This window comes from Dioscorea cayenensis, unplaced genomic scaffold, assembly GCF_009730915.1.
Source record: "Dioscorea cayenensis subsp. rotundata cultivar TDr96_F1 unplaced genomic scaffold, TDr96_F1_v2_PseudoChromosome.rev07_lg8_w22 25.fasta BLBR01000113.1, whole genome shotgun sequence".
In the NCBI taxonomy this organism is placed as follows: domain Eukaryota; kingdom Viridiplantae; phylum Streptophyta; class Magnoliopsida; order Dioscoreales; family Dioscoreaceae; genus Dioscorea; species Dioscorea cayenensis.
Genome location: NW_024086504.1, coordinates 27,557 through 99,645, shown reverse-complemented (window position 1 = coordinate 99,645; position 72,089 = coordinate 27,557). Strand labels below are relative to the sequence as shown.

General features: G+C 33.5%; 3 protein-coding genes across 3 annotated transcripts; 2 read left to right on the top strand and 1 right to left on the bottom strand.

The window, feature by feature from the left end:
* Positions 1-11,520: 11,520 nt before the first annotated feature.
* Positions 11,521-24,325, top strand: LOC120253532 (protein arginine N-methyltransferase 5). The gene is made up of 24 exons (XM_039261864.1): positions 11,521-11,597; positions 11,976-12,161; positions 14,356-14,473; positions 16,175-16,284; positions 17,757-17,846; positions 17,939-18,013; positions 18,756-18,850; positions 18,978-19,053; positions 19,156-19,242; positions 19,423-19,501; positions 20,002-20,096; positions 20,177-20,212; positions 20,338-20,406; positions 21,466-21,534; positions 21,656-21,709; positions 21,787-21,861; positions 22,042-22,134; positions 22,281-22,384; positions 22,469-22,517; positions 22,597-22,683; positions 22,890-22,995; positions 23,124-23,211; positions 23,293-23,386; positions 23,936-24,325. The coding sequence occupies exons 2-24, from the start codon at positions 12,027-12,029 to the stop codon at positions 24,017-24,019; spliced, it is 1,968 nt and encodes a 655-aa protein (XP_039117798.1). The 5' UTR covers positions 11,521-11,597; positions 11,976-12,026; the 3' UTR covers positions 24,020-24,325.
* An 8,126-nt stretch (positions 24,326-32,451) lies between these two features.
* Positions 32,452-36,076, top strand: LOC120253537 (probable monogalactosyldiacylglycerol synthase 3, chloroplastic). Its single transcript, XM_039261869.1, has 8 exons — positions 32,452-32,959; positions 33,603-33,775; positions 34,335-34,493; positions 34,583-34,724; positions 34,797-35,021; positions 35,099-35,161; positions 35,244-35,318; positions 35,403-36,076. Exons 1-8 carry the CDS (start codon positions 32,651-32,653, stop codon positions 35,661-35,663), a joined length of 1,407 nt encoding a protein of 468 aa, XP_039117803.1. The 5' UTR covers positions 32,452-32,650; the 3' UTR covers positions 35,664-36,076.
* An 8,655-nt stretch (positions 36,077-44,731) lies between these two features.
* On the bottom strand, positions 44,732-48,522 carry LOC120253538 (ubiquitin C-terminal hydrolase 22). Its single transcript, XM_039261870.1, has 3 exons — positions 47,620-48,522; positions 45,900-46,018; positions 44,732-45,679 (listed from the first exon to the last, which is right to left on the bottom strand). Exons 1-3 carry the CDS (start codon positions 48,447-48,449, stop codon positions 44,913-44,915), a joined length of 1,716 nt encoding a protein of 571 aa, XP_039117804.1. The 5' UTR covers positions 48,450-48,522; the 3' UTR covers positions 44,732-44,912.
* Between the last annotated feature and the right edge of the window lie 23,567 nt (positions 48,523-72,089).

The following is a 72,089-nucleotide window of genomic DNA, read 5'->3' as shown; positions in this document are numbered from 1 at the left end:
GGAACTAACATGCCACTTTGTAAAACATGTGTAACTCAAAACCCATATTCTTAAATCATGTTTTTAGGTCTGCCTGAAACCATCCCAAACTAGCCTTGGTCACGGCATACTTTCGGGCCAGCCAAGGTCTTGTTTTATATTTTAAAATAAAATAAGATCCACCTTGACATTGGCTTGAGTTCACCCATGTGGTGAAGTATAGTGACTCAGAATTTGGAAATGCCCTCCTATCTATTAGGGTATCTTTGCGCCACCCCAAAATGGAAAAAACATACCCCTTGTCATCCATGTCGTCTCTCAAAAGGCTGGTCTGTAAGTAGATCCCATTGTAATAGGCTGAGCCCTTGGCTCATCACCATCACCATTCAGAAATATCATCACAAAACACATGTGTCAAACAAATATAATAGCATAATTTCCTTCGGCATCAGAGATCAATAACATAAATTCAATAGACATTTAATCAAGTCACATGGCATGTATAAATCAAGTATGGAAGTTATTCTTTTCATATTAAACATGTAAGTAAATTCAACACCAAATGTAGTTCGAATGGAAATCACCCAATTTCTATCATCAAAATAGATGCTATAGGCTTTAGAATCCTTTTCAGATCAAGATATCTCGATGTCAAAATATTTCTTCAATAACAAGAAGTCGAGATACTATTGAATTCCTTATGTAAAACCATATATACACTAACATATCAATCCTTTGAAAAACATTTCCAAAAAACATACTAATAGCTTTAAATAGTCTTCTAAACTCTTGAAATACATTAAGCATATCTTTGAAAATGTAATGATATCACATCAAAAACACACATGGTCTTTGCCAAATGAATCTCATAACTTAGAATAACAAGCAACCCATTTCAATCTAGGCAATAACCCAAATATAGAAACCATTTTATTTTACTATTCAAACTTAATAGTTTAATACTATCGATCGGCTTTGTAAACCCTTTTTCAAGTGAGATAATGTGTTTCTTTTCCACTTGTTTATCACCTTATTGAGTTGTCATTGGTTTTGCTAGTTGTGACAACTAGTGTTGAGAGCATATTTTCGGCAATGAATGTTGTGAAAACTGACTTATACAACAAAATGAGAAATGAATGGATGAACAAGAGTCTAATTGTCTATATCAAGCTGGAGGTTTTTGCAAATATTGACAATGAAACAATGAAGCAATTCTACAATGTTTTCATAAAATGCAAACTCGTTGAATGTAGTTACCTTCCCTCAATAGCATGTCTCACATTTCAACATTGGCACTAGTGTCGGTTCTAGTTCAAATGTGCATAGATATCCATTTTATGTTTTTTTTTCCCTAGTGTATGTATTCATATTATGGTTGTTTTAATCAAAAGTTATATTATCAATTAAATGAGATTTTTTTTTTACATTTTATCTTAGCTCCCCTACTGTGGACCCTGGTTCCGCCACTGAGTACATATAACATTTTCCTTTACCAAGCAACTTGAATCTTGCTAAACTCAAATATAATCAAATTTCACAATTTACTTCTTTAAAATTATCAGCTTTTCCTTATACAATCCTCAAATTAAGCTTTCTTATTCCATACTTGGCAATAAAACCATGCTCACTATACAAAATTTTAGAGAGTTAACCAAGCACAATTCTTTACATACTATATTACATCGATGAAGCTTCACCACACATGAAGTATTATGCACTCATTTTTTTTTCTCTCAAAATCCATAGTCAACTATAAGAACAACAATAGATGATACACTTTTACATATATAACACCTTCTTCATTACTAACTTAACAAGCAAGTTGGTAACCTATTTAAACCCACCATCATATTATATCAAATCTCAACATTAAACCTCAACATACACATTATACCCATTCCATGCCACAACATAAATAATTTTCTTTGCTAGAATTTCTACAAGAGTTACATTAAGTAACTACAATTACCCCACCTATGTATAAATCCTCAATTTGTACATTTCCTACAAACTAACAATACATAGATCTATCTCCATCACTTCATTCTTTTCCTAAATGCATGCATTCCTCTTTATCACCAAGAATACTCAAGCCTTTAAAATCCCAATAATTTTCAACATCATTGAATAGTAGATCTTACTAGTTAGCCATTGCTCTGATGAACTCCAAACCCCAATAATTTTCAAGCGCTTTATCTTTGGTATTCTTTTGATTTCTTTCCTATTTTTTTTTCTTAAAACCTCACCTTTCATTGGTTTCAAATCTCAATTATTGAGTGAGAAACCAATCTTGTGACTGCCTTTTTTTTTTTTCTGAAAATTACCTTCTAGCCTCTATTAAAAGAAATATGTATAAAATATTTCCTAAAAAATTCACTAGTGGTCTTTACCTTGAAAAATTTTAATTCAAAGTGAGAAATGTCTTTCTTTCCAAATCAATTAAGGGTTTGCCTAAAAACAAAATTACAAACATACCTTTATTATACGTTCACCAACTAAAGGTTTTTCTTGGATGCTATAACAATGGGTTGGGATGAATCTACAACACATACAATCTAACATGAATACTGGAATTAAAACAAAATAAAAAAAACTAGGTATTACATAGTGTATAAAACACTATACAACCAAGAGTGATGTCACAATATATAAACTTCTATAAGTTTAAAATGTTTATAACAAGAATCTAATCCACTTTAGACTATGCAAAAATAAATTAGAAGTCTCATTCATGACACTTGAGACTTATAGAATTTAAGTTCTTGCTAATACTTTGCCACACCCTTGCCATTGCACGAGTTTTCGCTACCTATACCATAATCAATCAAACAAACAAGTGACGAAAGTCAAGCTTTAACTAATAAGGGGCGTTCATTTCAGGAAAAGTGGGGCGAAGTGAGAGGAAGTGGTCTGACTTCCTCCACTTCTGGTGTTCATTTGTGCTAAAGTGGGGAAGTGGCACTTCCCCCAGTTCCGACTGAAGTGGATTTTGAACTAAGCCCACTTTAGTATTTTTTTTACTGAAGTTTTAGAGGGGGGGGAGTGAGTCAATATATAAAAACTAACTTTTTTTCACATCTAAATTTTTTTTTAAACTCATAGAACTTCATCCAACACCTAAATTTTTCGGTTCTATTCTCACTTTCTGACAAATGAACACAGAAGTTTTGGAAGTGATATCACTTCCCTCTACTTCAAGGAAGTGGCACTTCCCTCACTTCCTGACTTCCCCTCACTTACAGTAAAATGAACGCCCACGAAAGTGAGGGAAGTGTATAAAAATTAAAAAGATCATAATAAATTTATAATTAAAAGTATTAAATCTCTATATCTTTACAAAATAAATATTTTTAAACTTAAATAAATTTTTATTTTTTATTTTAATTTTTAAACCCACAAGTTTAAATAATTATATATGTTAATATATTTTGATGTAAAACATTATTTATTAAATTAAATTTTAATAATGTTATCGCTTTTGTAAATAATTTTAATTTTATTTATTTTTAAAACGAATTTAGGTATTTGACTTAAACATGCCTGACTTGTTATTTCCTTCAAAACTTTGCATTCAATAACATCATTGTTTCCCCAAACATGCCCATATCCTCTTCTCCTTGCGAAACTCCATCAACTTCTTTAGTTGCCATTAAGGATGCATTTCTACCTACACATACCATATCACAAATAATAATTTATACAATCATATAAATGTCACCCATACATACATACATACATACATACATATATATATATATATATATATACACACACTCCACTATGATGAACAAAAAAAATGTCATTTGAGTGGAGAGAAATTAAAATGAATTCTAAGAAAGATAAGAAACAAAACAAATATAAGCATGATTCCATATAACAAAACAAACAAGCAATGTCGCATGATTTTTTTTTAGTTCATAAGGTCATAACACAAATCTATACACAAAAAATAAAATAAAATAAAATAAAATAAAACATAACAATGCATGCCAAACATAAAATCCATACAATACTCTTACAAATACATAACAAAATAATAATTGTCTCATTCCAGATTCACTTCCTTCAACAGAAAAGTTTGTCATCCACCACTCCAAAGAACAACGTATGCCATCCATCACTTTAAAGAACAACCTATGCATTCATGACAAAGAAAATAAAAAACTCATTAAGTATATAAGTTTTAAATAAAAGCAATTTGTGTTGTATAATTAGAAATCAAAAATACATACTTAGTGTGATGATTGCTTCAAGGGCTTGAGTTTCTCATGGAAGCAATAAACTTATCTATCCATCTTTTCCAGAGAGATGGCTTCCTCAAGTAGAAGTTCTTGGCCTCCTTTTTGTTGTTGATTAAGCTATTGAAGACCATTTCCATGTCATCATCACTATAACCCTACATATCCCACAATGCATCGGTAAGTTTTTCTTTTCATATCCTCTTTCTGGTCCTATCTATCGATGCCGCCAACTCACCTATCTTTTCTCCAATGTTTTCTCCTGAATCATTTTCACCATTGTTCCTTGTTCCACTAGTAGCTCTAGCAATGGTCCTTTTTGTAGAAGACCTTAGTGCTTCATGTCTTTAATTTCCTGTATCCATAGGTTCACCATCTAATGCTGCATTAGGTGGAAGTACACTCTCATCCTCACCCGGTGTACCACCAAATTGGTCAAAGATGGTCCGTGCATAATCACTAGTAGCGTGATCATCTCCAGCAGCCAAACATAGCTCATCAAAAAAGGGTATAAACTTGTTTAAATACTCCTTGGCTTTTAGTTGTACCTAGATAAAATGAAAAATACTGAAGTAAATAATAGTGTTAATAATCGTGTCAAACATAATAAATAAATAAAACAAGCATACCTCTACATATGTACGATAGGTCTCATCTTCTAGCACTAACTTCTTTTTTGTGTCATTCCATCCAACACCACTGAGCTCCATATGCTTTTTAATGACTTGATATTTTTGTTTTAAAGTGTGCATGTGATTCTCCACATTGTCAGCATCCATGCAAGCGGTAGAGAATCTACTATTCATGACATCTGTTGCTTCTACAAATATCTGGCGTTTGAAGCATTTGACAACTTTTAGGCCACTTCTTGCCATGACTGCAAGAATTGTTATCAAAATATTATCCATTTCTTTTGTCCATTTTTTTTTGGCATTCCTTTCCACTTCTCACCTTGTGCACCCTCAGTACGTATTGTTCATCCTACAATAATAATGAAAATAGACATCATTACCAAACCATGTAATACAAATATGAAGTTTCACTATCCTATAAATTTACTACAACATGAAACAAAATAAATGTTAAAAATACATCCACTAAGTAATGAGTAAGCAAACCATATAATACAAACATGAAGTTTCACTATCCCAAAAATTTACTAAAACACAAAACAAAACAAATGTTGAAAATACATCCACCAAGTAATGAGCAAGCAAATCATTTAATACAAACATGAAGTTTCACTATCCCAAAACAAATGTAAAAAAATATATCCAAATAAGAGTTTTCATAATGGTGCCCCGAAGGCATGACTACTTGATTCATAGTCATGCCACATGTCATCTTTAATTTTCTCACGGTGCTCCATCCATTCATTGAGCTTGTAGCTCACGTCGTTATCCTAATATGTTAGGTCTCTCGTGTATGAGTATTTCTTCTTCATCTCGAATATGTTCTTGCGTCACAATGTCGTCCGGATCAACCTCCCTTACAAAATTATGTAGCACACAACAACCAAGAACAATGTCCACTTGTGTTTTGAAAGGATAGAATGACCTTGAGTCTAAAATCCTAAATCGATTCTTTAAAATCCCGAACGCTCTTTCTATTCTTGTTCTAAGTTGAGAATGTCGAAGATTGAATAACTCCTTTGCATTTTGGGGTCTACGATCTACTTGTTCTCGTAAATGATATCTAACTTTTCGGTACGGAGATAAGAAGCCATGTGTTGTTGTATACCCGACATCAACAAGGTAGTATTTTTTTAGCATTAAATATTAAAGATATTGAGTTCACTTTACGGAAAAAATATATGAGAAAATATAACATGTATTATATTATTAAACATGGAGGTATATGCAATCCATATGGTGGTGGTCGTGATAATGCATCTTTCAAAACTAAGTAGTCATTTGCTGAACCTTCCCAGCTGGAAAGAACATATGCAAATTTTAGATCCAAATCACATGCGGCAAGAACGTTTTGTGTGATGCCCTTGCGGCCCCGAAATTTACGCATTAGATCTACACTTACCCTTGCGTCTATATGAGTGCTATCAACAAATCCAATGCAATCCTGAGAGCTAAAACTTAATTAGGTTGATCGGATAAAATACTTACTAACTTGAATTTAATAGAAAATAAATACATCACACATTAAAAAAAAGATAAAAATTTGGGTTGAATTATATATCAGGGTGTATTGATGTGCTCGGTTGTTTTACAAACAAATGTCGGATGCTACGAATAGCTTGGAAGACATCATTAAAATATCTACTCACCGTCGCACCAGATCTAACAAAATCAATTTTCATTGCCTTGTTCTTTGCATGGTGCCCAACTATGTGTAAGAACAATGCCACTTGTTCCTCTACCGCAATTTGGATGGTATCCCTCAAGTGACCACGCTCCCTTAATATAGTGCAAAGTCTGAAAAATGTATACATGGACATCCGTATGTATTCAACACAATTATGAACGCCTTCATCTAATATTCGGGCTATGTGTGCATTTTGACGAATATCTCTAATGAAGGAAGGTTCTCGAGGTAGCACGTACCGTTTTTGTCGGTTAGACAACATTGCTAAAATGACAGCCATGGTTAGTAACACAGAAGTGTCGATGTAGATTAATTCGGATAGATTGTCATTGGCTATTATAAACCTATATTAACATAGAAATATATATATATTTTTTGGATAAATTTCATATAGGGCTCTTAAAATCAAATATTATATGGCTAAATCAAGACAAGCATCAATGTGACAAGCTACTTACACGCAATTAAGTGCAATAGTAAACACTAGAAGCATTAAGGCAATCACCAATGTATAAGTCTTTTTTTTAAGATTTAATACATGTGAAAATAAAACTATGATTGTTCTAAATTAAGAACATTTTATAAAAATAACAATAGTAATATTACATGAAATTAAAGTTATTTCAAATTAATTCTAAACGTAGACATTCCTAATATACCACCAAAAACTAATCTATTTCCATTAAATTCATCAATCAAACGTAATCAAACTAAACCAGGTAACAAATCATCCCAAGATATATTATCCTTCCAAATTTATAAAAGATTTTTTTTTTTTTGTCCACAATGGAAGGATCAAGTTAACTAAAATGAACCGTAGAGAAAAGACACCTAAGCTCACTATCTTAACCAAGGAACCAATCCCCATTCGGCTAAGAAGGTTAGTATAAATGACTGCACTTGAAATGAAATTATTGTTGTATAACAGATAAAAAAAACTAATAACATTTAAAAAAATTAATGGAAATGAATGATTAGCAAAATGATATTTGTGAATTCCAACATAAAAACATGTAAGGAAAAAAAATATTCAAACTTGCAAGGAAAATAACATTGTGGTTTGGCATGCAGGAACTATAATGCACATGCTATTAACTAGATAAGAGAATAAGAAAATAGCTCAATAGAGCTAACGGAATCAAATCCTTAAACGTAAGCATCTAACCATTCAAAAAGATGGAGCAACAAACAAAAATTATATCTCCAAGAAATTTGGTGTACATAATCTTGAAAAGAAACAGCGAAATGCTGGTTTCCCCTGTCCTGACTCTAACTTGTCTTCAACCTAAAGTAATTCAAATAGCAAATTCATTACAAAGCTTTTCACAATTTTATAGCCTATTGAACAAACAAAGACTCTCACAATAATATAATCAAGATAGATCTGCAATCTTATAGAGAACAAGACACAAAAAGACAAGTTAGAAAATCTAAACCCTTCATTTAGAAATTTCTGCTGGTATTGGATTTAAAATTATCAATAAAAAAGTGAAATAGGATTATCTTTCAGTGATATGATAGTAACAATAATCATCTAAGTAATGGAAGTAACTCAGTAACACTCTTTCAATATCTGTTGACTTTAAATTAAACATGAAACTAGTTGCATCTAAAACTAGTACTAGTAGTGCATTTGAAGAGGGTGAAATGGCTATCATGCTATAGTGATATTTTGGCATTTGTGAGCATTGCTAGAAAGCATTTTAAAGATTCATTATCTAGCCAACCCAATAATCTACAAGGGCGATTGAAATTTCACGAATGGTTGACAAGAACCTATCAACAATAGGTAAAGCCTTAAAATCCATCTTTTCTAACTTGTTGAACACCAACTACACCCAAACGAACAACTTCAAAGAGCAATTGAAGTACTCTTTCACAAAGCAACAAACCATCTAACTAGACTAAAATCAACAAATACATAAGCTACCATGTAGCTTAATTTTATGAAGAAAAAAAATGGAAAGGCCTCTACTTCAATGTGAAGAAAAGTTTATACTAGGCCACGGATTAATCCAACCATAACAAAGAAAAAAACTAGATCATAACAAAGAAAATGAGGAATAAAAATCAACCCAACCATTAGCTTTCACTTGTTAGAGAGAAGAGTGCGCTTGCCAGCGTTGGGAGGGCAGATGAAGATGACCCTTGGCCGGCTCTCTAGTGGCACAGTAATAGCCAGAGGAGAGATCAATGACAGAAGTGCGAGATGCCAGAGTTGTTGCGGAAGGTGGCAGATGAAGCAAAGATCAGGCCGTAGGGGAGGAGATTGCCGAAAGAGTCATCAAATGTTTGCTGAAAAAGAGATCAGATCGCTGGAACAGAGATCGCCACACGATTGAGAAAGAGGTAGGGTTCTTGACTTCTAAAAGCTTTTGGAAGTGGGTGGAAGTGGCCTTTTATACCTCCCCTACTTCACCCACTTCACCATAAAAAATACTGAAGTGGGATTTAACTATAACCCACTTCAGGATAAAAGAACACCGGAAGTGGAGGGAAGTCAGTCCATTTCCCCCAACTTACGGCAAAATGAACGGCCCCTATATAAAGCTCAAATCATGCATTCAAAGCCCAAAATGCCATGCATGATAACTCCAAACTTGATCTAACCCAACCTAGCCAACATGGAGAATATGAGAAACTCTAGAACACTCGAATCAATCCAAAAGGACATATTTCCATGGTGCTGCAGTAACCAACACCCTTGCTATAACAACCCGACCTAAAACATAAAATATAGTATGAAAACTATACCCATCTTTTTAGAAATTCTCAGAGATGGACAAGAATAATAAACTTCTAAATCATTTAGGCTATCAAAAATACTCAAATCTCCCATTCATAACTCAACAAATGAAACCCTAGAAATTAGGTTTCATTTATGAATGTAAATGATTGAAATTCAAATGGAAAATAAAAAATACAACCAATGGCGAAGCCAAAAATTATAGATAAAAGAAGCAAAAAAAAAATTTAATAAATCAAAATTCAAATATAATCAAATCATATAATTGTTTTTTTTTTAAATCTTTTACATAAGCAAGTCCAATAAAACATCATTAAAAATAAATTCATAATTAACCTTTACGAGTTTTCATATTTTGAAAACAGTGAATATAAATTAATATTCTACATTTTATTGTGGCATGAAAGTGAAGAGAGGCAGTAAGAGAAATTCTTCTTTGTTATTTCAATAAACTATTGTAAAAAATAAATAATAAGAACTAAAATTAAGGTGCCAATTGTAAAATACTTTTAAAAAATATAAATTAAAATAAGGAGGCTTTTTATAAAGAATAAATAATAAGAACTAAAGATTAATGGGCTAATTATAAAATAAATGAGGGGCAATTTGCATATTAAGTAAATAAATACTTTTGAAAAAAATATAAATTAAAATAAGGAATTTTTATAAAAATAAATAAATAATAAAAACTAAAAAGTAAAGAGTAAGGGGTCAATTATCAAATTGGTAAGGGGGCAATTATAATATATTAAGTAAATAAAATATTTAAAACAAAAAATTGAAAGTATAAGGGGGCAATTGCCCCCTTATCTCAAATGCGGCTCCGCCACTAAATACAACAATGAAGGATTGCAATACATCTCACAACTTATTCAAAGAGCATCCAAACAACTTCAAAGATTTCCTGAAACTTAAAACAATTTCAAAGAATTAGAAGAGAAAAAGATTCCTTAACCAAAAGGTTTGCAAAATAATATGAGCAAATGCTTCAATTCTCACCTTTTTATTAGGAGAAGAAGGAAAAAGAGAAAAGATAAAAAAGAAAATAAAGGAAAGGTATGGAGAAATGAGTGGATGAGAATGAAAAGGGGTGATAAGGTTTTTAAAAGATAGAAGTTAAGAATTAACATGGCAAATAACCATTTTGTTAAAATATACGGAATTCGATGAAATGAAGTATTTCCATGTTATCTTAACCTCAAATAAAAACACAAGGTCAATCCAAATATATGTCAAAGATATCAGGTTTAGGATAGTATAAAAAAAAACTGAATTTATTATGTGACGCCGACATACCTAGCCCTCATTTAAACTGGAGTTGAATATCACAAGAGTCATGTACACGGGTCGAAAATTGACCATCCGACCAGTGCGCCCTCACCCATCAAGATTTGGGCTACAAACCCACAGACCTTAACAGAGGACTCATTGCTACTACATCCTGCAAGACTTGAACACGGGATTCTTAAATCTTTACGCACCACACTTTTCACAAATGGGTCAATGCCGATGTGCTATGAACCTTTTGATAAATTAGATAAATTTTGAATATTACATCTATAAGATGAATGTAAAAAATTCTATAACATTACGTCTGCAAGACGAATGCAAAAAAACTTCTGTACATGGTTTAAATATTTGGATTAATAATATAAAAATTAAAATAAGACAACTGTTTAAATTAATGAAAAAAATGCTTAAATATATTTAAACAATAATAGTAATTAACTTATATATATATATCTAACTTGTACATATCTATAAGCACCAAGTCTATAAAAATTACCATTTACAGGCTTAGTTGCAAGTTTTTCAAGAATTTGCAAGTTATTTAGCCTTTAAAATATAAAAAACATATTGTTTTTCAAAATATTGACAATTTGAAATATGACCAAAATGCACTATTATTTTATTCATTTTTCCAATTATGTGATTTAGGAAAAAAATGGAACCATCTAAATTGTTTTAAAAAATAAAAAAATAAAAAATAAAAATTATAAATAAAATAAATAAAATAATTTAGATCATCAATTAATTAAATGTTCTAAAAAAAAAAAAATCAACAAATACAAAATGCATTTTACCCCAAGACTAAGCGCATATTCTATATATATAAACCCTGAGATATTGAGTTAAAAACAAAGAGTGATATGATCCAACGGCTAGAAAGCGCCCAAGCTTGATGCGAAGTGATGTTATAAAACCCTCGCATACACCGTGTTTGTAGGGTTTGCGGCTCGTGTGGCAAGAAAAAGGGTGCCAAAAACCCCACCAAAACCCTATATTTCTCATTAGCGAGCTCTCGATTTCCCCAGGTTTCTTGTTTTTCCTGACCTTTTTTTTCTTGATTTCATCGTGCTGTTATCATTTGGCAGTGTTTGATCCTAGAAAGTTTTGATCTTTGTGTTGTCTTCGTGGGAGGATTCGAAGCAGTCGTTGGTTTTCTTTCTTTTTTGTGTGCGTTTGTCTTGTGGATTGATCCTCCAATTTGTCTTTGTTTGTAGGTTTTTTCTTTCGTATGTTGAACTTTATTTAGAATCTCGTTCTTGCATGTTAAAAAAACTGTAGTTTTTGATGGGATATTTTCGTAGATGTTTTCTTGTATGACTTGAGAACCATTTTGGGGGGTTTTCAGGGAAAGTTTGTTGCTTTAGTGTTAATTTTCTCACATATTTTTTTTAATTACTTTGAAGGTTTTGGTTGGCGGTGAGAAGTTTGTAGTAGTCCTTCGTGGTTTGGAGAAAATGCCACTAGGGCAGAGAGCTGGTGATAAGAGTGAGTCGAGGTATTGTGGGATTGAGACAGAGTTCAACGATGACATGCCGCAAGTCCTTCACCAGAACATCTCCGGCGGCTTTGATTTTGTGGTGGCCCCATTGGTTAGTTTATGTTCTTCCTCTTCAGTAAAATTTTTATTCAATTTGATTGAGCCCTTAGTAACGTATCTTTATGGTATATTTGCACTTTTCCGGTTTGAATTATTTAGAATTGTATTGGTGATTGGTACTTGTCATTTTCCATCAAGTGGATGGATGTGAAGGGTGCTTCATTTTTTATCACGGTGGCCAATTAGCCTTTTACATCTAGGCAAGCCAAGCTGGCTTCCATTTTATGTGAATGGTCAGTAAGCTCACCTATAGTGACTTGTGTTGGCATCCATTATTCAGGGAATAAATTCTTTGTTCTATAAATGCCTTCACTCATATCGATTGGAATTGACTTTCTTTATGGCTTGATTCACAATTGAGATTGGTGATTGTCATCGACTGGACTTCCCACATTTTCAGTATAAAATATCACCTTTTTTTAATTTACAGAGGATAACATTGCTTCGGCAACATCCAAAGTTAAGTTTAGTGGTTACTTGATGTTATTGTGCTGCTTGCTTTCAGGTTGAAAATCTTTACTCAGGAAAAAAACAATTTTTGCAAGCTGTGCAAAGTTTTAGCATTTGTGCTTTAGGAATTTTGATATGGCCTTCAAAATGTTGTAAAATATCTTTAATCGCTTGCCGATAGAAATGTGGAATTCTCTCTTTTGTCTAAACTTTTGATTGGTTTGCCATGAATCTGGACATCCTGATATCAGTTGGTTCATGATTGAGTTTCATTCTCTCAACAAGTTCCATGGTGGCCAATTAGCCAGTCACATATCAGCCATTTTGGTTTTGCTCTTTATGTGGATGGTCAGTAAGCTCACCGAGAAACAAGCAGTGTTAGTATCCTTTTGGGAAGTCTTATAATGTTTTTCCTTTAGATACCCACTTAAATTCAAATCAATAGGCGTTAGGCTCCCGCTTATTTAGATTTATTTAGATTTAGAATCATATATATTAACAAGATCCTTGGTGGCCAATTAGCCAGTCACACATTTAGCCAATTTGGCTATCTCTTGTGTGAGTGGTCAGTACGCTCACCTATAACCTTGCAGTGTCAGTATTTCCCAGGAAAGCTTACTATGCTTTTCCATCAAATACTCCACTTAAATTCCAATAATGTGTGCCATGAATCAACCAACAATAGAATTAGAATAGGTTACATCTCTGAAAATTTAAGAGTGGTGAATTAGGTGGGTTTTATGTCAGTCATTTTAGCTCTCTTACGTGTATGCTGGTATGGTTACCTCCATGCTTGCAGTGTTCGGACTGTTCAGAAAATGTTATTATATTTTCCATCAATAACATATGCAATGGAGAAAAACTTAGAATTTTTTATGTTCATTATGAATTGGTTGTGTACAGTTTGATGGTCAGTTAACTTGGCTTAGGAACCATCGTGACTGTTTTGAGGGAAAAATCAGCAATCTTACTTGTTTTTTCTGTGGAGAAAATAATATTGGTTCTACTATTGAGTTCTATTTATATTTAGAAAACCTATCAAAATAGGTTTTTCATGTGGTCTTTAGTTTTAGTATTGCAGCAGATTATTAAGTGGGTGGAGCAAGTCAGTTATTTTTCTGATTCTCTTATTGAATTTTTTAACATGAAAATAAATGAGTGACAAAACTAGAGCAGCAACTAGGGATATGCTGTTGCAAAGGTATTGTACCTTTAATTTGCATCTACTTCTTAATTTTTGTCGCTCATGCTTTGGTAGTAATGTTTGGTATATGGGGACACTTCATTTATTCATAGTAATATGACATGCCCTCATTTGGTGACTTTAAGTATTGATGGATGCCAATTGATGCCATAATTAATATTCATTCTGCTAATTCTTTTGAAAGAAATGTTATTATTTATTTTAGCTTGGACTAGATTTAATACAAAGATTCTATCTGAAGGTTCAGATATGCGATTTACACTTTACTTATTTCAATTGACAGAATTAAAATGATCTTTGTACCATTTGTTTGCATACTTTACTTGGTTAAGAAAAAAATTTTGACAATGAAAAGCACTTAACAATTGCAAGTATTTTGTTTCTGATTTGATGGCTAAATTTTTTTATATTCATGAAGTTGTCAATGCTCTTCATCTCAAGTTTCTCAACAGAGTTGTTTTCAAGAGAGTGGGAACTCGTAGTGCTTCTTTTGTATCTGCTATGTTGGTAATGTTTTCGTACCTTGGTACAGATTGATCCCAGTTACAGGCCAAGTTCTGCTAAAAATGATGGCAATGGAACTTTGATCCCTCCATTTGCAGCCTCAGATTTAATTTTGAGTCCCTCACAATGGAGCAGTCATGTTGTTGGTACGGATCATTGAAGAATTTTATCTTCAAGTGCAGCTTCTTATTTGCTTCCAACTTAATCTATCAAACAAAATTTAAAATTATTGCTTTGAATATTTCATTGAATAAATGAGCTTAAAATTGTTTTGTTCACTTCTGAATTTGATTGGGTGATGGTTGCTGCTAGAAAACAGGATCTATTAGAAAATATCGTAAGTTCGAGATATGTTATTCACACAATGCAGATGAACTGCCAGGGCACATATGAGTTACTACACTTGTTTGCTGGAAAATGTGATCATGCCCAAGCCTGTTAAATCCAAACAATATAATCTTTTGCTACCTGATTGCTTTGATAACTTGGGTTTTACATTTCAGGTAGTGTTGGATAACTACTAATTGAAACTTTTAGCCCTACATTTTTAGGTAGCGCTGGATACCTGGTAATTTAATCACAGTTCATCTTGATTCATATTCTGCCATGTATTTTTGATGCGTGAGCCAGATATTTTTTATACATGCTTCTAGTCTGATAAAGTTTTGTTCTCTTCCACTTTCAATTATGTCATAGGAGTTCTTAGCTTAAGTTTGCTTTAGAGAGGGTGCAATTTGGCTGCTTAGGTTTGTCTCATTGTGAGGAGTTTTTTGCCTTAAAATTGTAAGAGGTGGCAAGATGTTTGAGTTGTAAGAATTATTTGAAGGTCTACCATTCAAGTGTTGATTGACTGTTGATTAAACATCATTCTAGGTTTGTCTTGATTTTCTTTTGTTTACATTTCCTTTCTTATTCTGAACCATTTTATTTCTAAAGCTAGAATATCAAGCCTTGGTGCCAATCTATTGGGTAACAAATACCAGAATAATTGCCATATGCCATGTCTGGAGAAATATTAGTGTTTTCTCTTATTGCTATCTTAACCCTAAATGATCTTTTTTAATATATGGTTTAAAGATTAAACTGAAATGCTTGCAACAGCAACAGTTGCATTTACAAGTATATTAACAACAAACATATAAAGCTCTTGTAATAGGAATAGATCAAAGAAAATTGAAAGGAATCATAAGTAGAGCCGAAGAAGGAAACTTTATTGAGGGGAACCTATGCAAGGATCTCAAGCACTTGTTTCTTTAACAAAGCTGTCTGTGAGGAGTGAACAAATCTCCATCTACATCAGAATTTTCAAAAATAGACCTGTCCCCACCAAACCTTTTATGCAGATATTTATGCCTCGCGCATTATGTGCATAAATAGAAACAGAACATAATGCTAAAACTTAGGAAGAGTGGAGATGTGTAAATCATGGAACATAACTGTCCATAGCAAATCCTCCCACGTTCCGACCTGGTCAGCCAATAACCCTTGACATTACCATGTTTCTTCTTCCCTAAAGTAGGGCGAAGAGGTGGTATCATATCATTGTATTTACAAATGTATGTGTAAGCACATGCTTTCCATAGCAAGTTGAAGTTTGGCCATACCATGAACTCAAATTTTAATTGTTGTCAAGTTCACTGCTTTTAGGGCTAAAGAAGCCTGTAGGAATTATTTGTTCAAATGCTTTTATGATTACTGAGTTTTCTAGTATTTACTATACATGTTGAGTTTTTATTATCATGGTGACTACTCGCTACCCTTAGGTGCACAATTACCTTTCAAAGTTCTCATTCCTAATTTCATCTTATTTGTGATGCTGATATTAATTCTATGTTTATCCTTTTTAGGGAAGATTAGCACATGGATTGACTTAGATTCAGAAAATGCTGAACTTCGAAGAGATTCTGAGGATGCTTTGAAGGCAGAAATTGCGTGGGCGTCCCATCTCTCTTTGCAGGTTATAGTTCAAATCTTCTGTCTTATAGATTTATTTAAACATCAGATCCATGCCTGCACAAGGATTAGCCCAAGTTCGGGTTGGGCCATTCTCTTTTTTAATGTAGGTTTAGGTTTGCAAAATGATTTACATTTAGAAGCTAGATTGTTGATCGGTCTGATGACTGATGCTATTTGTAGAAACTACGTCTATCAAACAGAGTTCGTAACTCATTGATAACCATTAACTTTTTCTCAAGATCACGAATGTCATATATTGGCTGTTGGTCAAGGAGTTGGGTGGTCTATTTTATTGAGCCTAGTTTATACAAATAGCATTTCTATAATCTAATTGCGCTTCTCATGATCTTCCTACATCCAAAGAAAGTGTATATATAACCTACTTTGTAGCACCAAATATTTTATTGGTCTGTTTTGATTTTAATTATCACATATGGGGCCAACATGTAGAATTTGAATTATTTGAATGGCTTCTGATTAGTTAACAATGCTAGGATGTGCTTTGAAGAATTAAGTGGGCCAGGAGTATTGTAGATTCCATGGTATTGGTTCACTTTTTGATATTCATTATTGTCCTGCATGTGGGTACATTCTGAACTGCGCCTTTAAATCAGTGGATTCCTGGTTTGGCCATGTATTTCTTTTTTATTATGCTCACTTCAGACAAGTGCATCTGCTAAGAGGGAAAAGAACCTCACACTCACATTGAAGTTTCTGTCTTTTGCTCTTGGTTTATTATCTATAAATTTGGTTTAGCACATTGGAAATGCAATGCTTCTTTTGCATAATCAGCATCACTGAGACTTGCTTGTTTTAGTTGTAAGTTGTGACCATGTTTTAGGTTTCAATTCTCTGTCCATCCCTTTGTCTAGAAGATGACCTATTCTGTTTATTGGACATGCAAGTGGTATAGTTGGTTGTTCACCATCTTATTTTAGGAATAGTTTCTATCCCATATACTAGTGATTGCAGTATCTATACCACCCTATTCTTTGTGTTCGTAGGATAATTATTTGGTCTATATTTCACAAGATCATAATATTTGATGAATATATATATATATATTATTGCATATGAGCTTCAAGGTTATTGAGATTGAGCATTGTGATGGATGGATCTAATGTACTATTTCTATGTGAAGTTTTTCCATGTGCACCAATCTGCTGTAGTTTTTGGTGTCCTTTAATTTAGCAGTCATTTGTAGGGCAGAGATAGCTTTAAAAGTAGTTCTGAACATTTTTGCCAGGCATCCTTCTATAGGATCTTGATAGCTTATGATTGGAAACCATGTGACTATGATAACACAGCATAAAAATGATTGAACGGACACCTCTTGAAAGAAGGATAGGTATGGTATGCGAACACTGTATTTTTATCTGCGCTCTTACCTTTTCTCTTGCAAGTTGTTCTATTGTTTTCTTTTTATAATTTGTGCTTTAGCGGGCTGTTAGTTTCAATAATAATCATCAGCAGGCCTGTATTCTTCCTCCACCGAGAGCAACTGGTTGTAGCAACTATGCAAGAACTGTAAACCAGCTTCTGCAAAATGTTAACAATATGCAGGTATCTTCTTCTAGCTAAATTTTGGATTGTGCATTTGGACATTCCATTGGTTTGTTGCTATTTGATCCATCATTTATCTTTTTGATATAAAGCTATGGATTAGGTTGCCATTGGAGCAGCATGAAGCTGTTGAGGATGATGCCATTGATACAAACTTCAAAACCTCTGTAAGTGTAGGTTTATACCCCCTAGCAAAAGTGCTACTATCTGGATTGTAAATGAGTCGCGCTCAATCTGGGGTCTGGTTCAATCTCAAAATCACCAAAGTTGGCTTTGTTTGTAATCAACCTAGACATGTTAAATTTGAGATCAGCTTGGTTTGCATTTAAGCCATTTGTGAGCCTGGCCAAGCCAATAAGGCACTGGGTGCACAGTTATATAGGCTTAATGCTGCATTAATGCAACCTGAGCTTATCATGAATCTGGCTTTAATTTTACCCAGAAAAATGAACTTTGTTTTCTGTTAACAAAGGCTGGGCCACCTATCTGGCTACCATCACCTTATCAGTCAAATGCTATAACCACATTATATATTGGTATTTCAACTATGTAGTTGTATCTGATAATATATAGGTTCTGTATCAAAACTCAACGTTGACTATTGAAACCAAACTGGGCTCTGTCCAGTTGACATCTTGAATCTGAGTTTCAATTCTAGTTGGCTTGATTGGGAAGAAAGAGTTGTGATTGAGATGAACACTGAATTGAATGTCAGCAGTTAATGAATTGTGAACTATTATTAAAATCTTTTCTTTTAATATCAATTATATAAACTTTTCTACCATGTCCAAAGGATTGTGAATTTGTCCATTGGTAACATTACTCAACTATGTACTAATTCACGCATTTTTGTCATGTTAGGTTGAGGTTTTCTTTTCCTGTACTCATTATTTTTGTAATTTCTTTCAGAGTGGAGGAAGAATGTTTGATTCTTGGGAATGGTGGAATACATTCCGGTTACTTTGTGAACATCACAATCAGCTTTGTGTAACTCTTGATATCCTGTATGGGAGCAATTGTTCCATGTTTCAAAACTCTGGCCTTGTAGTCTTCTTTATTTGAATAATCTTTATAAAGTTTTTTTTATTGCAGTACTGAAACTGAATTAGGAATCCTCTGATCATATTTCAGGAGTTCTTTGCCATCTATTAACTCAATTGGTCGCTGGTTTGGAGAACCTGTTCGAGCAGCCATTATTCATACCAATGTAAATATTTTTTAAGGTTTGCATTCTTATAATTGGAAAATTTTAGTATATTATGCCTCGGGGTGTGGTTTAAACTTACTGGCTTCTATTAATGACTTGTAGGCATTTCTAACAAATGCAAGAGGGTACCCATGTTTATCTAAGAGACATCAATACTTAATAAAGTCATTTTTCAATCATACAATTCAGGTACATTTCTTTCTTTGTTCTGTCATGATGATTGCATGATGTTTGTTTTCCTTTAACTTATCACAACTTCTTTCTTCTCTCCAAGATTTGCTTTCTTAAAGTACATGGAAACTTCTATCAGTTTCCACATATTTTTACCAGGCTGAGCTAATTATTAATTCTTCTGTCATTTATCTTCAGATTATATTGTCTGGCAATTTGGTCCATGATATTTCGCAGGAGAGGATTTTACCTGCTGGTGATGATAATCATTTTGAAGGTTAGGTTTTAAATTCCCTTTACAGTTGTCTTGATTTCCATATATGACCAGTTTCCACATTTTATCAGGTGTGAGTTATGCTAAAAATGACCTCTCGACCAAAACAATCAGTTGGCATTGTTTATAATGCAGATTAGTATGACACTATAGCTTTGTACTGCCCTCCATTAGAGCAGAGATGTTTAAGAGAAAGAGCTCTGTGCAACTGTGTTACCTGAAGTTGCAAAGTTTCTTTTACAGAAATGCATTAGATGAACTATTATTGCTAAGTTGTTAGTGTGAAAACTTCACTTGAGGGGTGTCTTTGTTGTCTTTGTTTTCTCTTTGCCTGTTTTGGTGTTGTCAACTCTCATTTTTTAATTACTTAAGTGTTTTTTGTATCATCACATTTCCTTGTTTAGGACACTTTTACCAAGTCATACCCTTCTCAGTTAATTGAAAATTGTGTGCCTGGTCAATGAACTTTGGTGTATTTATGGTTTGTATACTCTGTAAATTAGGTTTGCCTATCAGACATGCATTGAGACCTTATCTGGATTATGTTGCATATCTGTACCAAAGTATGGATCCACTCCCGGAACAAGAAAGATTTGAGGTATCTGTCGTTGAAAGATGATATTATTTATTTCTTGATCTTTTCTTTTTTGTTGGAACTTGAGCAAATTATAATTGCAGGTTGGTTACCGGGACTTCCTTCAATCTCCATTGCAGGTGATTTCTCTCATTTTCTCCTCTAGTTGTTGTGGTTGTTGTTGTTGTTGCTATTGGTTTTCTTTTTTTTTAATTTTTTTTTTATAAGTATTAATCTATTGATTTCATTCCCATATTTGATGCAGCCTCTAATGGATAATCTGGAGGCTCAGACTTATGAGACATTTGAAAAAGACACTGTTAAATACACCCAGGTTTGTTTAAAGATTTGATACTTTCTCAGGAATGGGTTGTTAGACTGTTGATATGGCTTATGATGCTTCATGGTTGTGGAATTCGCACTTGTAAACCTGATTAACTAATTGAACTAATTAATAGAACAAACTTGTATAAGAGGATCCAATTATTATTGATATTTAGATATTAAGAAGGGTCTGTTTGATTTGGCCGGGAAAGGAAGAGTGGGAGGCTGTTGGAGGAGGGTTTGATTAATCTTTGATTTACTATTGATGCAATCCTTGTTTGGATTGATCAGTGCACTGGGGAACAAAGTGATCAAATTTGGGAAAAGCCTAGGTATTATTATCATCACAAGTTTACACATCATGATCTTCCAGAATAGGATAAATATGTACTTATTTTCTTATTTCATGAAGGGATTTATTAACTATTTATTTTCTTCGGGTGATTTTATTAGAAGTGAGGGTATTGTTACCAAGTAGTGGTTGTTTACCCATTGATTTTTGCTTTAAAATTGTATCTTTCTCTTAAGTCTTACATGATGTCCGAGCATTTCAAAATGATGGAAGTCATCAATGGATAATTAAGCTACGTGAAATGCTTTTGATTTGGTTGCATAATTTAAGGAGATTTTATTGTTCAAAAACATAATAAGTTAGTCACTTGCATGTGCCTGTGTTTGAGGAGTCGAATAGCCACCAGTATTTTTTAAGAATTCATTGAATAAGTTACCTTTATTGTGGTTAGATGTAATTTGCTAGTGGCTCATAAACATAAAGGGTTGGAATCAGGGAAAGTAGTATGGACATAATCACACTGATAATAATAACTATGAGGTATTGTTTGCGCTTTTTTGCAAGTCATGGGATAGAAGTTGGAGATGTTCTTATGCCATGTGCCAATGTTTCATACCAATGTAAACTGTAAATTACTATCGCACTCAATATTCAGTCAAGTTGCATTTGTAATGTCGGAAGCATAACACATTTTGCATTATTCTTTAATGAGATGTGAGATAAATGTCTTTACAAATCTAGTTTGATTCAGAGTATAATTATTATTCTGCTTGGCAGTACCAAAGGGCAATTTGTAAAGCTTTGCTTGATAGGATCCCAGATGAGAAAGCCACAACATCTACTACGGTGAGGCCTGTTCCATCTCTTCTCCCTTAGTTTGTGTCATCTGTTATATTTGCTTATAGGGTGGTGTTATACTTCTTTCTTCCCAGTCATTCATGTGTTTGCTATTTATTATTTTGAAAAGGTACTGATGGTTGTGGGAGCTGGACGCGGGCCATTGGTGAGGGCTTCATTGCAGGTTTGTTCGGTCGCTGTTTCTGTTACCAGTATAAAACAATGTGAAAAGATGTCATTATGGATCTTGTTATGAAACAGGCAGCTGAAGAAACTGGGCGCAAATTGAAAGTTTTTGCAGTGGAGAAAAACCCAAATGCTGTCATCACCCTTCACGTATGTTTATGTTTAATGACACAGAAGCTGTAGATCTTAAGTGGCCCATGTGTGTGTGTGCGCGCGCGCACGTTTGTTGCTACTTGTGGAGTTGAAAATGCATTGCCTGTGTAGTTTGTAGTTTTTTCGTATAAGTTGTTAAACTCATGATGCCATATGTTTTTAATGTATATTTGACAGAGTTTGGTCAAACTTGAGGGATGGGAGAACATTGTCACCATAATTTCGAGTGATATGCGTTGCTGGAATGCTCCTGAAAAAGCTGACATTTTGGTACAGTTCCACCCTTCATCTGAGTAATTTAAATTTCAAACCTTTTGCATCACTTTGGTAATTTGTATTAATTTGTACATGGTTGATTTCATGTATGTCATTAGTAAGTTGTGTTTATTTGTACATGGATGATGTGTCATACTTAGGTGAGTGAGTTGCTTGGTTCATTTGGCGACAATGAGCTTTCTCCCGAGTGTCTCGATGGAGCTCAGAGGTTTCTGAAACCAGATGGCATTTCAATTCCATCGTCGTATGTTATCTTTGTTATCTTTAGAGCTTACTTTTTCTTTATTCTTTATAATTGAAATTTATTTCCTCTTGTTGGTTTCAACAGGTATACCAGTTATCTGCAACCAATAACTACAACAAAATTGTACAATGACGTATGGTTTGTCTGAGTTTAGATAAAGCTTTTTGCTATGCAAGTCGATTTTTTAGCTTATTTGTGCTTCTTCATTGCAGGTCAAAGCCCACAAGGACTTGGCTCACTTCGAGACTGCATATGTTGTTAAATTACACAGAGTTGCTCGACTTGCTCCTCCTCTGGAAGTGAGAACAAATATCATATGTTTCTTTAATTATTTGCTAACTGTTATCTTTCGCTTTGTCACCTAATTAATCCTCATAAATACTCTGAGCCAGTTCATGTCCTGTTTGTGTGCCAACCTTTTTTTTGCCACCCATGTAATTTCTCACATCCACTGTATTCACCATTATTATTTATTTGTTGTTTATGTGTGTGTGTGTTTTGTCAGGTATTCACATTTACTCATCCAAATTGTTCGGCCTCAATAAACAATGAAAGATATGAGAAGCTACTCTTTGAGATTCCGGCTGATACAGGATCTACTCTAGTACACGGTATTTCACTGAACCTATATGTCACTTTATTTAGTCATGATAATTCAATTGGACAACCGAAGACAACAAATTCTTCTGAAATTGCTGTTTATGTTTTTGCATGATAATTTTTTTTTTCCTGCTTGTAGGATTTGCTGGTTATTTTGATTCAATCTTATACAAAGATGTGCATCTTGGAATTTTACCATCAAAGGCAACACCGAATATGTTTAGCTGGTATTTCTCATCGACTCCATTTCATTCCTAATTTTCACTTGTCTTGTTATCCCTTTACCTTAATGCTCACTCTTCGATTAGGTTTCCAATTTTTTTCCCATTGAGGAAGCCTATATATGTGCCTGCCGGATCTCCTGTCGAAGTTCACATGTGGCGGTGTTGTGCTGCAACAAAGGTAATACTAACACTTCAAATTCAATATAAAAATTCTATGAGAAGGGATTTAATTTTTTGATCTTTATCTTCTCTCACTTTCATAAGATGGATAAAGAGAAAAATTGATTGATAATTTGATCTATTTATGAAAAAAAAATTTAATCAACTTATGGTCTAATAGTTCTGCATCGGTTAATTTGGAAAAAAAATTAATCAACTTATGGTCTAATAGTTCATAAGTGGAAAAAAAAAATTTCTTCTCTTTCCACTTTCATAAGATGGTATACGTGTAAATTTTGTTTTAGTAGGGTATATATTGTTAAGAGTAACTAATAGTTCTGCATCGGTTAATTTGGAAAATATCAATTTTTCAATATATAAGCATGGATTCTTTAAGTTTTTGGGTTAAATCGGGTCCAAATAATATGTTTGGGTCGCATTTAATACATACAAGTAATGGCCGATTTTTAAGATGTCAAGCAAAGAACCAAAATAGAAAATACGTTTTCTCTCAATACATGTTCTTTCATTTGCTTACTGATCGCACTCAAATACGTTTCGCTCACAGGTTTGGTACGAGTGGTGTGTTTCATCACCGTCGGTATCCCCGGTCCACAACACAAACGGCCGGTCATATTGGGTTGGCCTATAAACTCTGTTCCTTTTACAAACCCTTATAAGAATGACCTTCGACGATCGATAGATTGTAGATGGGTCCGGCAGAAACAAAAGCTATGAGGACTAAAACCGATGATCGGTTGGACGGAAATTGAACTTGCTCAAAGCCCTAATTTGCTACAAGCAGCAGAGGTTTTTGTAAAAATATTGAGCTATGACATGGTTATTTTGTGTTGCTAATTTAATTTCTGAGTTGTGGAGTAATATGGCAAATGATTGGTTAAATCTAAAGTTATGTTTAATTTCTGAAGAGTTATAGATTTGATTTTTGGATTGTTAATCAAACTTTTGTGTGCTTATCAGGGCCTATAAATTTCTTGATAGTTTATAGACCAGATAGATTTCATACCAGAAGGAAAACATGCTGAAATTTAACTTTGATTTGTTTTTTTTTGTTGGAACTAATTAATGAAAATGAAAATAAACAAGAGAAATTTTCTTGCATACCCTTGTATTTTAGGAGAATATTGATTGATTTTGGTGAATTTTTTTTTTAATTTCAAATTGAATATAATTCTTTTAAAAAATATAATAAAATAAAATGGTGAATATAATTAAGAGACTTATTGGCATATGGCTGGAAAAGTGAATGTTTGACAATATATACTCTGTTCATATTTATTTATATTTCTTTTGAAAATGTTTTCATTTACTTTTATATCTTTTGTAAAAGTGGATCTTCAATATATATATATATATATATATTCAAAAATAGTTTATAAAAAAAAAGCTAAGGTATAAATAGTGATTTATAAAAATATATATCACAAGTCACCACGCTTGCACAATAAATTTTCAACCATGAAAGGAAGGTTATGACTCTCAAATTTTCAATGGCACTATTATTTAATTATTGAGTCTGTGGTTGCTTATATATGATTGTAGTTGAAAATTGGTTTAGAAGTTTTATGAAAATATAAATTGATTTTTGAGAAATTTTTTTTTTCCAAATAAATGGGGAGAAAGAGTAACAAAATATTTTATTTTTTTTGTAAAACTTTTTAGTTTTTGGGTGCAGAACTATATAACCATATAAAAATGATTGGTCCTATGTATGTATAATTAAAATTCTTTCTAATAGGGATGTATAAGTAATTTCTACTTTTGTAGGGCATGCAAGCAAACAAAAACTATAATTAAAAAATATATGTATAGGAGGGTAGTCCATTTTTTTTAATGGTACATTAATGAAACAAGAAATTATGCTTTACATGGGGCCATGAGTTCTATTATTAAGAATAGAGAATAATAATAGCATAAGATAGTTTAGGATTATTTTGATGGTGAAAAATATAAAAATAATTGAGGGGATATTTGAAAAAATAAATATACTATGTTTAAAAACAAGAAATAGAAATATATAATTGTAAAAAAAATTGCAAAATTTTGAATATTGAGAAGTTACAAGGAAAACAAATTATTTTTAAAACGCGCTGCAATAGATGAATGATATGATATTTGACTTTTATGCAGAAAGTCAAAAGTTTGATTTTTTTCTAATGCATTATTGAGGTATAGCAAATGACTATAGTATCTTATAATTATATCAAATTTTATTTGCAACATTCTTGCCCTATCACGTTATATATATATATATATATGTATAAAGAGATGTTAGGAATTTGTAAGGTTGTGTAATCTAAATTCCACTTAACAAGAACGATAAAAAAAAATAAAATAAAATAGTAGACTAAAGAAAAAATAAGACACCAGAATTTATACAGGTTCATCCTTAAATGGGCTATGTCCGGTTTCCTACTATCACTGCAGTACTCATTATGAAAAATTGTTCAAAAGTACAAAACTACACCCAACACACTCTTTTGTATGTCACGCCTCTAAGAATACTAAAAAATTTTACAATATAAACTATCGGACTCACTCTTTCTTGATTTTTTCTCTTGCTTGTTTATAAAAACACTTATGAACTTTGGCACGCCACATCATCCAAAGATTTTCCTCTTTTATAGGCAAAGAGTTTGGATGAAAACAACACATGGGTGATTCTAATTACACACGAAGTAGTTTTAAAGTCAAGATTAATGGCTTGGTGCCAACGACCAAATGGTCTATTGGTATATGGGGCTCCAATAGAGCTTTTCACCGAGTGGTGAGAGTTCGATTCTCGGTTGAAGACACATTTCAGGGAGATATGAGCGGTGGTTGTCACTTGCTCCACTGAGACTTGTGCACGTCACTGACGGTTTAGCAGGGCCTTCGGGCTGTCTGTTTCTCTTGTCAAAAAAAAGTCAAGATTAATGATTTTAATGTCAAAATTAATGAGTACCAATCATTAATATGACTGAGTTTTTTTTATTTTGTTTGAACACAAGGACAATTAGATTTATCTCCATTTTTAACAAGAGAGAAATGGCTTATAGTTTACGAACGTTATTAGATAACAAAGAACATTCGTCGATTACCTATTGGATCAAAATGTAAATAGTACTTACGCAAGGGTGTACTATTCCAACCCATTTACAACTCCCAACAAAACTCAATAGTACCAACAGGGTTTTGGTTACTATTTATCATACTATTCACATACCTATTAATTAAGTTTTGTCTTTAACACTATTACATTCTTTCTTTCTTTTTCCTTTTTTTTATCTGCCGACGTTGGAGGAAATCCTATATATATATATATATATATATATATATATATAAACTGGAGGGGAAAAAAAAATTGGAAAAGAGGGAATTCTCAAACTATTGAAGCTTTCAGAGTTCAAATAAAAATTTCTTCCTATAAAAATAAAATTGGAGAAAGGGATTAATTAGTAGCTTTTTACTGGAGGAGCTTTTCAGTGGAGGGGCTTTTGATAAAAAAGAGATGTTCCCGCCACTTCATAGAGAAGAATATCAAAATCATTTCCATACAACCAAACAAATTATGGTATAAATACAAATTTATAAAAATAGTTTATAAATAAATACACTTGTAGTCATATATTTACCTCCCATACAAGATACATTGCCCCCACACACAACATTATTGAATTGAAAACATCCATCAATCATAACTGTTTCTTTCCTTTTTCCAACTTCCACTCCACAAGAAAATTATATTTATTTAATTATTTTTATGAATAGTGAATGCTACATCAAATGTTTAGATCCACATGTTTTTCAACAAGAAGTCCACATCCTTCAATTTCAGAAGTTACAGACTATTTCTCAACTTTCAATGGCTCAATCACTAGTGCAATGTTCACAAAATCTATATATGCAACAAAGTTGCAAGATTCATGTACTTCCCTCTCACTTGCTTGAAATCATTTTTTTTTCCTTTTTAGTCCAATTGATAGAATATCTATGTTGTTTAGATTAAAAAAAAAAAATGTTTATCCAAATAGCTCCATTTTATCCATGCATTTTTTTTTTCAGGAATAATTTTAACTACGTTGAACATAATAAAAAGAAAATAAGAAAATAAGAGACGAAAAAAAAAAATGTTTTGGGTTATAATTTTGAAAAATAAATACGCCACTTTCATAACAGGTAATTTATATTTTTTCTTTTTAAATTAAGAGTTTAACTCCCTAACACAAGAATAGTTAAAAGATATCGTTTATTTATATTTATTAAAAAAATTAAATACATAATTAATGAAAGAGAGAAACGTAAGAGTGGATCCCATTAAGTTTCTAATTTTATAAAATCTATCATTATTTTTTTCGCATCCATAAAAAATGCAAAAATACAAGTCTAAACAGTATGAAAAGTATTAAAGGGTACCAACTAGAAAAATTGTAAACTTTCAGGGAGTGATGGATAATTTTCCCTGAATGAAATTGATTTTCCACTGACATATTTGAGAAATATAAACCAAGAATTTTGAACATCTACTTATGTTTTATACCATTATCCGCAAATGTTTATCTTTTTACTAAAATTCTTATTATGAAAACTTTATTTTTATGAAGATAGTTTGATTATTTAATATTTTCGATGAAATCATTTTTTTTAGGTTGTAGTAATTAATGATAGAATTACAATTTAGATAGAATTTTTTGTACCTTTTTTTTTAATATTTACAACCATTATTTTTTGTCAATTTTTTTAAAATTAAATATCAGAAAAAACAAGTTATTAAATCACAACAAATACATAAAAAGGGTATATTTCAACTAACCATTTTAAATTATTTATTTTATAAATTAAAAACACATAAATAGACGTAAATGACTTGACCCCACAACATCTTCCAAAATGAAATTTATATAAAAAAAATGATAATTGCCAAAAACCCCCTATAAGTTTGGTTAATCCATAGTTGACCCCTCATAATTTTCAGTGTCCCCAAAAACCCTCTTTTTCAAATAACTTAATTTTGAACCTTTTCAGGTCTCTAATGGACAAAAAATGAGTCAGTTTGGGCATGAACCAGAATACCCCTAGGTAATCCCAAGAGAACTCCATCATCACCAGCGCATCCTTTTTTTTCCTTTTCTCGGCCCTAAATCTATTTGCAAGAAAGCATTTGAGATACTTTCCTTTCTTCGCCAAGCATCTAAATCCTGAACATAATCTGTTCGACCTCATCTCTGTAGGAGAACTGGAATAAAGAGACAAAAAGAGTTTAAGAAATATTCAGTTGCTAGAAAGTATTCAAAGACTTCCAAAAAGTGTTTAAGAAAATGACATAAAGCTTGGTGATGTGATGCGTCTAAGTACGTTTTTCAAAATGGGGGATGTACCATCTGCAGGAATAAAGCTGAAATACAAAGAAATTAAAGCTGACGGAATGAGCTTAGTGGTACAAATGAAACGAAACAAAAAAAAGGATTGTTTGGGAAATTCAAAAGTAAGAGGAGTTGTTTGGGAAGTTTTGAAACTTTGATGGCCTAAAAATAATTTTTTCAAAATAAAATTGTTATATAAAATTATTTCCATTAAAATTAAACAAAAAAAATTACATAATTTATGAGGTTAATGAAAAAGCATAAAAAAGCAAAAATATCTGACCCTAACTTAATCCCCAACGTTGATTGGGTCGTACAAACCGACAAAAATATATCTGTTTATGTTTTCTGCCTTGTGCATAGGTGGGACCATATAAAAATTTGAATCACATGGAGTGGGCTCCACACAAAATAGAGAATGATAATTTTTAAAAAAAGGACATCTGTGGTACTTTCCAGATAATAAATTCCAAGGTTTTTCAACATAATATCTTATCAACTTTTTTTTTTTTTTTCAAAATTATTATTTTACTTAAATTATTTTTAATTTTATTTTTTATATTTTCAACGGTTTTTTTTAATAAATATCAAAATATGTAATTTCATTTATAATTATCAAAATGCACAAATAGTACTCATGCGCACTTCTTTTTTAACTTAAATCATTAAAGTACGATAAACTCATGTTTGGATGGTACTTACATATCTTTTTTAATTTTTTTTTTAATTTTATAATCAGTTTTTTTAATATGATATTTACACTTAAATTTTTATAACTGACAATCATAATTACTGATAGTTAAAATTTAACTGTTGTAATTTTTTACCATTGCTCATAATTTTTTATAGTTACAAATTTAATTGTCGTAGTTACTAGCAGTTGTAAATTTGACAGTTGTGATTTTTATAATTGAAGATTTGATCGTCATAATTTCTTATGATTGTAGGTTTCATTGTCATAGTTATAATTATTAATAGTTGCCGATTTTGGAATTATAATTTTTTATCATTATAAATTTGACCGTCATAATATTTTATGGTAGGTTTTAAATGTCAAAATTTAAATAGAGTAGTGGGAAAGAATTTGAATTAAAAAATTTATAAGTATTAAATGTAAATATCATATTCAAAAATTTATAAAATTAAAAATTAAAAAGTTTACCGTTTTTCGTGCGGTGAAACTTTAATGAGTTAATTTGAAAAAGTACCCAGCATTGGTACTATTTGCACATTTTGATAATTATAAATAAAATTGCGCATTTTAGTATTTATTTTAAATAAATATAATATTTTTTAAAAAAAAACTTTTCAACTCTTTGTAGGCAATTAAGCTCAATCAGACTAAACAAGTACGATTGGTCATCATAAAGTTAGTGTTTTTCATACATACATAAGCCTTTTAAAATCTCATAATTCTCATTAACATACATCAAATTTCTATCTGAATTATAAAAATGATAAAATTTTAAAAACAAGAGAGATGTAATAATAACAGCAAATTATTAGTCTAACTCATTAGAAATTAATTAAGATGTTTAAAAGCATATGAACAAGGATTAATCTAATATATATATATATATATATCGCCAATTTTAGGGTAAATATTGGTATCACAATTAAGATGATAAATGGTATCATTCCTTTTAGAATTAGTCCAAATGAATTTTCTCATTAAGTTCATTTTTCAATACTGACTTTTTTGCGATCATGTGATGTGCTTAAAGATTATTTTTTTCAAAGAGTGAGCAAACCCTTGAGTATTGAAATTATTATTAGAAATGTTCAAAAGAATATTAGATTTTTTTTTTAAGTATTGAGTGATCAATGATGTATGTACTCTATTATTTATTTTTTAATTATTATAATATAAAATAAGTTTAAAGTCTAGAAATTAAAATAAATATATATTATCCATATTTATTTCATCTAATATTAAAACTTTTAATTAAAAAATAAAAAATATAATTAGTATGATCTTCCAAGTATGTTATCATGAACTCAAATGTAATCACTCAATTGCGCACTTTAGATTATGAGCAATTACAATTTTTAATTATTTTTTAAAAAAATATAATTATTATTTATGAACTTCTGACCCGATTGTCTAGTTCTGTGGGGTCAGTTTTCTTCTGTTATACTTATTGTTTTCATTTAATAAATTAGTAATTTATCTATTTTTATTAATTTTTTTTTTTTGGGTGCACATCACTCATGTCTATTTAATAAATTTTAACTATTCAAAAGAATAAGTTGCTTTCTAAGAAAGCTTCGTGTTAATTTATATGAAGTCATGTAATGTGTATCATAAAATCAATCTGAATTGTTTTATCGTGTATTTTTAAACAAGACATTGTCAATTTATCAGGTTAATAATAATGTGTATTATTATTAATTTTTATAAAATATCTTCTAACTGTAATCTGTTATATAATTTTCTACTTTGAAGAAATTCAATTATTTATATTTGTTAAATGTAAAAAATAATTCTTTAGTTTGTCATCCTCAAAGTTCACTAATAAATTAAGAATATATATATATATTAATTCTATTATCTATGAAATTTAATTCTAAAAATAAAAATTAATATAGCAGGTGTGTAGTTAAAGAATTACAAGTGCACCGCCTTATATGTTTGCCTTCTATTGAAGTATATTTAAAAAATTAATTAAAAATAAAATATTCTTTGAATACACCTTCCACAATTTTTTTTATAAAATTATTCTACAATTATTAGATTGTATACCTACCATTCCACAAACTTAGGAAATAAGAAATTAGTGATACTGTCCATAAGAACAAATATATACTATTTATGGGTTTTCTATAAAAAAAAATACTCCTTTCATTTTAATATAAGTGTTTATTTCTAAAATTTTTTTATATTTCAAATTATTAGTTCACATTTCTAATTTAAAAATTAGTTTTTAAATTTAATTTTACTAACATATTTAAATATATTATTCTTCTGCAATTTTTAATGCACAATCATAATGGATGAAAATAGGAATGAGTAGAATGAGAAAAATAAACTAAATCTATTTTAATGAGGACATTTATAATGAGAGCAAGGGTGTACAAGGGTTATTTTGTAATTTTCTTTTAAAATTTATACCTACATCAAAATAAATAAATAATTAAATCTCCATGCCTTGAATTTTAGTACTACACATATTATTGACTGTTAGGTTGCATATTAGACCATCTGGCAAACAAACATCAAAGATAATTAAAAAAAAAAAAAAAATCAAAAATCAATGAGAACATTCAAGTTTTCTTAATGCTGAAGGTGAAAGTTAGAATAACATTTTAGAAAAAAAAAAAACTATATAAAAAATAAATCAATATATAATTATTCACATAAATGACCAGCAAAAGCATCTAGTGTCACAAGGGTTCCTATGAAAATTTTCACATTTTTATTAAAAAAATAAATAAATAATTGGAACTTTTTAAAATAAATAAATTATTGAGGTTCATAAAGCGAAATTTAGTGGGTCCCAAATATTTTTTTAATTAAAAAATAATACCAAAAATCAAACTCAAGAAATGGGTCCCACACACACCCTGGATGCCACGTGGCGTCGAATCTCTTTCAAAAAAGATTCCCCAAAGATCCGAATAATTTATTTTTTTACAGTAAACCCCCCGAATATTTCCCGAATATCTCATGACCCCCTCAATCATTCTCTTTCTATAAACTCCTCCCTTCTCCTTCTCTCCTTCTCTTGGCTCTTCTTCTGCCACATCGGATCCTCCGCCAAACCCGTTAACCCGTTAACCCCTTTCCCTTTTTTTTCATTTTAGTCCTTCTTTTTCCCCTTTTTTGTTTTTCAGTCCTTCGCTTCATCTCTCTCTTCGTCTTCCCGCCATCATCACCACCGCCGCCGCCACCGTCGTAGCGAGAGCCGGCGTTGGGATCGATGGTGATGACGGTGGTGACGCCGCTTAAGTCCATCCGGGAGACGGTGGTGCAAAGCGTGCTGGCTTACCAGCAGACTAGCCCGCACGGGAAGCGCTGTGAGAACTACGCCGGCGGTGCCGTCGTCTATGATGATGATGAGCCTGATTCTTGGGCTGATCCTGATGAGGATGCGATGGAGCTCGTCCAGATTGGCGCTGAGCGAGCCAAGAACGTGCTTGTGCTTATGAGTGATACCGGCGGTGGTCACCGCGCCTCCGCTGAGGCCATTCGCGATGCCTTTCGCATCGAGTTTGGTGATTCTTATCGGGTATTTTGTTTTTGGTGTTGTTTTTGAGATTGATTTTGATTTGGTTTGAGGGTTTTGGGAGGAATTGGGGAAGATCTGTGCCTTTTTTTACACCTCGAAATAGAAAATTTTGTTCTTTTTTTGAGTTCATTGGATCCGAGTTGATGTTTTCTTGTTTTTCTCTTTGTTGAAAAATCAGGGATTTGTTGTTGAGTTTTTTCAGCTAATGCGTGTTTATGAAATATAATTTTTTTTGGTGATATAATTACTATTAAATTGGATTTGAAGAGAAAATTTTGTTATTTTCATGTGTTCATCGGATGATTCAAGTTTTCTCTTTCAGTTTTGTTGTTTAATATAGGTTTAAATTGTTTGATCCAAAGAAAAGTTTAAACCTTTTTATGAATTTATTATTTCCAAGCTTTTTATTTATTTATTTTTTCTGTTCTTTTGTTTTGTTTAATTCTTTTTTGATCTAAAGAAAATCATGAATTTTTTTCAAATTCAAAATTGATTTTTTTTTTAATTTTCTATTTCAATTGAGCAGATGCTTGGGGTTTACTAATTAATTCAACAAAACCATAGGTTCTATCAAAATCCATAGAATTTAGGGCACAATTGATTTGATTTAATGAAAAGTTTTCACCTTTAAATGGATTGGCAGGTGTTTGTGAAAGACCTTGGCAAGGAGCATGCAGGGTGGCCTTTGAATGACATGGAGAGATCCTATAAGTTCATGGTGAAGCACACACAACTCTGGAAGATGGCCTTCCACTCTACCTATCCTCGCTGGGTCCATTGCTTCTATCTTGCAACCGTGGCCTCCTTCTACGCCAAGTATGCTTCTCTTACAAACCTATTCTGATTTTACAGTACCAAACTTTCTATTCCATAATCTGAATTTGAAGAGATTGCTGCATATTTTGGAAAGCTTGTTGCATGATTTAATTCAGAATTGTGGGGCTGTGAATCAAGTTCCACAACTATCTTCCTATAATTTTTGATCTTGCAAGTGGTTATTCTTGAATTGGGATTTGAGTAACTTGCTGGTATAGTTTTATTCAGAAATGTGGGGTTAGATCTTGCAAGTTCCAAAACTATTTTCCTATAATTTCTAATCTTGCAAGTGGTTATATTTTAATTTGGATTTGAAGAACTTGTTGGTATAGTTTTGTTCAGAATGTGGGGTTGGTTGTTGTTGTTTTGTTCTGCTAATGATTTTCCAGCCATGTTGTTGTCCCTACTGCCAGGATGTGCAAGAGGGACAGTTTGACTTGTCTGTTATCTATTTCAAATAGTGAAACTAAGCTTCTCTGTTCTTTTATTCTTGTGTCTTTTGGATTGAATGAATTCTGAGGAAAAGTTTAAGAGAATTTGGTTGTTTGTTATTTTGTAGAAAGGTGGAGGCTGGTCTGAAGAAATACAAGCCTGATATCATCATAAGTGTTCATCCTCTCATGCAGCACATTCCCCTTTGGGTGCTAAAATGGCGTCTCCAGAAGAAGGTTGTGTTTGTTACTGTTATCACAGACCTGAACACTTGCCACCCTACATGGTAAGGCTTAAATATTACTTGGATATTATGATGATGGAATTTTTGGTAGTTGAGTATATGTGCCTTCAATTGAGCTAAATTTGGTTCAGGTTCCATGCTGGAGTAAATAGATGTTATTGCCCTTCAGAAGAAGTGTACAAAAGGGCAATGCTTGAAGGCTTGGAAACTTCTCAGATTCGTGTGTTTGGTTTGCCAATCCGGCCATCATTTTGTCGAGCCATTCTTGTTAAGGTTTGGTTTTTTAATCAACACTTCAACTGCCAGTTTAAGGGAACTAATTTGATTTGATTGATTAATGTTCAGGATGACCTGAGGAAAGAACTTGAGATGGACCCTGAACTGCCTGCAGTTCTTCTAATGGGAGGCGGCGAGGGAATGGGTCCAGTCAAAAAAACAGCGAAGGCTCTTGGAGAAGCATTGTTCGACGAAGAGCTTGGTCAACCGATTGGACAGATTGTTATCATATGTGGCAGGAACCAAACATTAAGCTCTACTCTGCAATCAATTCAATGGAAAGTCCCTGTAAAGGTACCTATCTTCTTCTAACACTAGACAGCGGTGTTACTAAGAGACTTGCTAACAGTTGTTCATTACTTATCATATAGATAAGGGGATTCGAAACTCAGATGGAGAAATGGATGGGAGCTTGTGATTGCATTATTACAAAGGTATAAGCATTAAGATTGGTCTTTCTCCTCCCTTGTTGTGCATAAATAGCAATAAATTTGACAAGTTTTGTGTGTTTATCAGGCAGGACCAGGTACAATTGCCGAGGCTTTGATCAGAGGATTGCCTATCATCCTCAATGACTTCATACCCGGACAGGTCAATTCTTTTTTGTTGATTATTACTTGCATAATACTTAAACAAACACGAAACTCGTAACTCAAGTTTTATATGATCAAGCAGGAAGTTGGTAACGTCCCGTATGTTGTTGAGAATGGAGCTGGTGTCTTCTCCAAAAGCCCAAAGGAAACTGCTCGGTTGGTGGCTCATTGGTTTGGTCCTGAAAAGGATGAGCTGAAGAAAATGTCCGAGAATGCACTCAAATTAGCGCAACCAGATGCAGTGTTTGACATTGTCAAGGACATAAATGAGCTTGCCGAGCAATGTGGACCGATGGCAAACATTTCCTATTCGTTGACATCATCCTTCTCGAACCCAATTTAAAAATGGAAACAAAGGCTGACACAGTTGAGCTAACATATCGTATCGTCACTCGCATCAGGAGTTTGACAAGCTCTGTGTATAACTAGGATTGACATTCTTTTGATTCATGAGGTGGATTCTTTTAGTGCCATGGCTTTTGAGAGAAGGGGGCAATTGATCTTTGGTGGTCTTAAGAAGAATTAAAAGATTGCATATGATTTCCGTGCTCTCGGTGAAATTCTAATGTTCAATTGTTGTTCTTTGTTGTTGTAATTTGTAAATGATGTGTGTTTGATTCATGCTTTGTGTTGAGTTTGAGAAGTTGTTTGTTTGTATTGTGATCACCATAGAATTGTTCTCAGTGAATCAAAATAGAGCTCTGGCTTTGCTTGGTGTTGTTTTAGTTGTATAAGAATGAAATCTATACTTTGTTATTACCTGTTTTCATACTTTTTTTTAAAAAATTATTAATTTTATTTTTTTATGTGCATGTACAGGTCTTATAAATATATCTGAATAGTTTTACATGTTCAATGATTTTAATGCAATGTAAAAGTCAATAATCAAATCTTGTTTTAATAATATAAAAATCAAAGCTTTTATTAACTTATTTAGTTGTTACTTATTTTCATGTTTCTTCTATTGAAGGATGTATTTATTTTTTCATATATAAGCCTTATAAAAGATTTTTGAATCATTTATTTTACATTTCAATTTTGCATGGTATTTACATATTCCATGATTTTGGTGCAATATAAAAATCTATTTCTGTTATAGTGGTGCACTAGTTATAATGGTTTAACAACTCTCTAAAAATTTATCATGTGAGGTGAGCTAGTACGAATAACAATGATGATTTGTCATATGCACTCAAGATGATATATCGTGTATTATAAGTCAATGATGGTAAATCCTCTTTTTGTCAAATATCAACAGTGACAGAACCAAAACTCACTAATAAAGAGGGCTGAAGTCAAAGTGGAAAAAAAATATTTAATAAAATAATTATCTACTGAAAAATAGTTTAATAATATAACAACAAGTTGAATATATATACAGGTAAAAAAATAACATTAATTATAATTTGACCTATTATTATTGTCATGATGTATTTTACTAAAAAAAGAACTATGCTCAACTAGACAACTAATTATCATTCATTCACTCTTATCATCCAAAAAAATACAAAAAGATTTATAAAATTAAGTTATTAATTTTGTTAAGAAAACAACTATGTTCAACTAGATAACTAATTTATATTTACCATGCCACATTATCAACTTAATTTTTTTAAAAAAATTGTTAAATTGTTTTTATAAATTTTATTAATATTATTCATAAATTTTTATTAAAAATTTGAAATTTCAATGTCACGTTATCAACTTAATTTTTTCTTTAAAATTTTATAAAATTTAAAATTCCGGCAATTTTTTGAAAATAAAAAAAACTTGTTTTTAATCAGTAAAAGTATTAAAAACATTACATTATAACTCATGCGATTCGAACTAAGGTGGCTCTTATGATCTAATTCCCACCAACTAGTCAAGCACATTCACATTACATGGTTGCTAAATACAAACAAAACATTATTAGATATTAATATATTTCCTGTCCGCTCACCGCCCCAGTTTGGTTCCACCACCGAATATGACTTTTCTCATGGGAGGTCTAGTGAACAGTGAATAATAGTATTGCACAATATTTCTATAGTATTAAGCATTGTTTGCACAGTACTATATTGTACCAAGACGGAGTTTTTGATCCCTAGACTGTGTATTTACTATTCTGATGAGATACCATTGGGCTACTAGACTACGTATTTACTATTCTGATGAGATACCATTGGGCTACCATGTGGTTCTTGTATATACACCCTATAAAAGATATATTTTAATTATTTATTTTACACTTCATTATCTTGGAACACATTTAATAATTTTAGTGTAATGTAAAAGTCAGTAATCAAATTAAAATATTATTTTAGGTGTATAAGAATCTAGTTTTGTAGTAATTTATTTGTTAATTGTTCTCATGTTTATGTTACTCAACCAGGTGTTTTCCTTTCAGATTAATACCCAACTGAATTATTTATTTTACGTTTTGCCATTACATTTGTGAGAATCAAGTTTAATAACTTATATAAATTGTTAATTATTCTTATGACCATTTATGTTATATAATTCACTGTCAAGTGATAAATAAATGGCTATAGTAAAAAACACACAGAATTACTTATTAAAAATTCAGTAAATATGCAAGTAAATCATATTTGAAATCATTTGTCACACCCCTAACCTAGACACAGGTTGGATTGAACTACAAACTTAAAGTTTCTATTTGACACACTAATATCGTCAAAATTTTACTAATTCTCTAATACCACTAAATTTGTCACGCCCCGAACCCGGCTCGCCAGACCCGGTGCGCTGACAAACGGCCGCACACCTACAAGACCAAGATCCAGTAGGCATGCAAGGCCTCAAAACCCAATTCTCAAGCGGTGATTTATTAAGTTCCTGATCTGAAAAAAAATAAACAACAGATTATGAGCTTGACAGCCCAGTAAGCACCCACTAAAAAAAATTATAGGGATCATTTACAAAAATCATAAATTATCAAAATCAAAATCAGGAATCAAATTTATTTCAAATAAACACAGATGTGAAAACCAAGCATATAGGTCCCCCAAACAACTATTGCCAAAACAAAATGACAGAACTCATATATTTACCCTCGGTGACCCGAGCCAGAATTATCAGAACTCATATTTTTTTACCCTCGGTGACCCGAGCCAGATTTATCAGAGGCCGTTATTCTTCACCGACGGAAAGCGGTGGGAAACTATAGTTTCTATATCAGAGTACATGTCGACATAGTCAGTGTTTAACCCCCAGTGACAGGGTTATTGCAAAGTTAGTTTTGGGACTACGAGTACTGTGTCAAAATATTTCATATTCACAAAACAATAAAACCTTTCAGATAATTCTAATCCAAAATAAAATATTACTCACTCGAAATTTCAAATAATTTAAAGTAATTCCAAAAATAATAATAAATAAATAATTCAAAAATAAATCAAACTAATCAGTATTTTTCTCAAAAATTTCAAAAATTCACAAAACTAGAATTCTCAAGGATATATATATAATAGGATTTATATGTGGGATACTTACCTGATTAACGCCTCAAAAATACTCCTAAACTTTACACTTTTGGTATGTCCTATATTTGTGGGAAGAGATCCTATTAGCTTTCAAATAACAAATCGAGGCTAACAAGCAATAGTATTAAACAAAAAGATTTTTAGAAGGGTACAAATGCAAAAAGTTCAACTATTATTCTACACTTCCAAATATTGATTATTGCGAGGGTACAATAGCAATTACCCACTCTAAAAGCCATATCAATAATTTTAACATGATCAATGAATATTAAAACCCTCATAACTTCACATACACTTTTCCAAATCACAAATTTCAAAATTCTGGGGAAAAAGACACCTAACAGTATGACATATCCGAAATTCACACAACTTAAAGTACTACACAATTTATAACATTCAATTGAATGCCCAACTATTTCTGCAGGCTTGTAATTCAGATATATCCCTTTCAAATATGAATATCTCTCAATATAAAATTTCAAAAGCAATAATATTTTACGTGCAATCAGATAACTCAGTAATGCATCACTTTCTTATTTATGCTATACCAGATAAAACATCTAAGACCATGAGAAACACCAAACAAACTTTAGATTCTGCACAATTAATATCATTGGGCACAACTACACTAATAATGTTATAACTTTTAAAATACTCATCCAAAGAATCTAAATTTTTACATGTATCTAGAAAACATCAAACTATATAACTTTGTTATATTGCTCTTCTCCAAATTCCATTTACAAGACCATCAAATTAGCTAAGCAATCTTCATGTTTTCTGCAGAAATATTATTGAGCATACCTATAGAATTATGATCATCTCTCACAATTTACATGGCTAAAAATTCTGAAATCTTACAGAGTCAAAGACAAAATCGTCTTCTATAACTTTTTTGTATAAACCTAAATCTAAATTAGAACTTACAATTATGAAATTAATCAAAAACTGTTCAAGGGCTTAACAGAAATCCTGTCCGTGTCACCTGCGTCTAAAAATTTATAATTTACAAAATACTACTCCAAAAATTCTGAAATTTTGCAGGTATTTATACAACATCGAACTCTACTCTCCTCCAAATTCTGCCTCTAAGACCTCTAAAATCGAAGAGGAGTTTCTGCCATTATCAAAAACGAAATCTAAAACCTAACAAATTAATCTCAAACTCTTCAAACAAGAAGCTAACCTTACCCATCCATCACTAATATCCGACATTAACGTATCAAGATCTAGAAAAACAATAATAATTCTATAATATTTTTCAAAGATCCGAGGAAGAGGGTTATAATCTCATCAGAATCAACCAAACCCATGACGACGAGATTCTTCTCTTTTCCTCGTCGCCGACACCACCTGCAAATAGGGAGAGAAGGATGAGACTAGGGGACGTTTGGTTCGTGGTAATGACATATTATCACGTAACGAGATTACCATGGTAATATGAGTGTGAATGTTATATGGTTGGGAATATTGCGGTAACTTAATATAACCATGTTTGGTTGGGAACTTTTATAATCGGGAATAGTTCATTACCGTGTTTGGTTGTCATGGTAATTAATTTGTTAAAATATAAAAAAGTTATAAGATTACCATGGTAATCCAAGATAGACACCAAATTTGGTGGTAATAGGATTACCACTTTCTTGGTAATATTTATAAGTTGGTAATGTGATATTATCATCCACATTACCACCGGTGCAATGCCAAACGTGGTAATCTTTCTCTACATTACCGCGAACCAAACGTCCCCTAGGTCTTTCTTGTTTTCCTAACGGTGATTTAAATCGGAAGGAGCTCAAGAGGTGTCTAGGGTTTTGAACTGAAAACACAATCAACGGCTAGGATTTAGTTAAGTAATATTAATGGCTAGAATTAAAATTATAAACAACAGCTAGTATTAAAAATTTAAAATCACATCAACGGCTAGAATTTAATTAAGGGGTGGGGCTCACATCATTTGTTTTTAAATTAAAATTAGTTTAAAAATTTTAAAGAAATGGACGAAAATAATATTTATTTTAGATTAAGTTAAATCTTGATTACGGAAATATATAAATGCAATGATTATAATGAATAATATCAACTCCCACTACATGGAAAGCATTATTATTACACAAGTTGTTTTGAGATTAATGAAGTGTAGATTATGGTTTAACATATTAATTTTAATTTCAATCTTTGGTGAAAATCCACTTTATTCTATAACTATATTAAAATATTCATCTTTCCCTTGTCGACCTTTTTTTTTATTGCGTTATTTACATTTTTTTTTTTGGTTAAAAATGAGACGAAGAGAGTTGAGTTACTAGTAATAATCATATTCATGTACATATTCATTTTGACTACTAAAATTTAAAAAAAATAAGTTGAAGTAATCTAAATTTGCTTTTTAGCTCTTTGAACCATTAATATTCAGGATCCACAAGTTATAAATTAGTCCAGGTAGAGGTACTGATAATATTATTATGATGTATTGTTTAAGTGACCCAAAACTCTATTATTTGAGTCAATCCATAAGCAATTTAATTTATATATATAATTCAGTTAAATGATAATTTTTATTTTTATTTTTATATATTTATCAAAATTTAAATTCATTGTGTTTTAACAAAAGTTCGACCGTTGGTTGTGGGTTACTTAAAAGTTAACATGACAACCTTTATTTATTTATTTTTTTCTCATATAGACTTATAACTAGTGGTTAAGACTGTTACTTTGATGTTGTTGTAGTATTTTTATTTTTATTTTTATTTTTATTTTTATTATTTTTATTTTTCATGCAAATCTTATTATTTTGAGTTTGGTGATATATCTAAATCACGTTAGTTAATTTCCACAGAGATCCCAATGGAATTTATTTAAACCAGTCATTCTCAAGTTTCCAACACCTCAACTCAGAAGTTTGTTTTATGTTCACATTTATACTAGTCATACCATGATATCAACATCAAAACATAAAAAAGGTCCTAATCACTTTAATTTTTTTTTTTTTAATTTACAAATAGATGACAAGCTCCAATTTTTTTTATTTTAATTTATAAATAAATAATAAATACTTTCATTTAAAAAAATTCAAAATATACAAAAATGTGCTTATACAAAAGATTTAATATTAATTGATCAAAAAGTCATTGATAAGCATTTCAACTTATTAAATGACGTATATACAAAAATATATTTTTATGGTAATTAATTATGTTTGTTCAAGTCTTGTGGTTTTTTTTTAATTTTATTTTAATAGCATTATTTTAATTTATATTTTAAGATATAAATTTAAATATAAATTAATGAAGTTTCCGTATAATTAATTACAAAGCCTAAGTTGAGACTTCCAAGGAAAAAACACTTTAAAGTTATTTATTTGGAGAAAAAGTAGATTGCTAATGGTTCTTGCTTAAGCATTCAGTCAGCATATAATTTATTGATTATAGACTAACCTAATCAGTGATTTTTTAAAATCTTTTCTGAATTTAAAAATTATTTATCTAGTTTTTTAAATAAAATAATTTTTACATGTTTCACTAAACTACCATATGTTTTTATCTTTTTATTAATTCACGTTATAATTGAGTTTTGGTACTTTTGTACTTAGTTGTCTAAATAGTTTGCAAAAATGTGTTAAAGTGCTCAATCCCATTAATATTTGCTGATGTGATATAAAAATGATTTGATAACAAAAAGATATGAGAGAATTTAATGAATTTGGGGAGAATTCAAATTAACTTCGTTATGTTCATAATTTTGAACCATGGTTATAGAATGTAAATAAGGGCAAAAATATAAATTTAAATATATTTTTATACCACATCAGTAAGTATTAATGGGGTTAAATGTTTTAATACATTTTTACAGGTCTCCGTCGGTGATGAAAGTCGGTGATGAATGTCTAGAGAACAAAGTGAAGTAAAATTTAGGATCAGAAGCTTATAGAGAGACGTATGTAAGAACAAGAGAGGGATTTAGCACAAAAGCTTAAGAATTGTTATTCATTCAAGGTGAGTTCTCCTCACAAACACTAAAAAGTCCTATATAGACTCCAAGGGACTCAAACCCACTTATAAAACCATGAGCTAAAATCACTTAGGCTCCTGATAAGACCCTAACAAGACACTAATTTGTGGAGTATAAAAATTCTCCATTATCTACAGTATTGCTATAGTTAGACTATATGATACTAAAATGTCAAAACTCAAATCACAAGTTCTACATTGAAAAAGTGCCAAACCACAAAATAGTTTAGTAAAATTTCCCCTCTATAATATTATATTTTGTATGATTTTTATTGGTGAGATAGAATTCACATCTTTCATTTTTTTTATTTTTAATTTAAATTCTTGTCTATTAAAAAAAACACATATATTGAAGGAGATTAATATTTTGTAAAGCTTTCAGTAACTCACTTTGGATTGATAAGAACTTCATCAAAAGACCTTAAAAAAGTAAATTATGTTACCGCAAGTAATTTTTTTTAAAAAAATAATTAACGACACTTGACATGAATATTACTCATAATGTATCAAGTTTTTCATTTCATACTAAGAAAAAAAATTAATATAAATATCATCTACAAAATCATAATAATGACATTACTATATAATGAGGGTATTTAAAATAAAATGATAAAACAATTTTATTTAATATTTCAATAGAATGATAATTCATAAGATAAAAATAATGAAGAAAAAAAAGAAAATAAATAAACATTTTTACCAAATAAACAAGTTTGTAAACAATAATTAGTTAGAAGCTTGTATTTTTATCAATCTCCATCCATTTTTTACACAATTTTTTTTTTCTGAATTCTACAGTCTACAACAGTAAAAAGTTCTTCAATGAAGTTAAAACATATAAATAATTTTTTTTTAAAAAAAATGAGTTGACAATTGGAAAGATTTTACCCAATTTGTTTTTCACAATCTTCTCCCAAAACAAACAAAATTTGCAAGCTTTTCCAATTAAGCCCTTTTTCTTCAGCAATTACAAACTGGACCAACATCAAGTCTTTTTCAGAAGAACATTCACAATTGATGATCACCATCTTTCTGCAAACCCTACAATAACAACAAACTAAACACAAAAAGATCATGAACATGCTTAAATGATTTCAGCATAAAGAAATATCAATAACATATACACAAGAATGATTTCACAAATGACAGAATGCGTCAAAGTTTTCGAAAAGCCAAATAATAACATACATGAATATAGAAATTGCTTATAAAATGCTACAATACATTTCATGCAAGCAGAAATAAGTAAATTACAAGAATGAAGAACTATTCTGCATGAAAAGCTTGCATGGTTTTGCTTAATGACTACAAAAATGAACAGAATGCTGCACCGACATTATGAAAATGCAACTTATGACAGAACGACTGCATACCATTAGTTCCCTGTTGAAAAATACCGACAGAATTTCACAGCATCGGATTTGGTTAACATGCAAATATGCATAACAAAAACATAAACGTTTGACTTTCTTTCATTTGCTTTATACATATAGTATAATCATGATTGCCGGAGTTGAAATTTCTATGTACACTTCAATAATATTTACAGGAAAACATAATAACATCTCTAATAATTTCAAGTCCCAAACAGAGAAACAGAAAATAATTTACACATACATCAGCTCTTTGTCTTTCAAAGATCCTACAAAAGGTTAATCCCAATGAAAACAAGCGGTGCATTGCCACAAAACTCAGCATTGCTTTTGATCAACACTAAAAGAAAAGGAGAACAAAAATAAAATATAACAAAAATAAAGCGGATATTTGAATGAACAAATCCGATAGATTCATACCTTTGAGTATGCTGGAAGGAACACCTTAAAAATCTAGGTTCCTTTGAGCTTGATTTTGCATATATTATATAGTCCTCAAAATCAGAGAGATGAAATCTCATGAATGAGCAGGTAACTCACTGGTTAAGAAGAATCTATCATATCCCACCAATAAAATATATATTGGTTTATCCGGTACAAAATTTGCTCATTATACTCCGCAAAAACAGAGTGAAAGGTAAACAGCTCAGGAAGATTGGAAAAAAAAATTGGATCATCAATTTTTTCAGCATGAGTACCTTAATGACCACCATTTATGAAATGATCAAGAAGGAGCCGCATGCTCACTTGCCTTGTAATAAAGCTTCCTCTGAACATAGAAGAGCATATATGCCTGTGAAGCTCTGACAATATTTTCACTGACATGAGTGATCCATGCATCATCACATTTGTACCATAGATTATTAAGACGCAGAAAAGTTACATAATGTCCAGCATCTAATTTACCACTATGGGTGACCACTGCAAATAATTCAAATTCTGAAGCAAACTCGGTCGATTCATCTGACTCATCACCATCAAATGCAAACATACGATTGCCAAATCTACTTCTCAGAATTGAGGAAGAACTATAAGGTGCCATGTCTAGAGAAAATGGGAATTGTAGATAGCGGTCAACCTTTCTTGACATTTTTCTGATTGATGAATGCTCGAATCTTTTAATGTGAAAGCAAGTAACCAGAGGAAGTTTCCTGATTGACATTTGTTTCAAGGATTCTTGTCTCACTTGACAGTGTTGACAGAAAAATTTCTGATCTGATCCTAATCTTTCAGGCCTTGTAAAACGCTCCAAACATCCCCTTAGTGTAGATATGTCGAAGTTCTGGCTACCTGATATTGATTGTGTCTCACCATTACTTGCATGAGATTTGGATGAGGCGACCTTTATTGAAGAATGGTTAGAATCTAAGTCCAGTGAAATGTCCACACACGGGTCGTAGGTGGTCGATGTGAAGCCACAAATAGTACAAGTCACATCAGATCTCAAAATACCAGAGAACACCCTGTGGGCTATACAACATTCTTCATTGCCTGTTTTTGCCAATATTCAATAAAAAGGATATAAGAAAAACAAAATGGAGTGAAAGATGTTGTGATAAGGAAATAAATGAAATGTCTACACTTCATGTCAACATTTATCAAGAAGCAAAATTGGATTTTTCTTTTTGGGAAAATTGACTGAATGAGGGGTATAGCACCTGGGATCCGGTAATGAGCTAAGTCTCATGAAGAGTGGACAGAGAAAGAATACCTGGGCTCGCAGGTTTATGTTCATCCACTTTTTCATGGATCCCATCGAGCATAGAAATGAAAAATTCATGTGCATCCTGTTGCTCATAACTTGCAAGATTTGATGCATGCTGCCACCAACTGTTGAAGCCACAATACTCAGGGACCGAAAAAATGCTCAATTTATTGAAAATTGCAGCTTTAAAAAGTATGCAATTATGTAATTAAAATATGTAGCAACACATATCGAAGGGAACAATCTAAACATGCAAATTACCCAAGGTGCAGAAATCATGCATCTTCAAAGTAAAATTGCATCACCAATGAAGTAAAGGCAAGCAAAAAAGAACACAGCAACACTGAAGTTTGTTCTACAGTGTAAATATATTAATCTGTACTTGACATGCTCATTACCTACACAAGGACAAAAACAGTATCATTCGACAGTCAACTAGTACAAAAATCATAAAGTTCCTGACAAAGCTCAAATGAAATTTGCCATATTGATGTTTGATACTTCAGCTAGGTGACTGTGTCCAAAGTAAAGACATCTATCATGATGTCATTCATAAAGACATCAAGTCATCCTAAACCTTCTTAAAATAATTCCACTATTAACAACGAAGAAATTGAGCTTTATCAAACTGAATGATACCCATTAAAGTTTTACATCAAAAGATAACAATAAAGATCAACATGGCCAACATAGCTCTTCCACAACATCACCACCACATAAGCAGGCATCAATTCCACATGCTAGAAGTTGATACATAACTCGTGTTAACCACCTAGTGGCTTTTAATAGATGGTTGAACTACTAATCATGTGGAAGCAGTAATCTTGAATGACAATAAGTGGCAATGCATATTGACACACATAATGATGGAGCTGCAACTAGATGTTGTAACCAAGACATGACTAATTAAGATATCTTTGGTAAAAATAACTTGGTCCCAGGCAACATGCCATTGGGCAATAGAAACACAATCAAAAGCGTTGACTAAGCAAAATTTCAATCAAGCAATTTCAGCTTCAAACTTTTCAATTAAGGAGGAATTCGTAACAGCAATCTTATTGCTAAAAGTTCAGATGGTGGTTTTAGTCTTTAAGACATACATTTTTATATCATGGCAACATATTTGTCATTGAAGACAGGATTGAATACCAAACGACATTGAATAATTTCAATGCTGCTTACTAAATTTTTAATTAAAAAAAGGAAGCAATCAAATGGAGCAAGATACCTAACAAGGCCACATCAGAACGCATAAATGCACATTACTAGTCAAACAATCCTACAATTAACTTTAAAATCATACAACAAATTAGAATCAGCCTGCCTTAGATCCATCCAACAAAGTGCAAAGAGGAGTTAAAACTCCCAGATTCTCAAACAACCACCACTCTCACTCTACCTGGTTTCACCCAAACAATGAGATTTCACTCAAAACAACAGACACCTTTCACGGCAAAATTCAGCTACTCTGAGAAGTCATCTATCAATCTAAAAAAAGAAAACTTTAATCTTCAAACAACAACACCGGATGAAAAAATGGTCCAGCATACGAAAGCTATGAAGAAATTTATGTACTTTTTGAAAACATAACCAAACTCCATAAAAATTATAAAGATATCTCAGACAAAACCAACAACAATGCAAGACATCTAACATATCCATAATAAAGATCCAAACTTGATGAATAAAAATCAAAACTTTCAAAGGAAAAGGGAGATCTGAAGACCTGTAAAGGAATCTAGCAGGGCTATACGGCAATCGTTCATCGGAAAAGACAGCTGAATACATTGCATCCAGATCGCAGGCTAAGCAAACCCTACTCTCACCACCATCCGCATTTCCCCCTCTCTTCTTCCTCCCGTTCTGCTGGCAAACGTATCGATTATGGCGATCGCTCAAAAAGTAGTTTCTGAGCGGCGGGGTGTGCAGCAATGCCTGCAACACCGAGTTCATAAAGCAAGTATTCCCGAGATTATTCAACCCTCTCAGTCCCTGCGGCAGCTCAGATCCACCAGGAAACGGCAGCGGGCTCGATCCCTTCCCGACCACGGCCCGCTCGACTGGCCCCGGAGTCCAGGGCCTGTAATCCACCCTCCGGCGCTTCCTCAAACACCCAGATGGCGGCGAGGCAGAGGAGGACGAAGGGATGTTCTGAGCCAACACAACAGCGGCGTCGAAATCGCGATCGTAGACCTGGTCACGGCACGCACAACAGAACAGCTCGGCTCGGTCGACGTCAACGGCGATCTCGTGGCCAGGGCGGGCGGCAGCGTGGGCGGGAGCGTGAGAGGGGCAGGAGACGGCGGCGCAGGCGAGGCAGGCGTAGAGGCGGGAGGAAGGGGAGGGGCTGCAAGGGCCGCAGCGGGGGATCTCGTGAGGGTCGCGGCGGATCTCAGCACGGCCGGGAGGGCGAGCGCGGAGGCAGCGCTGGAGGGATCGGAAGGGCTTGGAAAGGCCGTGGGCGTTGGAGCGATAGCCGGCGAGGTGGGGGCACGGAGGTGGTTGCCGGAGAGGGTCGCCGGAAGACATGGGAGGCGGCGGAGAGCCAAGCTTCATGGATCGCTCGCCGGTGGCGATAGTGGCTTCAAAGCTCTCCGCCAAGATGGCTTCTTTCTCTACTAAAATCTTTGTTTTTCTTCTTTCTTTTTTTTTTTCTTGAATTTTTAATTTAATGAAATGTAAATGTGTATATTTCTTGTTGAAGCTTTATATTTGATTAATTTTATTAATTATGGTGTTTAATGAGGGAGGAGCAGAGGCGGTAGACTATGTTGTTTTTTTTTTAATAAAAAAATATCATTAAAGTTTAGAAATTGGTTTTTTGGATATATTTTTTTTTTCCTTTATTGGATGCAAAAGAAGGGGAACAATAGAGTGATCTTTGAGGGTAGATTTGATTAGGCTTGAGCAATTCATAAGGTACATTTTTAAGGATGCAATTGAGCCAGGCAGAGCTTTGAAGTGTTCAAACTAAGTAAAATTGGTTATAGGTTCGAACCTAGCTCGAGTTGGTTAAACTAGGTTAGAGCTTGATTCCATCTCAATTTGAAAAATATTTATTTATAATAAAATGAGTAAAGCTCACTGAGTTGGGGTGCTACTCACCAAGCATATTAAACTTGAGCTTCTTAAGCATGTTAAGCTCGTTCATAATAAATTTAATTTAGACTAATACGTTAAATTGTAATAATTTGAGTACATGATCAATACAACAAATCACAAAATCATAAACTAGCCTATAGATGACTAGGCTCGAGAGCTTCTTATTGAGCGAGCTCACAAGCTTTAAGGAGTCGAAAAGTATGAAGCTAAAGGGTTACTCGATTACCTATTTAAGCTGCAAAGTCGAGCTTAAGCTTCACTTGTTTACTTAACAAACCAACTTTTTTAAAACTGATTTGTGCAGCTCGTGAATGGTTTGGTTCATTGCCTCGAGTGCATTACATAAATAGAAAGATAACCAATGGTTTGATTTAAATGGTAGAGGTTGTTAGCTAGCTTTAAAATATGAAATGATCCCATGAACTCGGTTTCATGGTAGTTATGACGGAAATGTGGCTTATCCTCACCCGTTGAATTGTCTCAATTTAGTGATTCTAAAATAAAGGGTAATAATCTTTTAATGTAATTACCGATCTATTAGTATATTATATGATAAATAAAAATTAAAATTTATAAACCCATGGTAAAGACTAAGTCACGTCTTGGTTCCATGATAGTTACTATGGAACCAAGTCCACTGGATTATTTTTTCTAAAATATTAGATGCATAAACTAAGATAATGTTGCAAAAAGGCACACGTAAATTTGTTGAACCATCACATTGTTTCACTTGAAATGAACCATTGTACTGTTTCTTTTGGAATGATTTCTTATGAAACATTGCATTGTTATACTTGAAATGAACCATTTCATTTTTTCATTTAGAAATCAGTTTTGTTAAACATCTATAAATATGAAACATTAGAGAGAAATTACATACAAGTTTATGATCATATTTTTCTTTTCTCTTTATTTTTGTTCTTGTTACAAACCTTCATTTCTTCCCTTTTTCTTTAGATTTTTGCATCGTTGTTGACATAGAAATTGCTATTTGGCTTTGTTAATCCTAAAAGATATTGTCACAACCCGGCAACAATTAAGTGGTGATAAAATAATCCTTAAGTATAACACTATTCTAGGTGTGCAAAGCCGGCCCTCTTGCTTAATATTTTCCTTACTAATTTTCTAATATAGGTTTGAGTCATTTAAGCAAGTAGTTTTAAGTTCAAATATTTATATATGCAAATACATAACATTGAGAGGTTTACATCATTATATGGCTCCCAATATCTCTCCCGAACTAAGTTAGAGTTTGTGGCTCCTAACAATCTTATCGGTCAAAGAAAAAAATATATGCGACTAATTAATTTTACATTCATTGTCAGCAAAAATAATGATAAACCAACGTCCGCTTAGCCTTTTGATATCAAATCATTTGCGAAGGGTGTTCGTTTAGGAGAAGATCCGAGTTCAAACCCCAAATTGAGGGCACAAGTATATTGAGATCTTAACTCTACACACACACACATATATATATATATATATATATTCCCGACTTCTCTTAATTGGAAGCGTTTGTTACCTATTTATAAAAATAAAAATAATTAATTAATTAATGATACAATTAAGGGCCTCGGCTGCTTGAGTTCCTCTTTTGTGAGAGATTGGAAATGGTTTCTTTAATTCGGGCTTATCATATATGTTTGTATTTTTTTTTCTTGCTATTATTTTTTAATAAAAATTAATCAATGAATAAATTTATTTAAATAATTTAGTCATGTAAAAGATGGGTGAGATAACTTTAACCCAACTTTGTGGGTTTGGATGGTGGTCGTGGTATAAACTTTAATCACAACTAAATACACATTTTTTTCCTAAACAAATACACATATTTGTTATTTGTTTTTAACATGCAGAAAATGAATGATCACATAGAATACTCAAATGAATGAATAGAGGAATTGAGTCTATAGCATCTCTAAATACATTTTATTTCTCACGGAGAGTTTGGAGGATCGAAGCTCATTTGGATAGTAATTCATCTATGGAGGCAACTGAAGATGAGCCTTCAAGATAGTCGATCAGAGATGGCGGTGGGCAACCGTACACAGCCTCAAAGGGGGACATTTTGATAGAGCAGTGCCATGCAGTGTTGTAGGGCCACTCGGCCCAGGGAAGAAATTGCAACCAGTGTCAAGGATGATCTGCAACGAAACAGTCGAGGTAATCTTTAAGGTATCGGTTGACGACTTCTGTTTAGCTGTTGGACTGCTGGTGGTAGGCAGAACTCATTGCTAGGAGTGTGCCCTGAAGCTTAAAAAACTCCCTCCAAAATGAGCTGACGAATAAGTGATCTCGATCAGAAACTATGTTGGATGGAACTCCATGATGCCGAACAACATCCTTGACGAAAATCTCAGCCACTTGTTCTGCGGTGAACTGAGATCCTAATGGCCAAAAGTGGGCTTGTTTTGAGGTCAATCCACACCACCAAGATGGTGGTTTTCCCTGAAAAAGGAGACAAATGAGAAATAAAATCCATAGAGATGGAATCCCAAATTTTACCCAGAATCGAAAGTGGCTGTAAAAGACCTTGTGGGCGTTATTGAATGGCTCAATGGATTGGAAAGTGGCACATCGAGAGATGTAGTCATGAACAGAGCTACTAAGGTCCGGCCAATAAAATGTTCCAGCAATACATGCGACTGTCCTGTGTATTTCGGCATGCCCGCCAATTGGTGAATTATGAAAGTCAAAGATGATGAGGGGCTGTAATGCAGACTCTGAAGGAATAAAGACCCGTTCCTTGTAGAGGAGTACCCCCTGTTTGACAGTGAATTCAGGATGGTCTGCAGGGCACTTGCGGACAGCCTCCAATAGCTGAGAAGTGGCCATATTTGTTTTGTAAAAATGGTGCAAGGTGTCCTAGATAGCTGAAATAGGCTGAGAAGTGGCGAGCAAGGAATGAAACATCACGGATGACTGACGGGATAGGGCATCAACAGGATAGTTTTGCATACCCAGTTTGTATTCAATATCAAAATCGAAGCCTAATAACTTCGTCAACAATTTCTGCTGCTTCGGTGTTTGAATAGTTTGATGTAAGAAAGAACAAATACTTTTGTGATCTGTCTGAACTTTAAATCAGTGTTCGAGAAGATATTAACGCCATTTCTTCACCACTTCAGTGATCGCATATATCTCTCAGGCACAGGTGGAGACATGTTGCATTCGAGGAGATAATTGCTTGCTCAAATAAGCAATAGGGTGGCCGACCTGAATCAAAACTGTGCTAATGCCTGTGTTAGAAGTATCTGTTTGAATAGTGAAAGGGAGACTGAAATTTGATAATTGAAGGGCTGTGCCAATGCCTATGCTATAAGCATCTGTTTGCGAAGGAGGTTAGTATGAGGTGACACCAATGTAGCATAATGGCGTACGAATCGTTGGTAATAACTGGTGATGCCCAAAAAACCCCGCAGGCTCTGAAGCGTCTCTGGTAGTGGCCAATCACAAATTGCAGAAGTTTTTTCAAGATTGACGGATACTCCTTGTGCTGAAATTCAGTGGCTAAGATATTCCAACTCGGTGCATCCAAATTCACATTTCACCATTTTTGCAAAGAAGTGATGTGAACGGAGGATATTGAAAACTATTTGCAAGTGATTTAGATGTACTTTCTAGTTGTCACTATAGACGAGGATATCGTCAAAGAAAACAAGAACAAATTTGCGCAAAATAGGTAAAAAAAAAATAATGTTCATAAGAGCTTGAAAGATAGAAGAGGCATTGGTGAGGCCGAAGGGCATTACGGTAAACTCATAATGGCCATCGTGTGTGCGAAACGCTGTCTTCTTGATATTTGGCAGATGTATGAGCACTTGGTAGTAGCCAGCGTGGAGGTCAAGCTTTGTGAATACTGTGGCTCCGGCAAGCTCATCGAGAAGCTCTGCGACAGTCGGGATGAGAAACTGATCTTTGATGGTGGCAGAGTTGAGTTCCCTATAATCAACATAAATATGCTAACTCCCATCTTTCTTCTTAACTAGGAGCATCGGCAAAGAGAAAAGACTGGTGCTTGGCCTGATGATTCCCTCTTTTAACATTTATGCAACCAAACGTTCAATCTCTGATTTCTGGAAATAAGGGTAACGATAGGGCTTGATGTTGATTGCTAGTGTATCTGGACATAGCGAGATACGATGATCCAATGGCCGTGGCGGAGGAATTCCCACAGGAATGGAGAAGATATCACCAAATTTTGCTAGAAGCTTTTGCATTCCCTCAGCGAATGGAGATGGGGCATTAGGCCCTATGCGTGGTTGCAACTGGGCTCGGCGGAGTCAATGATTAAGTGCCAGTATTGGGCTATAGCATGAGCTTGTTTCTGGATTGAGGAGGAAGAGATATAATGAAGACTTGATTGTTGTAATCCTTGTAATTTCACCCGAGCCCCTTAATAATCAAATTCCATCCAGAGGTGAGTATAATTAAACAAAACTGGACCCAAATTAGCCAACCATTGTACTCCCAATACAAGATTGGCACCGTAGATAGGAAGTAACAACAAATCAACAGAGAAGAAGGCCTCACCAAGCTTAATTTGGACTTGTAAACACTCACCCCCGCAGTCCAATGCCTCCCCATTGCCAGTCGTGACTCGAAGATGGGAGGATGGTTGAACTGTGAGGCCTAAATGCTTCGCTAAACATGACAGAACGAAGTTATTCGTTGAGCCACCATCGATGAGGACTGTCACATCTCTTCCATTGATGACTCCCTCGAGCTTGAGGGTGGTTGGGACTAACTGCCCAGTCAAAGCATGAAGGGATATGCAAAGAAGCTCAGCATCCTGCAAAGAATCATCTTGTGGAACTGGTGGTATAGGCTCATTGGTTGCCGGTACAAGCATTTGATGCAGAAAATCATCCAAGTCAAGGACATCCATCAAAAGACACAAAAATTGGGTTGGGTGACATTGATGCTCCGGAACAAATTTTGCATCACAGTTGAAGCACAACCCTTTCTCTCATCGCGCTGCCATCTCGTTGGGGTAAGTCATTTGATTGGGAGCTGAGCAGGACAGATGGGGCTAATTGGAGGTGATGAAGGAATTGGTAGAGGTCTTGGGACACTTGGTCTTGTTGTAAAGTGGTTCAGACGTGTCACATTGCATTTATCCTCCACAAGCCTCGCTATGCCCATGGCGTCGTGCAACGATTGAGGCTTGAGCAAGTATAACTCAATTTGAATATCATCATGTAACCCTGAGAGAAAGCAATTCAGGAGGTTACTAGTAATCAGTCCACTAATTTGATTAGATAAGCATTCAAATTCATGTAAGTATGCCGCGACTGTGGTTTGTTGCTTAAGGCTTTGCTTGGCTGGGAGGGTTTGGAAGGGTTGAGGAGGGTTTATAAAGTAAGGGTTCTTTGAACCCATGCTTGGGGGAAGGGTTGAGGAGGGTTTATAAGGGTTTGTAAGGGTTTTGGGGGGTTGAAAACCTCCCCTTTCCCTCCATTCATCAACCCACCAAAATGGTGGGTTGGGGAGGGTTAAATTTTTTTTTTGACAATTTTGCCCTTATATAATTCTTATAATTACTAGCTTTGCCCTTTATATTAGGTTTTAGTCCATGTGTAGTATTTTTGGTGCTACATAAATTTTATTATGTATTTGGGTGCTACAGTAATTTTATTATATTTGTCTATTTTTTTAAAAAAAAATTTGATGAAATTTTATATTGGAATAACAAAGGCCAACCCAAAAATCTTGATTAGTTGTGCAACCACAAAATTAAAAATAATCTAAATAATTATGCTTTTAGCAATATAAGGGCATTTTGGTAATAATAACACAAAACCTTACTTTCCTTTACTTCCAAACCAAACACAAAATGATAGTAACCCTTACTTTACTTTCCCTCCCCCCCAAACAAAGGATGTATTCAACCCTTCCTTTTCCTTCCCTTCCCTTCCTTTCCATTACTTTATGAACCCACCCCACACCCCATCCAAGCAAAGCCTAAGTTTATATAGCTGGGCTTCATGATTGAAGAAGGATGAGGGACCGAAATGAAGCTCAATCTTCCTAGTAAAATCATCCCATAAATGGAATTGTAATGTTGTATGCATCCACTGGTACCATTGGAGGGCAAGGCCTGTCATGTAGAATCCTGCAATGATGAGCTTATGGTCGATCGGGGTTTGGTGGAAAGTGAAAATATGGTTGATTTGGAACAACCAGTCCACAACATTATCTCCTATGAATAGGGGGATTTCTAATTTGGGCATTCGAGGTGGAGGTAGTTGATGGATAGGATTGGGGATACTTGGAGAAAAAGCAGGACTATGTTGGGACATGGCCGACGATGTAGTTGCGGGCAATGGAAGTATCGGAGGATGTGCAGTGACTATATCCAACTTGGCAAGCTTCACCATCATATCGGCCATTACAGTCTGTTGTGATGCCAACGACCACTGCAATGCATCAAAGGACTTATGTAAGGTGTCAAATCCCTCTAAATGTTGCTACACGGTGGTGCACATTAAGTCAAGCTTTGTGAGAATGGAATCATGTCGTGCTAACTGATCAGTAATGGTGGTGAGTTGCTCATCCAATGCACACGACCTCATCATCAAGCCCTCTGTCATGGAGTGCAGGACAATGAAAGCACCAAATTGATGCAGGCTTCACACCAAAGAGTAGAGTTTGAGAGAAAAGGAGAAAGAGAGAGGGGACAGAGATGAGAAAAATCCAGAAGAAGAGGAGACAAAGATGCAGAGAAACTGGAAAAGATTCATTGCCTTATGATATTGCATTCCATCACTATATAGATATTGTGACAATTACAACAGCAACTTAATCTTATAACACACTACCAGGCATCAGTAACAGACATTACAACAAACACCTGCTGGGCCATGATATGCTAACACCCAATAAGTTGATCTCTAACAAACATATCTCCTAATTACATAATCATCATAATAACCACTCTTCTTAACATCATAATAATTAATAAAGCATAAGCATGACCTATTAAGTTGTAACATAATCCATGAACTTGCCCAACCTTATTGAATGCCTGACCTTGCGCCTTTGGCTGCAAGTCTGTTTCTGCATCACATCGTTTGAGTGTGTTCACTGTTACATGGAGTTCATGGCTTCTGGTTAAGATATGAGTGGCTCCAAGCGGTTCCGGCCTTGGTATTGTAGTCGACTTCGCCTTCCTAGAGCTTCTTCTTCGAGCATAATCTTGTTCCTTCCTCCTTGATCTCCGACTATAGTTGGTCCATTTATAGAGAACTCCGGCAATCGCGGGCTCATAAGGGCAGCATCAACGACTTCCTTTGTCCGATCATCTCCCGGTAGTAGAGATGTGTGAGCCATCTTCTCTCCTACGGAGTCATTCACAAAGTTTAGCTTCGTAACCTACAACACCATGGCATGGCAAAGCTCTAAAAGTGATAATAGGGAATATAAGGCTTATGTAAAGGAAATCACACGGTTCCAACAGTAGCGACAGCAGGTAATGGCAACAGCAACAACAACAACATCAGGCAGCGGGCAGCAACGACGTTAGGCAGCAACAGTGGCAGCAAACAGCAACCTTTCTTCTTTTCTCTATATATATTATATATAGATGTTTGGTAGGGAAAGAATGGAAAGACCTTCTTCTTCTTTCTTCGCCTTCTTCTTCTTTCTTTCTATCGCTAGTTCCTTCTTTGTCTTTTTTTTTGTCCTCCCTTTTCAATCTTCTCCTCTCCGCCCCTTTTAAAATCCCAAAAGTAGCGGTTATCTGGATGTGGGATCGATGATGGGTGGTTGCGTTGTGGTTGTATAGATGGTGGGAGGTTGAGTTAAATCGTGGGCGACAACAACAATCACCTTCCACATACCATTTTTTTTAATTATTTTTTATTCAGTTATTATTATTATTATTATTATTATTATTATTATTATTATTATTATTATTATTATTATTATTATTATCTTGATTTGATTGATTTTTTTATTTATTTTATTTATTATTTTTTTATTGTATATATTTTTTTATCTTATTTGCTTTGATCTTTTTTTCTTTTCTTTTAATTATTATTATTTTATTTGATATACATATATATATAGTCTAATTCAATCAATTTTATTTTTAATTAATTAATTAATTAATTAATTATTATTTTTATCTGATTTGATTCTTTTTCATCATTTTTTATCCTTTTATTATTATTATTTATAAGATTTTTTTATCTAATTTGATTTTTTTTTAATTTTAATTTAATTTGATTTGATTTTATCTTTATCTGATTTGAATTATATATATCACTTTTTTTATATCAATTAATTTTTTTATATTATCTTTATGTGATTTTATTTTTGTTTATTTATTTATTTTTATTTTATTTTATTTTGCTTTTGCTTTGTGATTTGTATTTACAAGTAATTTTGATATTTGGATATTTTAGATCGTCTCGAGATCTGTGCTCTCCGGTTGATCTTGGATATTAATATTTGAGAACGTCTCGAGATCGGTGCTCTCGGCTAATCTAGAGATTTTGAATATTTTTGATCGCCTCGAGATATGTGCCCTCGGCTGATCAAGAGATTTTTAATATTTTAGATTGTCTCGAGATTTATGCTCTTGGCGGATCCAAAGATTTGAATATTTTAGATTGCCTCGAGATCTATGCTCTCAGATGATCCTGAAATTTGAATATTTTAGACCGCCTCGAGATATGTGCTCTCGGCTGATTTTAAGATTTTGAATATTTTAGATCAGCTCAAGATTTGTGCGCTCGGTTGATCCTAAGATTTGGATATTTTATATCACCTCGAGATATGTGTTCTCAGCTGATCCTGAGATTTGGATCGCTTAGAGATATATGCTCTCGAATGATCCTGAGATTTTAATATTTTAGATCGCCTTGAGATCTGTACTCTCAGTTGATCTTGAGATTTAGATATTTTCTAATTTCAATTTTGATTTAAATTAGGACATCCATTTAATTTATTTTTATATAAACAAGGTGATCTTGAGAATTTGAATGACATGAAATTTGGAGGTTATGTAGACTTTTGTGATGGTGACTTTATATCCAGATTAAAACTCATACAGATTTCTAAGAAGATGAAATTAGAAGTGGAAGGTTACAGTTTTTGGTGGAGGAAAACAAAGAATGCAGGGGTAAGGATGTTAGAAATGAAGACTGATTCAGATGTGATTACAATGGCAAAGAGTGTGAGCACCAGTAGGAGTATAAATGTCTATGTGAAGGTAACTAGTTTGGATGGTCCTAGTTGTGGGGCTGGCAGTCAAAGGTACATGACATTGTTAAGGAAGCACCAAAACAACCTAGACAAAATAATAGAGTCCACGTAGATGAAGGAGAAGAAGATGTTGGCATAGGAGATGAAGTAGATGAGGAAAGGAATAATGAAGAAGGGAGTAATGATGTAAGTGGCATCCATGACTCTGAGTATAGCATCCATAGTGAAGGGGAAGAGCATGAAGTTACTATGAATGAAAATGAAATACCTAGGACAAGTATGGGTCAGATGGAAGAAAATAGTAGAGAGATTGATGATGATGATGATGATGTCCACTCTGAATATGCTGAATCAGATGAGTTACAGTCATGTTCATCCACGGATGAAGATGAAATGGAGCCAGCCAAGCCTAGATACAGTGAATTCAAAGAAGACATAGACATGAAGGACCTACAATTCAAGATTGGCATGAAATTTGTAAGTTTCAAACAGTTCAAAGAACTAGTGAAGAATTATGGAATGAAGAATAGGTGCTTGATGAATTTTAGGCCAAATGATGCAAAAAGATGAAAAGCTTACTGTAAAAAAAATTTGTCCCTTTTATCTGTGGGTATCACCAATGCATAAGGACAAAAATACCATACAAATTAAGTCAGGAAACATAAAACATAAATGTACCAGAGATCACAACTTTAGGCATGTTAGTGCTCAATGGATAGCACAACATTACATTGATCAATTCAGGACATATCTAAGTTGGAAACTTGCTGGTATCATGCAAATTATGAGAACCAACTAAGAGGCTGGCATCAGCAGGTTGAAAGTATGGAGGGTAAAAAAATATTGCAATTAGGTATGGAACTTGTCTTTTGTGTTTTTTTTTAATGACAGATTAGTTACCCATCAATTTCATTGTTGTGAATGGCATGTAGCACAAGTAGTTACAACTTGGGTCTTCTTTTTTAATGACTGATGGGTTACTAATCAAAATTTTTTGTTGTTTTGATTACTTTTTTATTTATTTATGAATTTCTTCGTGGAATTAGAATGCTTGATGGGGATGAGCACACAAAAATGTATAGCTTATATGACTATAGATTAGAGTTTCTTAGAACATATCTTAGCTCAACAGTGAAGTTTAGATGTAACGAGGGTGTATTCGAGGCCATGTATATGTGCTTGTCCCAGCTTAGGCCAAGGTTCCTAGCAGGATGCAGGCAGGTTCTATTTGTTCATGGTTGCTTTCTAAAGGGGCATTATGGGGGGCAGTTGCTGACATCAGTTGGCATAGATACAAATGACTGCATCTATCCAACGACATAGGCAGTGGTTAACAAGGAGAATTACCAGAACTAGCTATGGTTTTTAGAGCTATTGACTGAAGACCTGGAAATATCTAACTCGCACCATTGGTCTTTCATGAGTGATCTGCAGAAAATAAGTTAAAACAACTTCATTTCATTTATTACAATATATGCATGTATTTACCTTCTGATATGGACATTTATTCATGCCTATCCAGCTTCATGTTTCCATCATATTCAACATGCATCATCTTTAGTAGATATGAATTTAGTTAGTGACTGACATGTGGTTATGTTGTGCATGAATTTATTATTTTCCACTTAATCTTCCCCTTAATATGTTTGCTAGTGAATGGAAATCTAAAAACAAAACTGATCTTATAGGGCCTCCAAAATGCAATTGAAGAATTGTTCCCATATAGTGAACATAGGTTCTGTGTGAGGCATTTGCATACTAATTTCAAGAAAAACTTTAGAGACAAAGCTCTCAAGGATTAGTTGTCGTCTTATGCTAGGTCCAGTTACATACTTGCATTTAACCTAGCTATGGACACTCTCAAAGTTATATCACCAGATGCACATAGGTTTATGAAAAACATATATCTTGTTCATTGGATCAGGTCACACTTTAAGTCAAAATTAAGTGTGACATGTTACTCAACAACCTATATGAGTGCTTCAACAACACTATTCTTGTGGTTAGAACCAAGGGCATAGCTAGTATGAATGAAATGATAAGAACACAACTTATTACCATAATCCAAAAGAGAAGAGATGCAATAAGAAAATGCACAACACAACACTGCCCTAAGATTCTCAATAAGTTAGAAAAAGCTAAACAACTTAGTTGGTCATGTAAGACAACTTGGAATGGTGGTGATAAATACCAGGTTGTATGTAAGGATGGCCAGTTCATTGTAAACCAATGTGAGAAATCTTGCACTTGTAGGAGATGGCAACTAACAAGTATCCCATGTCCTCATGCAATATCAACTCTATATTACAACAAAAAGAAACCTGAGGACTACTTAGATGACTGTTATAGGGTTAATACATTCCTAGCAATTTATGATCATATCCTACACCCAACCCAAAGCTCCAATTGTTGGCCTAAGAGTCCCCAAGGTCGCATGATACCACCTGATCCAGCAAACAAAAACAGGGGCAGGAAACCAATTCTCAGGAGAAAGAATCCAACTAAAGAAGATACTGGCTTCACAAAGGGAAAAGTTAGTAGAAAAAGGATCACAATCAAATGCAGCATCTGCGGGGTTTTAGGCCATAACAGGAGATTCCATGGAGTGCAGGTAAGTAATGGTTTTTAATGTACTAACAAATTTGAATGAATCTTACTTTCTGTGAATTTAACTAAATATGCATTGTTTATATGGACAGAACCAGAGTCATATTGGGGGACACAAGTTGCAGTGAGCTTTTATTACTAACCTCAAACTTGTTATACTAAAGTACAATTCAAGTGTCAATGAATTAATTATGATGCCTTATTTTTAAATTTGGCAGGAGTTAGCACCCAACAGGACCCCATGGAGAACATTGATCCTCAAGTTTTACATGACCATTTCATTGAGGTATATACCTGATTTAATCTATAACCACTATTACAAGTTATCATGGTCTAATTCATTGCAGTGTGACTATTAAAATGATATATATGGTGGCAAGTATTGCATATTTACCTTGTATATCTGAAGGTAATTGATATACCTGTCGACATCCATGGAAGAGTACCACATGTAGCATCAATGGCACAGGTATTCTGCTAAAATTATTTTCACTGAGTTGTTGGAGACAATTCCACATAGTTAGCTAAGTTTTCTTTTTGTTGTGCCATGGAATATTGAAGTCCCTTGATGTGCCTGTTCACACTATACCAAGCCATTCTACTCAAAGATAGAATCCTGAAGTAGATGGAAATTTATCAACTCCAGAAAATTCAAAGGTATATGACAGCCTCTTGACAAAACAATGCAACAATGAAAATTTAAAATGTAAAATGTTTAACTTTCTTTTTAACACAACCCAAGTTACATACCTATTCACAACCTCTCAAAGCCACCAACCTCAGACCATAATCTTGCTGCAGATGGAACTAAGAAAACTTCATCAGTATCACAGGTATGCATTAAGTTAGTTAAAAAAATTTAGAACCCTAACTACTTAATGTTGTTCAGCAAAAAACTAAATACTTGATGTTTCTTTGAACATTATAGGTCAATAGCAGAATTGATCAACCTACCTCCACACCTTCAACTCCAGCTGTAACAAGAGGAGCTACAAGGTAATATCTATCCAAATCTCAGGCAAGGAAACAATTTCCAGCAAGACCTGGCCTCATGTGTTTTGAGGAGTAGTGCTGCAAAAAAATTCTGAAGACAACAACAAAGTGGATGGTGGGGAGAAAAGAACAAAGGTGTGTCTACCACCAGGTCTTTGAGGAAGTAGTGGATCTATAAGACCATAAAAAACATCCTCAAAGGAAGTGATGTTTCAAATTTTGTATTTTATTTCTAACTTTTGAATGCTACCTAGGACTAGTGGGACCTTGTCCAGTTTGTTTTGTTTAAACTTTATCAAGTTTCCCATGTGAAACACTAGACCATGTAATGAAAGCAACCTGCGGGTTTACAGCAAACAAATTTATGTGTGCCCAATCTGTGATATGTGCACCAATTTTGTATTACTTCTGTGCTTATGAAAAAAATGAAACTTTAAAATATTAAGCTCCTTTCTTGATTTATCCTTTCTTGATTTCTTCATTCAGTGTTCCATTGTTTAGTATGTTATGAAAACCAATTGACAAAATGGCCAGTTCATTATAATGAAGCCTGTTCAGTGGAAAATAGAATCTTAATAAAATATTAATCAGACACCTCATAGAATTAATCTACACTATGATATAGAATGAAACAAAAAAGAACACTTAAATCAAAAGTTCCATTCTCATTCATGTTATCTCTCATGTATTCAACTCCCAGCAAGATCAACTGTTACAAAAAAAAGGCAAAACAAAAGCTAAAACAAAAATGATGCACCAAGAACTAAAGGCTGCTTTCCACAATCTTCAGTGAAGCTTGCTCTTGCCCTTGCCACCAGATGATCTTCTCTTCTCTTTCTCTCTCTCTCTCTCTCTCACACACACACACACTTGATCGGGTCGAACTTGGTTGTTGTAGTACTCTAGTCACTTTCTCCTTCCACCTTTCCATGCTCACTACCCCACCGGTAAAGGACGATCTTGCCGGTGAAGGAGAGGCCCACCGGTGAAGAATCACTAGTCTCAAACGGTGAAGGATTGGGATGCGTGTGGGGTCTCTCAATGAAAGGGAAAGTAGCTAGATGAGTTGGACCAAATAGCTTAGATGTCTGTTGATGTGTATCTCCATGTTACCTTGGTGATGTGTCCAAGCCATCAGGGCTTAAATATCTTTAATTTAATGGATGACATGTAATTCTGGTTGTCAGCTCAGTAAAAATTGATTGGAATCTCATGGGTGACTTCCCGGTGAAATAAAATCAATATAGGGCGATTGAAAAGAAACAAATTGAAATTCAGTGAGTAAAGTGGAAAACATCTGTAGTACAATGGCCTCCTAAAATTTTTACTTGTATTTTTTCCTGAGAAGTAGCATTGCTATGGGAGCCACATTCTTTTAAATTGAGGGGAAATGATTCTTATGGGAATAGAAAATAAATCCACTTGTTTTGTCCAAAATACCCTCATTCTTTCATCACAATTACTCCTCACCCTAAGGTTTTTCTCACTTGTTTTGTCCAAAATGGCCATTTAATAAACTTATATGGCTTCTATTACATATTATGATATAATGCAAGTTATTTTGGATGAATTTTTATTTTGTAGGTAGTATATAAATGTTGCAATTTTGTATTCTAGGATTTTTAGATTAATGATGGTTAGTGTTTACTATGACAATGAGGTTGTTAATGTGTATGGAAGATTAATTGATTATTATTTTAATATTTAAAATGTTTGACAGGTTGTTGATAGATAGAATAAGGTAAGGGCATTTTTATTATTATACTAAAAGATTCACAAGAATGCCTTTTCGCACCAAACACAAAAATATTATTCTCGTATTAATTTAATCAGATTTTCTAATACATACAAAAAAATGTTATTTTTTTATAATCATTTCCCCATCAATTAAACATGCTTTTGGTTCCAAGGAAAAAAAAATCTAGTAAACTCGGTTTCGTGGTAACTATCACGGAACCAAAACAAATAAGATATGAATTATTTCCGGATTCATGCAAACCCTCATTTGGGTAGCATGGAGAGTAATGAGATCGTATGGACGGGAGAATCACGCTCCTCTCAAAACTGGAGAAATGTTGATTACTTGCACATAAAATGACTGGTTGGCCCCTTGATATTATCATTTATTTGTTTAAATAATTAATTCTATTAATTAAAATTAGTTAATAGTTGAAGTGAATTATGTAATTAAAAAAATAATATCACTCTTATTATAATTAAAGTGGATTATAATTAAAAATAAATTATTTAATTTAAATATTTAATTACAATAATTAAAACAGACAATTGTTAAAGTAAATTATGTGATTTAAGTAATTTGTATAAGTATAATTAAAGTGGATAATGATTTTGATGAATATTTAATTTAAATATTAAATTATAATAATTAAAATAATTACATGCAAAATATTTGATTTAAATATTTACTTATAATATTCATGTAACTCATTATTTTATACTAATATTATTTATTTATTTATTATAGGAGTATAATGTTATTTTATCGTATTTTCTCTCCTCTTTAACCAAACAATGTTTTGATTTTCATTCATTCGTCTTCATTCCCAATCACATTCCATTCTCATTTGTCAAGCCAAACACCCCAAAATTTTATTACAAAATTCTCATGATAAAGTACTAAATGGCCTTAATAATTGAGAACCAAATAATAAATGAAATTTTGTTCACATTTATCTTAAGAAGTCATGTTAAGAATATATAGAAAAAAAAAACGAATGAGAAAAAAAATATATTAATCACATGATAAAAGACAATCAATTAATCTCTCACCACTTGACACAGTTTGCACTATGAGATTAAGAACATAATAACCACTTGGAGCTTGACTATCCTATTATACTTTTATCACCATTTGTCTACAAAAGCGATGTCAATATCTCAAAGGTCAAGAACATAGTAACCATTAAGAACTCTGGTATAGTTTCTAGAAAATAATCATTGTGTTGGCTTCAACCCCCATTAAAAGTCATATATATATATATATATATATATATATATATATATATATATATATTACTAAACTACTTTGTAATTTGCCTCGTAATTTGCCTCTTTATCAGTTCAAATCTTGTGATTTGAGTTGTAATATTTTAGTACTTTATAATCTACACCGTTTGTAAAAAAGTGATAAGACACTTAACTCCGTTAATTTTTGCTGACACGGTATAAAATGGATTTGAATTTACTTTTTTGCCCTTATTTTCATTACTAAAACAAGTATTAATAAGAATTATTAAGGTCTATTTGTATAGTATTTAAAAACCATTCGAGTTATAATTAGAAGCAAATTTGAATGGTTCTTAATTAGTACATGTTTTAGTAACGTAAATAAGAGCAGAAAGGTAAATTCAAGTTTAAATTAACATAGTTAAGCATTTTGGTACTTTTTATTCAAACGGTTTGGACTACAAGGTACTAAAGTGTTATAACTTAAACCACAAGTCCCAAATTGATAAAGAGACAAACCATAGGATAGTTTAGCAGAATTTTTTCTAAATATAATTAACTGATAATGAACAAAAACCCCTCTCAAGTTTGGTTATTCACAAAAAACCCTCATGATTTTCAGTATTCACAGAAGATCCCTCTTTTATCATTGTTATTCATTTTTAATCCACACCGTTGCTAACACCATGATGTTTGAAGGGAAAAAACAGAAATGTCCCGACACACTCTTCTATGCCTATTACCATCTCTCCATGTTGCGAACTGGCGGTTAAGGATGGCTACGAATCCCGAGGGCGTGCAATGGTTTCTCTTACTTGTCCCTTTATCTTGTGAGAGGGAAGAAACCGAAAGACTTTCCCTTCTCTGTGTTTGTTTGCCACCGTGAAGCTCTTTGTTCAATGTTGAAGGTCATGAGAAGAAGATTGCAAGAGATTCCCTGTTAAGCACCGCTATTTCCTTGACACCATTTCTCCACTCCTGAATTAAAGAAAATTATACCATAAGGTAGTAAATCAACATGGCAATCGTTGAAGGATTTTTTGTGGTTATAGGGTTGTTTTTATCCCTTTTTATGTTTATAGGGTTTTGCAATTAGAGGTTTTTTATATTGTTCGTATGTAGTTATGTATGATTTGGTCTGTAATTTGGATTGTTGGTATTCTATGCCTCTAGGAAGATGATCTATATCTTATCGTTGTATCTTCCATGAACATTTGTTTTTTCCATTCAACTTTATTTTGTTTTGGTTGTGTTTGTTGGTCTTTTCTGTACATAGATGATTCCCAAACAACGTCCAGTGTTGTGGTGTGCTGGAAAACATTAATTGTCAGTGTTGTGTTCAGATAGAATGTGTTGCTTCAATGAAAAAATTATTTCTCATTAAAGATGTTGTTTACCATTAAAATTAAATGGTTTCCATTAAAACTATTATATTTTTGCTTATGTAAACTATTTTTCGCTTAATAATTAATGATAGCTCATTAATTGTTGGTCTTGCTGAAGGTACTGGAGATATGGCCACCAACCTTGTTAACGGGAGATGTTATTTGGTCCCAATAGTGGAAACACTTGTCGATTTGAGACATAGCATGAGTTCCAAGCATTGGGAAATCATCAGGAATACGCCTTTTGCATCTTTAACCGAAATTGAACCTGCACTACAAGAGAGGGGATTGCTCAATGCACTGATGCAAAGATATAATGAATACAAGCAAAAAATCAGTAGTTTTCAAGAAAAGGAACATATGAAAGACAGGGATTCCATAAAAAAAAAACCCTTGGTGACGTTGTTCAAAAGAGAGGAGAAGAAGAAAACTTTGTAAAGTTATTGTTGGTGTACATCATGGGGACCATGCTACTCCCAAACACATCGTGTTATGTCCCTAATTGGATTGTAAACTACATGGACGATCTTCCTGTACTGTGGCGCTATGCATGGGTGCAAGACACACATAAGTGATTTATGGAGGATGTCCTGTAGACGGCCGCCAGAGTGCAAGCCAGGTGTTCCGGTAAGAAGACAAACACTAGCTACTTGAGGGGATGTGCTGTCGCCTTGAATATTTAGTTCTACGAGGTCATCGGTACTAGTAATAAGGTGCGCTTTGGTAAGACTCCCCGGATACTTTGTTACGGGGATAACAGTTTCAGGAAGCAAGCATCACTTAGTCCATTACTAACAACACTGGATGGAAAAGAGGTATCAAGTTTCTTGGTGTATCTTATGCATAAACATTTCCGCTTAAAATTATTGTTTCCATTTAACATTTTATGTTTTCACTTAAAATGGTGGCTTTCCGCTTAAATATGACATTTCTCGCTTAAATATTTGTGTTTCCTTTTAAGTTTAGCATTTAACACTTAATTAGAAGAGTTTTCATTTAAGCTATATCATCTCCCCTTTGTAGTTTTCCATGCTCTCCCCTCCTAATGCCGAAGAAGAAGCTTTTATTAGAGCAAGTGACAAACGCCTTTTCTCTTGTGTACAGCAAGTGCACAGGTTTGTCGAAGTAATAATACCCCGGTGAGTGGGTAGTCGAATCCACAGAGAATAGTGATTAGAAACACAAAGATTGTTATTTAACTAGGATGAAGATGAATCTGTAATGATGTGAAAAATAATCAATGCAAATAGAAATAAGAAAAGAAGAAGGAGGCGCAAATAAAAGATATGAGAGACAATCGATGATAAATAGGGTACTCGGACATTGCTCACTCTAGGACTATTGTTTCAAGTGCAAGACCAATCATTATGTTCCCTAACTAATGCATAATGAGTAATGGAGATCCTTAAACACATGGTCCCAAAACTTAAGTCAACAGTGACTAACCCTACACTATGCCCTGGTGGAGAAATCTCTCAGTCTCGACACCTCACACTGTGCTAGGTTGCTTTAGGCTCTAGGGATTCCAAGTGATAAACCCTATTCTCTAAAATAGATCTAACCCTTTAGTCCAGGCGAAAGACCCCTAGTCACAATTAAGTCATAGATACTAAGGATTACTTCAACGCTTCACTCTGTTGCTTGCGCAACTAAGCCTCAGCGGAGTTCGTCTCTTAGCACTTCACTCTATTGTGACCGCAAAGAACTCTTGGAACGTGGAGATGGGATAAATCACACTGGAGGGGAAAGGGGACATTCCGCTACCTCTCGACTCACCCTCTCAACCCTCTCCAATCTAGCATTGTCTAACCCTCATGGTGTGTCACTCATCCACAAGGTCTCAACCCTAGTGTCAATCTAAGGGAAAATCAACTCAACAAGCATTTAAGATTGGGACTCAATTAAAATGTCAATTAATGAAAGCATAATAAGAGGTCAAAGAAACAATATCATCCTAGGGTTTACAAGCCCAAGTACTCACTAGGGGTTTAGCTCTCCATGTAGCAAAATACAATCAATAATGAAATCAAAAGTAAAAATATGTAATCCATAAATGAAACCCCCTTGGTGTTTGTATCGATGGTCTTGTGGAGTGGCCACGTCTTCTTCAAAGATCCCCTCGTCAAGCCTAGGGCACACCTAGCTGGATCGGTGCCGACGAAAGCTCCCCCAATAACTCTCTTCCAAAGAAAACGCGATGTCGAAGGCCATAAACCCCTCTAAAACCTAGCCAAAGCCTCTCCAAAACCCAGCTGCGGGCGCCTCCAAAGGTGGAGAAAAGATAGCTAAAAGATGGAAAATAGGATTTTCAAATCAGGTTGAAATTGCGACTTAAACAGGGCTGGAATCGGGCATCCACACGGGCATGTGGAATTTCCACAGGCCCGTGTGAATCTCCAGGAAATCGATTTTCTGCGGACTGTAAACAGTGAAATGCTACAGTGCATGCTACAGTACTTCATCAAAATACTCTCGAATCCACACTTTTCATTGAGGCAACATAAACGGGCACATGTCTACGCTGTAGATTGAGTTGCATCTTCAAATAAGAGCACATTTGAAGACAATCTTGCTAGCTTTGCATAAGTCGGAACACATGAGTGTGACTACATTTGTGCCCCTCCAATTTGCATATTTCGTTGAATACCACGGAGGTTGGCACACACTCACATGTCTTTGAGCACAACTTGTGTCTTCACGCTTGTTAACTCCTAGATTTCATCAACTAAGTGCACTCACAATCTACTTTGGCTTCTTTCTTCTATATTTGTCTCCACAACCCTACATGCACAAAAGAACACAAAAACACATGCATTAGCGATAAAATCTGAGAAATGTAATGCTCATCGTAAGAAAAGAATACTTGGTATTACTAATACACAAACACTTATCAGCAAGCCACCGTGGAGAACAAGTGGGTACCGCATTACATGATGGTTCAAAAACTGGGAAGAAGACCTCAAGGAAATGTGGACGGTCTTCCTTCCCCACAAAGAAGCTCACCACGTCAGTGTCGACATCATTCCGTATCTAGTAGTCCACTGAGGAGAGCAGTTGACGAGGATCTCGCCACTCATTTATTAGTAGAATTTGAAAATTTATCCCGAATAGTTGTCAATCTACAAACCCAAGTAGAAGCAATTGAGGGTCGTGGCCCTTCTGAGTTTGCATCATTTCCGCCATTTATTTCAAAAGAGGATGATACTCTGGATGCCTCACCAATCTCGCCACTACTACAAAATGGCTTGTGAAGAAGGTTGCTACTAAATGAAGGCCATCATTATCACTTTCCACTTTATGTGAAGCTCATGTTCCTGACAACCAGCGATAAATGACAAGGTCAGTGACACAGTTTGCAAAAATGCAAGTCGATTCCCCAGAAGACCCCCCCCGAAGAAAATTACCTAAAAAGGAAAAATCAAGAGACAATCAAGTCCGTTCCCACCTGTGCCACCATCCTCACCCTCGCCACCATACCCATCCATGCCAGTAGTCACACAAGCACCATCATCCCCACTCTCACCCTCCAAAGCATGTTCACCTGCACCAACATCTTCACCTGTGTCACCCCTTGGCGTTAAAGTCGATAACATCGACGTAGATGCTATCCTCAAATCACTAACAACATTGATAAATGAAGTGACTCCTTCCTTGAATTTTGAGTTTGTCAATGAGAATGAGACACCTGTTGTTATTGAGGTGCTCAACATGGAGAACATCCACATCGAGCCTCCAGTGATAGCCATCGAACCACCGGAATCATCTCCGGAAGTTCTTACAGGTGAGAGCGAACGAAAACATGCCGCCTCTGAGATGAAAGTTACATCCTTTGTAGAACTACCACATTTGGGTGAACAAGCCACAGATGATGCTGATCGAGAGGTTCCCTCTAGTTAGTTGGAAGTTGTCCCCATGGATGAATTACCCAGTGATGGTATCCCTCATGAAGTTCTAGTAAATGAAGAACACCCTACAACCATACTGCAAGTTGACGAATGTACCAAAGAAAATGAGGCGTCGATGCTTGTAGTTAAAGTGTTGGACGTTAAGATTGAAATTTAGGAAGCAAACCGTGAAGGTTTACCTGAGAGTTCATCATCCCATGTTCTGGAGGTGGCACCAATGGAACTAATGGAATTGTTTGAGTTGGAAGTTGTCATCGCCAAATAAGGCAGTGAGAAGGTTAAGACCGATTTTATCCCAAGGAATAAACGACCTGCAGGATACACGAGGTTAAATAACATTGAGCAAGCAACAATCAGCATGTTTCTAAATTATCAGATTGACATGCAAGTATCTTTCTTATAAGTTTTTGCTTTCGCTTAAAAATTATTGTTATCACTTAAAATATTTCTTTATCACTTAAACATAGTAGTTATTGCTTAAAGTTCTTGGTTTACACTCAAATCTTATCGCTCCTGCTTAACCGTCTTTGTTTCCACTTGAAATTTACCGTTCTCACTTAATAGTTTTTCTATTTTCGTGCTCTAACACTGTAGGATTGTTGTCTGGAAGAATGAGTTCTCATATACGACGCGAACACATGTCTACATCCTGATAGAGGGGAAGCATATGGTCCTGGCGATGTCATGGATGTCTTTGTTTTGATTATCATTGACAGTTTGAAGAAACAACACTAGAAAAAAATTGCGGTTTTTCAATGGATATTTGCAATGAACACATTCCGTTGCACGTTTGCACCAAAATTGGAATAGCTTTGCAATGACATCAAAAATTTGCAATGGATTTTGCAACGAGACAAAAAATTATTGCAAAATTGTAGGAGTGATTTTGAAACGGATTTGCAACCTATTTTGTGATAGGTTTGTAACGGATTAGTGATTGCATAAATTTCTGTTACAAAAATATGGAGTGAAAAGTGTGAGAGAAACTTTACGATGACTTTGCAGTAGAGTAGAAACGTATACAACAACATTACAATTTTGCAATAGAAATTTGCAACGGAATGATTCCATTGCAAATTTACAACAGAAATGTGCAATAGTGTGTTGAAAATTAACTAACTGTTTGGGTCATTTGCAACCCCATTCATATATGTTTATAATTGAAAATTAACTAAAATAATTTATAAAATATGAATTATTGTTATTATTGTTATTATTATTATTATTATTATTATTATTATTATTATTATTATTATTATTCATCAAAAATCAAAATAAGAGTAAAGAGTGATATGTAAGGGCATATCTAGGAATTTATTTCAGTGGGATAAAAATTTAAAATAATTTTTTTGGTTTATAATGACAAAATTACAAAGAAAGAAACTAACAAAAAATATATATATATATAATTAATGTTTATAATTGTGCGTGCAAAACTTTATATTCTGGAGATGTTGCAAAATATTTTTATTGTCAATCATGATTTAAAAAAAAAGATTTGTAATGACGAGAGATTTGAAATAATTAGTTTGTATTTAGCCACATAAATTTTTAATTTTTTTAATTATAACTCCGCAGTTTTTATGAACCATTTTTATATACACATACTATTACAATACGCAGACAAAATTAAAAGTAATTAGATTCATCCATGGTGTCAATGGAGAGAAATATTAAAATAAATAAATGAATTTATTTTTGTTGGGCCAGGTCTGGTCTTATCGAGTGATTCAACTTAAGTGTGGTGTTGTCCTCCTTAACATGTTTACTTTCCATGTTGACTTAATATTACATGTTCACTTTAACATAATTTTCACATCTTCACAAGCCGCAACCAAGTTTTAGGGCTCTCGACCAAGCTCTGACCAAACTCTCGACAACCCACAATCGCTGATTCCCACCAACCCAAAGGCTCCGACCAAGCTCCGGCTCCCTTCTTTTAGGTGGAATGTCAAAATTGTTCTTTCAATTGAGTTTTTAGGGTTTGTGTATGGTTTTGAAGAGGATTTGACGAAGGGGCTTTCCTT

Excerpts from the sequence above, each read along its gene's own strand:
- LOC120253538 (XM_039261870.1), bottom strand. The coding sequence starts at position 48,449 with ATGAAGCTTGGCTCTCCGCCGCCTCCCATGTCTTCCGGCGACCCTCTC. Across the intron at positions 46,019-47,619 it reads CCTGCTAGATTCCTTTACAG|TTGGTGGCAGCATGCATCAA; the intron begins GTCTTCAGATCT and ends TGGCTTCAACAG. Across the intron at positions 45,680-45,899 it reads ACATAAACCTGCGAGCCCAG|GCAATGAAGAATGTTGTATA; the intron begins GTATTCTTTCTC and ends TGGCAAAAACAG.
- LOC120253532 (XM_039261864.1), top strand. The coding sequence starts at position 12,027 with ATGCCACTAGGGCAGAGAGCTGGTGATAAGAGTGAGTCGAGGTATTGT. Across the intron at positions 20,213-20,337 it reads TCCTTCAATCTCCATTGCAG|CCTCTAATGGATAATCTGGA; the intron begins GTGATTTCTCTC and ends TATTTGATGCAG. Across the intron at positions 22,518-22,596 it reads CAACAAAATTGTACAATGAC|GTCAAAGCCCACAAGGACTT; the intron begins GTATGGTTTGTC and ends TCTTCATTGCAG.
- LOC120253537 (XM_039261869.1), top strand. The coding sequence starts at position 32,651 with ATGGTGATGACGGTGGTGACGCCGCTTAAGTCCATCCGGGAGACGGTG. Across the intron at positions 32,960-33,602 it reads AGTTTGGTGATTCTTATCGG|GTGTTTGTGAAAGACCTTGG; the intron begins GTATTTTGTTTT and ends ATGGATTGGCAG. Across the intron at positions 34,494-34,582 it reads AACACTTGCCACCCTACATG|GTTCCATGCTGGAGTAAATA; the intron begins GTAAGGCTTAAA and ends AATTTGGTTCAG.